The 72,089-nt window shown below is 37.9% G+C and overlaps 3 protein-coding genes across 4 annotated transcripts; all 3 read right to left on the bottom strand.

Annotated features, from left to right (window-relative positions):
- Nucleotides 1–16,405: 16,405 nt before the first annotated feature.
- Nucleotides 16,406–18,328, bottom strand: LOC110790983 (uncharacterized). The gene is made up of 2 exons (XM_021995741.1): nucleotides 17,720–18,328; nucleotides 16,406–17,677 (listed from the first exon to the last, which is right to left on the bottom strand). The coding sequence occupies exons 1-2, from the start codon at nucleotides 18,326–18,328 to the stop codon at nucleotides 16,406–16,408; spliced, it is 1,881 nt and encodes a 626-aa protein (XP_021851433.1).
- Nucleotides 18,329–34,870: 16,542 nt separating this feature from the next.
- Nucleotides 34,871–43,068, bottom strand: LOC110790992 (condensin complex subunit 2). The gene is made up of 14 exons (XM_021995750.2): nucleotides 42,645–43,068; nucleotides 41,823–41,924; nucleotides 41,225–41,342; nucleotides 40,745–40,818; nucleotides 40,582–40,642; nucleotides 40,280–40,480; nucleotides 39,890–40,206; nucleotides 39,595–39,739; nucleotides 39,248–39,510; nucleotides 37,814–37,850; nucleotides 37,232–37,377; nucleotides 36,635–36,745; nucleotides 35,922–36,126; nucleotides 34,871–35,241 (listed from the first exon to the last, which is right to left on the bottom strand). Exons 1-14 carry the CDS (start codon nucleotides 42,915–42,917, stop codon nucleotides 35,234–35,236), a joined length of 2,061 nt encoding a protein of 686 aa, XP_021851442.1. The 5' UTR covers nucleotides 42,918–43,068; the 3' UTR covers nucleotides 34,871–35,233.
- A 2,149-nt stretch (nucleotides 43,069–45,217) lies between these two features.
- LOC110790993 (uncharacterized) lies at nucleotides 45,218–54,384 on the bottom strand. Of its 2 annotated transcripts, none has more exons than XM_021995752.2 (5): nucleotides 54,096–54,384; nucleotides 53,192–53,369; nucleotides 49,482–49,532; nucleotides 49,184–49,276; nucleotides 45,218–45,701 (listed from the first exon to the last, which is right to left on the bottom strand). In XM_021995752.2, exons 1-5 carry the CDS (start codon nucleotides 54,242–54,244, stop codon nucleotides 45,642–45,644), a joined length of 531 nt encoding a protein of 176 aa, XP_021851444.1. In that variant the 5' UTR covers nucleotides 54,245–54,384; the 3' UTR covers nucleotides 45,218–45,641. The 2 variants fall into 2 exon arrangements, with proteins under 2 accessions (XP_021851444.1, XP_021851445.1); XM_021995753.2 differs by having other exon boundaries at nucleotides 53,213–53,369; nucleotides 54,096–54,380.
- Nucleotides 54,385–72,089: the final 17,705 nt, after the last annotated feature.

Raw genomic sequence — 72,089 nt, 5'->3', positions numbered from 1 at the left:
AGAAAATGGTTTCAGATGCAGTTATGTCCTAAGCAGCAATAATCGACTTAATCACTGATACATGAGTTCAAACGTCACTGTACTATGCACATTGAACTTCCAATACTGATTATTTAAACTTACTTAATGACATTTGGTGAGTACTTGATCTTTCTTTGATATAGTTATTGGGGGAAGTTCGAGCTGGACATGTCGGATTTTTGCAGTCATTGGAGATTCGGAGGATATAGTGATTGAAGGATGGCTGAAATTATGTCAGCTTTCAGTAAAGTATTTGATTTTTTTAGTTTGAGAAGGTAGTCTGGTGTTCTAATATATAAGTAAGAAGTACATAACTTCTGGTTTTTCAACTAAGTGAAAGGGATTCATATGGTTTTTGAAGATCGAGAAGGTATTATGTGTTTTGGAAGTACAAGAAAATGGTTTCAGGTGCAGTTATGTTCCCAAATTTTCTGGTATATCATAGGTAGCCTAAGTAAGGAGAGGATGTGCTCCCATATATGCATGCATACTTGGTAAACAAAACCGTAATCATATATGTTCAGCAATATGGGAGCATAGTCGAAAGTCCTGTTTTCCTAAGGCAACGGGTTTTAAAAAAGAAATTAGTAGGCGAGAACGGTCACTGGATTTTATCTATTGATACAGTGGGTTTATCTATTCATACAGTGCAGAGCTTAATCTTTTCTAAATGGCAGCTATGCATTGGGAATGAGGCAGCAGAAGGAAGACTAACATTTATAGGGGGAACACTGATGTCCACCACTCACACATAAAACATGCTTTGGGAACAACTTAGCCCGGTCAACATTTCATTTAAATCACTAATCTGGGTGGCCTCAAACTGCTGACTTTACTGTGTAAATCAGATTGATACACATGGCATCCAAGCCTATTCATGGTTGGGCCTCCCTGCTCTCCACTGTGTGAACAGATAAAACCCACCAAAGACTTTGCATCATAATATAATATAAACTAACAACTGTATGGCCATACTCCCCTATAAAAAGCAACACCTATCCTCTATTCAGCCTCAAACTAAACCCACCCCTTAAACAAAGGCTCTTCAGGCATATCATTTTCTGAAGGGAAATAAGCTCCCGTTCACCTAAAAGTCTCAAAATTAAACGTTCCTCAAATGGCAAGTGATGTCAAGATCGGGTCTTCTGTTGTACCCTTTGGTACACAACAGATCGTATTCATCATGCTTAGATGGTGTATGAATACCTGGATACTTACAGAAATATCACAATTAATATGAATGTTCTGATGTACTGTCGATACTAAGTACCATGGTCTGATGTATTGTCGATACTAACACGACATACATTTAAATTACCAGGCCATGTGTAGGTTTGATGAGATGAAGGTTTATGAAACTAAGGGTTGACACCACTAATTCCCACTTCGATTGGCTGTCCCCTCAGGCTATGCGCCTTCAGAATCACAAATCACCTAAGGACCAGCACTATATGAGCAGCAAGCGGTAACCGTTGGACAGCTCTATTATAAGCTTGTCCTGGTTGCATTGGTTGCTCTGTGGCTGGCCCTCCCCAGGTACAGGCTTGATCAGACTGTCAGCCATGTCTTGCCCCCGTAATGTATAGAGAGCTGCCTTCAATCCAATGTATCCTAATTTTCGGACTATTTATGAAGCAGTGGTATGCATGTTTCCTAAATTTGCAAGTGTTGTATGTATTTGTCTATTAATGCTTTTACATTATCGTGTTATTTCTTATGAAGATGCTACTACGTTAACTTATTTAACGGAATAGCATCTTGAATAGGAAGCCATATGCATAAACCACAAACAGGCTAAGGAAATGAGACTCTACGAGGAAAAAATTGTAAACACAGCAGTTGCATGCATACAATTCAACATAAAACATGTATGATTAAAGAGTAATATGGAATCCCATAAAGCTAATTGCAGTGGTGAACACGTGCGACTAAACATGCAGTCATATTCGGAAAATCTAATAACTTGATAGATGGCGTACGGAACGAAATTATAACTACACATGCAGTCATATTCGGGAAATCATCATTGATTACGGGAAAAAAAAAACAATTAATCGCTGGACGATATTCATAATGTGAACTCTTTTTCAGATCTGAAGTGTTTGTGATACTCACATTTTTTATACTCTTATGTGTTCCACATTTTCAGGTTGACAGATTATCAGGGATTCCCTTTTTCCAAAAATAGCATGTGTTGACAGATTATTAGCATTTTAGTACTGAGTGTGTAAAGGAGATATTAGGGATTCCCTTTTTCCAAAATTATTATGTGTTGACAGATTCAGGGAAAAAATCAACACCAACTGCTGATTGAGAAATAAGCAGAATCTTAGAACTAACCCTAAAAGATAGAACACTCAGTAGGCAACTAAAATTCAGCAGCTTAGTAAAGGCATGGGGAAAAAACAGATGGAAATAAATTTGGCAAAGAACATGTAAGCAAGCATGGGAAAATGGGAAACGAAATGAAACAATTATACCTTGTCATCCTCCATCACAAGTCCTTGGAACAAGATTCCCTTTGTAGGAGAGTTCCTTTCCGGTCCTTTCTCTACGACCTTGACCTTAACCTTGTAGTTCTTGCTTTTTTCAGTTAGCTGGTCGAGATACACGCGTTCAGGCTTCATTTCTTAGAGTTTGTACACATGGTAAGAAAAAGGAACATGATTAATCATACAGAAACATCAATGATTTCTGTTTGAGCTAACATAACAACATCATCTTATTAGCATTTTGTAACTTTTTAATTTTGAATTATCAGTTATGTAACGAATTAAAACGTAGGAAAAGACCTAGCATTGAATTGGTAGGCATTTGAAAAACAACAAGGCAAATATTTATAATCTTATACATCAAAGCAATAATTTTTTTTTTTTGATTTTTCATACCTGACAAACTGCAGATTCTGGGTATGGAGAAGTGTAGAGGAAGCTGCACATTGCTGCTTAGGTTGTAAATGCTTGGGACTTAGAAGAGTGTTGCTATATTTTCATATATAGTGGCAACAAAAATCTGTGGTCCAAAAGAATGCCCCAGCAGCAAGCAAATAGGCATGGACTAAACAACAGATTAACTATTCACAATAGTATTTCAGTGTCCTTGTAGTAGGTGAAGTCTTGTATTGCCATTTCCTGGCACTATTAAAGCCATACTCTGCTATTTAAAGATCTGAATTCTTATCCTTGTATAGGGAAATCTGTATAAACTACATCTGATATTTAAGCAGTACAATATAAAATGATGCATACCTTTTTTATGGGTATGGCCATTCACTGTGGTCCTTTTCTTCTGATTTCCTGGAAAACAGTATGTGAACAAAAAGCAGGACAAACTATTTTGTTAAGTATTCATACCATCATATAAGTTTAGTGCTTTGTAGACTTTTACGGGACTTGCCATTTAAGAGTTTACGGAACAAAATATGTTGGAGCGAGCAACCTCTGTAACGCCATGATGTTTACTTTCGTATATCCAGTGTCCGAATGTATACTCAAAGAAGTTAGTAATAGCTAAGTGTGAATGATCTAAAGTTTTGTATTATTATCACATATGGTTTTCCGAACCAAGACAACGTAAACCCGAAAAAGGTGACAGGAAACAAAACCAGCTTGATCAGAAAAGTTGCTTAGGGAATTGGCTAAAATTGGTGGCATAAAACTGTCTTGATTAGGAATCCTGCTAAAATTGGTGGTTCACCTTTCAGAAATTGACTAAGAAGACGCTGAAATTCAACAGTATGGCCAATATCCAGAAGCAAATTCCATTCACGACATTAGTACAGTGTAGAACACAAATGGCAAAACAAAACTAAGCAGGCTACTTTTACAAACTGAGCGCGGGAGGAAGATGGGCTACTAAATTATGCATAAACCATTGCACAGTTGAGAAAAATGAGGGGATACTCCACGAGCTTCCCTCGCACCTGCAAGCAACAACAATTTAACTTTTTAATCAATAGAGTGTTTTTTTGCTGTTAACTGTGGTGATTAGCCTACAATCTAAGCGCAGCGCATAATTCCGCCATGATTAGGAAACTTGGAAACACTGATGGTTCTGAAGCTGAACTACAACAAGCCAGTGGGGAAATAATCCTTTTAAAAACTACTTTAGGGTGAACATACATGCATTAATCTATTTACTGAACCAAATCGAAGCAATCTCAATCCTTAGTGTACACATACTGATATTCACTCCTTTTGCATCAGGTGCAAAAAAAACTATTGCTATGACCTAAAACACTGGCTATGAAATATAACAGGTTACCTATCACACAAAAAAATGCAGCTAAGGTTTTTTCGAAATTCGTCCGCGCTCAAGGAATAAGAGTGCAATATACTTGATCATTGAGGTAGTACATAGAATTCATGAATGAGACTATGAGATAGAACATCCTAGTATAAAGCGCATAATCAAATGTTTCACTTCATAAAATCAAAAGAGTTTCCTAGCTTCCTGTTTCGTCGTAGGTTTCTGTGGGTTCATGGGTTTCTATAACAGAAAGCGCAATAGAGTTCACAGTTCACACATAAATCTGAAACTAATGGACTTAAAACTAAGGGAAATAACTAAACAGCTAATTACAAAACCAACAGGCAAAAACAGCAGCTAAGAAGGTCCAAACGCAATTAAAGGAGCTGAACAGTTGTGCATGGGAATTCAGGCCATTGCAGCAGAGCTTTTTTTCCCTTCCTTTCTTTAATTCATGGAAATGTTATTTTGTAATGGTGGAGAAGAGGTGACAATGGCAAACAGAGAAACGGCATACACATGTACATATTTTATAGCTGATTTCGAATGCTTGTTTGATGCATTGGTGTTTTCGTACTTTATGGTTCAATTTTAGTTAGGGTTTTTAATTTATGTTCTCTCTAGTAACAAAGGCAGGAAAAAGGTAAGTGCTTCATATTTGGGGGAAATGATTAGCGTCAAGGAAGCAACACAAAAGAACATTGAATCTCCTTCAAACATTGAACCCGAAAACAAAAGTTCAATATTTTGCAGTTAAAAGCCCTAATAAAACTGGTTTCAGTGCCACCCAGTCAATTGATCTGAAGCGCTAAAATAATGAGATCAGAACACTAAGGCTAGACCTCTTAATAAATAATGTTAAAATAACATATATGCAAACCTGGTGATTGGTTCTTTTCTTATTAAGCAAAGATAAACAAACATCTTGGATTTAGTTTTTCAAAGTAGCATAACTATGATCCATTCCCTGAACACCGGTTCAGTTCTTGGAGGGACTGCATTATCTTCTTTAACACATCCATATTTACAATCATATTTCAAGCAAACCCAAACATGCGCTTACCAACCTAGCATTTAGTCTTAGAAAGGACAGAACAATTGTTCTTCAATAAACAACCATAAACGCTAGTTTACAGACAACAACAACCAACTTTCTAACAACAAAGGCACAAAGCTCTACCCCCTATGAAGGCATATGCACCTGATAATCATAAGCATAAGAATACGAAACTGGTAAGCATAAGTCTACGAACTGAAGATGGTATTTACCTTGTTGACTATTTCCTCGGCATCATGACTATGCATGTGACACTGGATTGCCTGTGCTTGCATGATCTCCTACACAAGTGGACTGCCTTCCACGGGCGTATTTGTAGCACACACCAAAAGACAAAAAAATGTGCAGCGGCTGCATGGCGTGAACATATTTGGTTACAGTCTGCTATACAAGAATAACACAGAAACAAGCTGTAAATGCAAAGTAAGGTACCAGATAAAAAGGCTTGTGATAGCTTACTTGGAAAATCATATGATACCAGCTAATCTGAGCACATCATTGAAGGAAATAATGCCCTTGGTCCAAGTATGCATTCTATGTTAAGTCTAATAAATGCGGTTCAGTATTAATTAACAAGTTAATAATTCAGTGAGATCAAGTGAGCTGAATGCCTAGCTAGAGGCCGCTTCAGTTCAAGTGGAATTAATGATATTAATCCACAGCTTACTCTTGACTGAACCCGTAGGGTCACACAAATAGTACGTAAACGGATCAAGTATTTAATGGCATTAAATACTCCATCTATGAATATTCGGAACCGACGGATCTTGGTTTCAGTGGGAGCTAAGATCGTCACAGGCAAGAAATGAATACTCCGGAAACGATGATATTGCCGGAAACGGAAATATGGATCGTATCGGAAATATGAATATTATCCAAGTCGTAGATGTTGCCGGAAACGGAAACATGGTACGTATCGGAAAATATTATTGGAAATGGAAATATTACCAGAATCGGAAATATTACCGGAAACGGAAATATTGTCAGAATCGGAAATATTGCCGGAATCGGAAAATAATTCCGGAAACGGAAATATTAAATATTTGTTCGAAACGGAAATTAATTCCGGAATCGGAAATGTTAAATATTGTTCGTATCGGAAATAGATTCCGGAAATGGAAATTTAATCGGAAGCGTATCGTACGAATTAGCATCGGACGAGGCTTGCCGGACGAAGGCCCAGCACGAAGCCGGGGCCATCGCCCAGCAAGCATGCGCGCCACAAAGCCCAGCCAAGGCAGCGGCCAGGCCTACCGCAAGGCAGGCCCAGCGCGCGCCAAGAGGCCACGGCTGCGTGGGCCGTGCTACGCGGGCTGCTGCTCGCACGCGCATGGGCAGCCCTTGTGGCTGCCGTGTGTGTGTGAGTTTGTGCTCATGCGTGATTCCTGAATCTGCAAGAGTCAGTGTATGATTAAATGTCTATTCCTAATTGGATAAATTAATTAAATAGAATTCATGTAGGATTCTAATTCCAATTAATTCGCATCCTACTAGGATTACGATTCCTTTTCCATAACTCTATAAATAAAGGCCTAGGGGTCATAATTTATACACAAGTTTCAAAGTATTCAAAAGTGAGTTTTTGAGAGAAAATTAAAACACATCTTGCTCATAAAAGTGCCGAATTTTCTAGTACCTTAAGGGCGGTTCTAGTTGGTCAATCTTAAGGCGGATCCGGACGTGCTGTGGACTATCTACGGAGGGACGACACTTGGAGTCCTAAAAGACTTGTTCTTGTTCGGTTCGGGCGCAGCTAGGGAGGGCACGCAACAAAGAGTATGCATCTAATTATGCTATATGATTATGTGTAAATAATATGTTTCCTGGGTTAATGGTTGTTTCCGCATGATCTATGTAAATGTCATATGTATCATAACCTAACAGTGGTATCACGAGCCCCTTATTATTTTCATAATCTAAATTGCATGAACATGGTTAAATATTACAAATTTGCAAGAATTAAAAGGGGTGATTAATTTTCGTAATTGTTAATTAATTGCAAATTGCGTTTATTTAATTATATGTACGCAGTTTTTTCGGCAGTTTCTTCATTAATCATCCGAATTGAGTGATTTTTGTGTCAATTCCGCATGTAAAAGGCATTCTAAAATTTTGACAAAAATAGTATTTTTCTGCCGAACCCAGAATTCTCAAATTCGAAGCCTAACTATGACTTTTCGAAGGTTTTAGTTTTTCGAATGCAAAATTTCGTAAATTTAAGATGTTAAATTAAATATTTGCGATTCCTGTTGATAAATCTTGAATTTTTGATTGACCTACTGCATATGTTTAACAAGTTTGAATGCCTAGTCTTGTTAATTATGCAATCTAATTTGTAATTATGATTAATTTGTTGAAAATTAGAATAATTTAGAATTAATTTGATTTTCATAATTAATTGTAATTTAATTAGAAACCTATGATTAAAAACCACCATAAAAATTGTAAATTTACGATAAATTTTAAATTTTTATGACCTAGACTTGAATCCATATCAATCGGAAATCAATTGGATAATAAATTTTCGATTTTTTCGCCCTAAAATTATGAAATTAATAATATTTATTAATTTGTCATTAATTTTAAATATAAATTTTAAATTTTTATGCGATTCGTTCAAATAACTTGCACGCACGAAGCAATGGACGCTTCGTGTTACCCTTAAGGGGTGTTGTATAATGCGGGCATGCGACGACGAGCGAGGGAGCTCGTCGCCCGTGCGGCACGAATGCAATGAGCAAGGGCGTAGTGCACGAGCACAAGGCAGCAGCCCTGCCTTATGTCGTGTGCCACGAGCAATGAACGAATGGGCATGGGCGAAGGGCGAGCCAAGGCAGTCGCGTGTGGGCAGCAAGCGAGCTGCGCCACAACGCGCGCTGCCTCGCACAGGTGCGCGCAGCCTCGCGCGCAGCGAGCGCAAGCTCGCGTGCCACGAGCGCTGCGCCCAGCACTGCTCGCGCGCGCAGCGCGCGATGTCGCTCGCCCAGCGAGCGATGTCGCGCCCCAGCGAGCGATGGCTCGCGCGCACAGCGAGCGAGCCAGCGCGCCCAGCGAGCGATCTCGCGCGCGCACTGCGAGCGATAGCTCGCGTGCGATGGGGCGCTGTGCGGAGGCTTGCGATGAGACAGCAACAGCTATGCGACGAGCGCATGGGCTGCGCGCACATGGCCAGCAATGGCTGTGTGCGTACGGCCCATGGGCGTGCAACGCGTAGGGTGTTTGCGTTACGATTAGATCGTTTTGAATGTTTAATTTGAAAATTTCAGTTCACGTAATTTTAATTAATTTTAAAATTAATAATTTGAATTAATTTCTTGGATTTTAATTTTGAATATTATAATTATAATAAATGGAATTTATTCTAATTATTTTACTAAAATTAAAATCATGAATTAATTTAAATGCGACTGAAATTAAATTAAATTTTTGGATTCAATTATAAATTTATATGAGCTTTAAATTTTAATTAAATTTGTATGTTTCCGGTTAGACTAGAAATACAATTTTATGTTTAAAATTAGTAAAGCATATGAATTTATTGGTTTGAGTGGGAGCGCTTTTTAGTCATAAACTCTTGATTAGGTCTACAAATCCTTAAGGTTAAAACAACTCGATTAGAATTAATAAGGACTGAATAATTGGTAGATTATTGGTGCCCTTGATTAATTGCTGCAAATGTTTACGTGATGCATAATGTGTTTTACTAACCAGCTATGTGGGCCATTCATGATAATGAATGGGTGAATGGTATATATTGTATATGTACTGTTTTGCAGGTTATGAAGTGACTAGTATGGCCCAAATAGGATAGAAAATATGGTCTGCGTACCATTAATTTGAATGTAATTGGTCTAAAGTACCAAAGTTATTTTTCAATTCAAATATGGTCTGCGAACCATCAAATAGTTGTAATTAGTTATAACTTATCCTATTTGAAGAAAATGGTGCCTCCCACGGAGATTTTCAAGACGGACTTTGAAGTCAAAGCTTCAAGATGAAGTCGGGCCATACTAGATCACAAATATCTTATGCATGTTTTAAGTTATTTATTGCTTTAAATATGTCTTAAAATGCATGAGATCAAAAGCTTGATTATGTTGCATGATTAAGGATTTTAGTTCACTTAAAATCTAACCAACATAGTAAGAGCCTTAAGTTCCAAACTTAAAAATTGAGTTAAAAGGTGCCATGCCAAAATATACACTTGCTTGGATATCCTTTACATCAATCTAGTAATAGTTTTCGCTCAGCGAGGTGTTACTTATTGGTCCTAAAGGGGCAAGGTACACAAATAATTGTGAGTACATGTTAGTTTTGGTGAAACTCAACGATATAAGTAAGGAGTCCTTTTATGTCGTGGCAAAATCGATAGGTTTACCTAATAAGTTCTTAGACGTACCTATCAACCAAGAGTAGTTTCTAGACTATTAGCAAAAGGCTTTTGCTTACCTAAAATGTTTTAGAATTGAGTCGACAAACTGTGCTTAATTCTTCAATGGTTTTAGGGTCTTGGAATCATTTTATTCACACCTGCCGGAACAATAAATTCGAATAAAATGCTAATAACTTGTTTGAATTGCATGGTTGCTTTAATTTCAAGTTATTATTCATGATAAATGTTTAGACTTTGCATGCTTCAATGTATGTTTTAATTATTGTTTATAATTAAATATCTTGCACTGCAATAAATCCTTTTAGAAAGGTAACAGTAAATTTCCTCGATTGGTAGTGAATCCAAGAACGATTCACGGAAATGAGAGAAAGTGAGCAATTTAAAATGTACGTTTCTTATAGCGACTTTTATGGTTGTTTTCGAATATCAAAATCGAATGGCAAACCAATTGGTGCTTGTGAATTCAAAATACAATGTAGTTTTGAGATCATAAAGCATTGAGTTTAAACGCTCAGCTTTACCAATGGTTAACAACCTAAAATCCTTTTTCCATTTAATTCTCGAATGAGTCTAGTTCCTAGACATTCGAATAGATCGATGCTTAGAGAACTTTAGAAGCTTCTGGTAAGATCATCTAGTTGAAACAGAATATTCAACATAAATTAAAATGGTAAAGAACCTTGTTGGTGACATTGGACATGTCTAACAAAGTATAAAAGTCAACACTAAAGAATTCAATTCTTAAGACTATAAAAAAGGGTACAAGAAATAGGAAAACGAGGAACAAATGAAAGGAATTTACGATTCCGTTTCTACCTATAAATTTATGTTTAAAGAGAAGTGACCTAGCAATCAAACTTCCTTGGTATCATATACCGCTTGAGGTTCTTACTTCGGTAATAACTCAAATAATGGAAGCTAGGATACACTAATGACCTACAAGTGGGAAATGAAGCATGGCAATGCTACATTAGTTGTAGGGTCATCTAGTTTGTTTTAAGTCCTTTCAAAGGCTGGAACTCAATGGCTATTTTGTTCCATAATCAGCATACCTAAATTTCTGCTTCAAACACAGAAAGACTCATATTCAGAAGAACAAAAACAATGCTTGTTTGTTTGTTTATTTGAATGAAATGGTCAATTACTGGTTGAGTCAATATGCTTGATTAAAACAAACAACTCTTTAAAGAACTTTACTAGGTTCAAATCAAACCCTTGATTTGAGTTCCATTAAATCTTTGGCATTGTTGCTTAGACCATATCAACAAGTTAACATTCATAAGCTCTATTTTGATGGACTTTTGAAAGTTGGTTGATTTCTAGATCAACTTAAGACAAGCTAGTCTTACTTGTTGAAAGTAACAAAGAATATGAACTATTGTTAGAACGCCTAGACGATAGAGTTCAAAGCTAAAGAAAGGTTTTATGACTTTATTATTTCACATGGATTTGAGTGAATATAGGTTTATTTACTCAAATGTGATATAAGTTGAATCTGTTTGGCTAGTTCAAAGATTCAGAAGTATAAAATCCACTCGGCAAGAAATCATAAAGATCTAGGTTAGATCATGTTGATGATTACTTGAGACCAAATATGATCATCAATGATTGTGTGTTGTAATTTCACAATCTAACTCCATAAGATATGGCATATCTACGTTGGAATGATCGAAGTCAATTAGTACTTGATTCGATCAATGATGAATCATAAAGACTTTTCCTATAATTTCTAAAACAAATGCTCAACTACCACCAAACTAAACCAAATTCGTCAAAGCTATTGAAAAGTAATTTCAGGATATCTTTTCAATTATATATATCTAAAGAGTTGCTAAACTCAGTGGGAGCTTAGTGTTTGTTATTCAACAAACTAAGGCCCAAGTCTAGATATATGTTTCATTGTGATTTATTCAAATGAGACACAAGGGTATTGTTTCTACCACGAATTTTTGAGAACATAATGTTTGTTTGCTCGAAATAATGTCCTTTTGGAGATTCGTTTCCAAAATGACAAGTGGGAGAAAATAGACCTCGAAAGTTTTCGAGGCGAACAACAAACATAAACGGACATTCCGGAGGCTTTTCGAAGTGCTTCAGAAAATCCGAACTTATTCTTTAAGGACTTTAGAAGTGGCTTTAAAGAATAGACATCTCTTAGAAGACTTTACAAGTGCTTCAAGGAGAACAGAATATTCAAAGGACTTTCAAGTGGCTATTGATATTCTATTGTTTGATGTTCTATACCCAAGTAGGCATAGAGTTCAAGCCACTGGAACTATGAGATTCTTCTATTAGATAGTAAGGAAACATAGAGTTCTGGTCAATGAAACTATGAGATTCTTCTATAGTGAAGAAACCTACAACTTGCAGTCAAACTATTATCATGTAGATTAATGAGTTTATGACTTGTAAGAAAGCTATGACGAAACCTAGATTCCCTAAAATGGTTAGAGGCCATATATAGACTCAAATGTTTTAAATGGTTAGAGGCCATAAAACATACTCAATGTTTTGATGACAAAATTGAAATTTTGTTGATTTGCAAGAATAGTTTCACACCTATTGGTTGCAAGTTTGTTTTAAGGATAAAAACCATCAAACATGGAATTGTGTTCACACACAAAGCTAGATTAGTTGCTAAAAGTTACAAGCAAATTCATGGCATGGATTGTGTTGAAACCTCATGCAAAATCGTAATGCTTAAGTCTATAATTCAAGCAATGATTGCATATTGGTACATATGGCAATTGGATGACAAAACGTATTCCTCAATCAAATATTGGAATAAACTATGTACATGGTATGTCATAGGATTTGTGGATCCAAATAAATGCTTAAAAAGGAAAGCTAGCTTATGAAATCTAAGTCCAGATTTAAGCAAGCAATTGGGAATTAGAACTGTATTTTAGTGAAGCTAATAAGTATTTTAGTTTCATAAAATATACATGATTCTTATAGATATATAAGAAGTTTAGTGGGAGTACTTAAAACTTAATTGGTCCTATGTGTATTACACACATATCTCTCTATTGTGAAATAACATTCAAATGCTAATGACTTAGATTTTGAAATTATTCATCAATGATGGACCATGGCGAAACTTAGTACATACTGGGTATTAAGATCTATTTACAAAAATCTTATGATATTGTTTTGGATTAAGTAATGGCATTTACTAAATCAAACACGAAAGTCTCCATTGGAGATATTCGACCCATGTGAATAAATCTAAGTAAAGAATGTTTGAACTATGTATAAGCATTTACTAAGTTAAACATCAAAGAGTCTAAATGAGATTCTTAACCTATATTATATGTCGAAGAATTTAGCTGGATTCAGTATCTGCTGAAATTGAATAAGCTAAAGTTACATGAATAGAATTCAATTGGGAATTATTCTGCAAAAGAATTTATCATGTATGATATAATATGAGGATCGCCAAAAACGTATCGTATGACTTTAGCCATGACGAACATATACCAATCTCTATTGATCTAAGTGAAGATCAACTAGATCGAGATCAAGAATACTTATGGTACTTGAAAAGGTACATAGGAATAGTTCTTGATTCAAGGAAATAAAGATATGCTAAATATTGATGCTACACGCATAAACACTGGCAAAGGATCAAGCAAGACCCTTTGGAGTTAACCATTGATAAGGACGAGCTATAGAGCATCGTGTTTTGAAATGGCAACATGGGTTGGAGACCATGAGTTGTTGCGTGGGAAATTAAAATAATAATTTCTATGTTCCAAGATATAGTTGGAGAATCTTCCACATATCTTTGAACTGCCTGGATAGGTAAATCCAAACAAAGCATCACTAGCAACCTATACAGTTGAAGTAAAAGTAATTATTGCCTAAAGAGCAATAAAACAGGGTTGTTTAAAGTTCTTCACTGAACTTGGGTAGATCACCTATCTGCTGGCTTGATGGTTCTTCATTGAAAAATGCGTAGAACCACTCTTGAAGCAAGAAAAACGTCTGCTATCTTGATGGTTCTTCATTGCAAAATGAGTAAAACCACCATCGAAGTAAGAAAGACTAGATCACATAATAAACAAACTCGAAAAGATCTTATCATCATATCTCAAAGAACATTCGATGAAAAGGATGTTAAGATTGGCAAAGCATGATAACTAAACCTATGCAACAAGTGAGAAGCAACACTCACATTGTAGCACTGGAAATCAAGCATAGCTTTGAATTCCATGAATTGTTTTAGAAGATGGGTTTGAGGCCCATGGTTATAAAACATTGGGGTTGAACATTTATCATATATGAAATGTATTTTCATATTCCATTTAATCTTGGTTTAGTATTAAATGATGAGTCCCTTCAAATTTGACGATATATTCAAGATAGACTATCAGGACCAGTCCTGTGACTAAGAAATGTCTATCAAGTGAACTTGAATGTCAAAGGTTGAAAATGGTCCCTAGTCGGAGTTTTCTATAAAATTGGACGCATAGAAAACGTTAGACGACTAGAATGCAAGATGACTAGTAGTTCTGTTTCTTGAACTATGTGGACATGGCAATGTCATAATCATTTGCATAGATACTTACTTTGGGAAGACTAGTATCGGACGAGACCTATGAAACTTTACTATAAGAGATGAAAGTCTGTCATAAGTAAATTTCATTAAATTATTAGACACTAAATCCTCAATACCTGAGTGATTTGAGATTACTTGTTTGAGAACTGGTTGCTTTGACGTTGACCAACCGTCGCACCGTAAAAGGAGGCTATAAAGGCAACGCTCAGGTAATCACCTATCAAACGAAGTCTAATCTCAAGATCGCAAGATTGGGATTGTCCTCCCATAAATCGGGATGAGATGCTTAAAAGTTGTACAAGGCCACTCGGAGAGCTAGAAACTGTGAAATGCATGGCCGTGCTCGGATGAATCATAGGCTATGATTATCTGTTTATTTGATCAGTTGAACTCTGAAACCGAGGAACACCTCTGGACATAATAAGGATGACAACTCTTACCTTATGTTCAAGAGCAAGCATCGAGCGACAAAGGAATTAGGAAATGCACACTTGTCCCTAAGGACAAGTGGGAGACTGAAGGAAATAATGCCCTTGGTCCAAGTATGCATTCTATGTTAAGTCTAATAAATGCGGTTCAGTATTAATTAACAAGTTAATAATTCAGTGAGATCAAGTGAGCTGAATGCCTAGCTAGAGGCCGCTTCAGTTCAAGTGGAATTAATGATATTAATCCACAGCTTACTCTTGACTGAACCCGTAGGGTCACACAAATAGTACGTAAACGGATCAAGTATTTAATGGCATTAAATACTCCATCTATGAATATTCGGAACCGACGGATCTTGGTTTCAGTGGGAGCTAAGATCGTCACAGGCAAGAAATGAATACTCCGGAAACGATGATATTGCCGGAAACGGAAATATGGATCGTATCGGAAATATGAATATTATCCAAGTCGTAGATGTTGCCGGAAACGGAAACATGGTACGTATCGGAAAATATTATTGGAAATGGAAATATTACCAGAATCGGAAATATTACCGGAAACGGAAATATTGTCAGAATCGGAAATATTGCCGGAATCGGAAAATAATTCCGGAAACGGAAATATTAAATATTTGTTCGAAACGGAAATTAATTCCGGAATCGGAAATGTTAAATATTGTTCGTATCGGAAATAGATTCCGGAAATGGAAATTTAATCGGAAGCGTATCGTACGAATTAGCATCGGACGAGGCTTGCCGGACGAAGGCCCAGCACGAAGCCGGGGCCATCGCCCAGCAAGCATGCGCGCCACAAAGCCCAGCCAAGGCAGCGGCCAGGCCTACCGCAAGGCAGGCCCAGCGCGCGCCAAGAGGCCACGGCTGCGTGGGCCGTGCTACGCGGGCTGCTGCTCGCACGCGCATGGGCAGCCCTTGTGGCTGCCGTGTGTGTGTGAGTTTGTGCTCATGCGTGATTCCTGAATCTGCAAGAGTCAGTGTATGATTAAATGTCTATTCCTAATTGGATAAATTAATTAAATAGAATTCATGTAGGATTCTAATTCCAATTAATTCGCATCCTACTAGGATTACGATTCCTTTTCCATAACTCTATAAATAAAGGCCTAGGGGTCATAATTTATACACAAGTTTCAAAGTATTCAAAAGTGAGTTTTTGAGAGAAAATTAAAACACATCTTGCTCATAAAAGTGCCGAATTTTCTAGTACCTTAAGGGCGGTTCTAGTTGGTCAATCTTAAGGCGGATCCGGACGTGCTGTGGACTATCTACGGAGGGACGACACTTGGAGTCCTAAAAGACTTGTTCTTGTTCGGTTCGGGCGCAGCTAGGGAGGGCACGCAACAAAGAGTATGCATCTAATTATGCTATATGATTATGTGTAAATAATATGTTTCCTGGGTTAATGGTTGTTTCCGCATGATCTATGTAAATGTCATATGTATCATAACCTAACAATCATAGGAGATAACATTTCTGACCCGGTGCCCAGGTTGGTGTTCTGGTGATTGTTTTGAAATAACTTTGACTTTACATGCTTTTCTAGCACGAGACAACGCCACATAAAGTTGACCATGGGAGAAACATGGCTGGGGAAGATAGATGGAGACTTGGCTTAGTGTCTGCCCTTGTGACTTGTTAATTATCATTGCAAAGCTTAGTTTCATAGGAAATTGTTTCCTCTAAAACTGGAAAGGATAATTGGAAGATGTAGAAGGGCGCAGTCTGATTCGGGGTATAAGAACATGGTTTCCGCTGTGCTGCCCCGTCGTGATGATACATTCAATCAGATTTGGGTAGAAGTTCTTGCATATCATCCGTGTCCCATTGCACAGGCCAGATGAGGGTAGGATATTGCGTAGCAGAAGAACAGGGTTGTTTTTCTTCAAGACGAGCTTGTGTGGGCTCATCCCACCTGGGCAGAGGGTGTGTATAAACTCAGGAGGATAAATCGCGTTATTATCATCAAGGACTGTATCGAAACTCCTGTACATTACAGATTCTCCAGGGAATTTGTCTATCAAGGTAGCATTGATATCGTCAACATCTTCATTCAGGGGGGTCAGTATAGCCGTTGTTGTGAAATTGGCAGGGGCGGATCTGCGAACATCTACCTCGGGAAATGCTATAGTTGTAAGTTCGGCAATAGGGTCAGCAGTGCCCTCAGATGGGTGTACTATCTGCATTGGCAATTGCACAAGGTCATTCTCGCCGGTTTGCAGCTCACCATTTCCGAGAGAAAGCAAAAATGCAGAAAAGTAGGGATCTTCTCTTGCCCGTACATTTTCAGTGAGGTTGAACCTTATGAATTGAGGCCAAAGAACAGAACTGACCAAGCTAGCGGCAACAGCTTCTCGCTGTGTTTTGCGTGGTAGGACGGGTAGGACCTGACGGAAGTCGCCACCAAAAACCACAAGCTTGCCACCAAAAAGGACATTCTCATCACACAAGTCTCGAAGAAGCATGTCTAGGGACTCCACATTTTCTTTCCTTGCCATTGAAGCTTCGTCCCAAATAATTAACGATGTTTCTTTTATTAAACATGCAAGGCTGCCCTGTTTAGGAACATCACAAGCAAGGGATGCATCAGAATCTATTGGTATTTTAAACCGAGAGTGAGCAGTCCTCCCAGAAGGTATATTTGATGCTGCAATTCCAGATGTGGCAGTTGGAAGGACAATCTTGTTCATCAAACAAACTTCTGCATAGAGAGCATTGTATAGGAACGTTTTTCCTGTTCCTCCGGGCCCGTCTATGAAGAATGCACCAGGTTTCCCCTTGAGAACGTGGTCAATAATGCTGTCAAATGCCTCATGATGTGCTTGGTTTAATGTGTTGCGGGCATCAATGCAGTCGTGAGGTATGGGTGCATCAAGTGCATCGATAATGTCTTTTGTTCGCCTGAATTCATCATCTTGAAAGGCATTCAAATGCTGTAGGCCAAAGTCCCTAAACTATTTCCCCATTGCTTCGAGAGATTGCTCAACAGATCTAACAGTGAGTTCCCTTGACTTGCTGTCAGAACCCGGGAACTGGTGCCTAAAATCTTCAGAGAGAGCGTCATAGTACTTCAACCAGAGGGAATTGGGGTCACTTGGCTGGCAGAAGATCAGAATTGTTGAAAAAAGTTGCCGGAAAGCAGTGGGCATTTGCACTTCACACGCTTCAGCTAAGCATAAGTCGGCAGCATTGTCTTCCTCTAGTAATTTCAGCCGCAAAGCTGCCTCCTGAAAAGTGGCACACTTATATCCATCAACATTACGAAGATGATCAAAGGAGCGCGGGCTATGCACATGCATCAGTAATAATCTGAGGAAGTAACGCTCTCCTTCAGCAGGTGTTACAAAATCGAGCCTTCCAACAACAACGGTCTTGTTGCTTCTTTTTTTCCATTCTTTACCCTCCCACTTATAATGCTCGGGGAATTCTGCATATGTATAGCCCGTCCCATCAGGCGTGGCAGAGTTTGCCCTAAAGAATTCTGTCAGTTGAGTTCGAGATCTTCTGTCATTTGAAATGACTTCGTCTAAATTTTCATGAGGCATGACCTGGATTGTCTGCAAGTTAGGTAAATGTATTTGCAGAGGCAACACTGATGGAGACATCTTAAACAAATCGAACCCGAAAATTCTCTATGCTGCCTCACACGGGGAAACCCACCTCCCAGCTTGATATTGTTGGATCTCATCAACAATAGCAGTGCTACCATCCTGTACGACATTGAATGAGATCCTGTCATGGCCCTTGTACACATATTTGTACAAGTATTTAACTTCCATTATGGTGGAACAAACCTCAACATTTAAGTGGCAATCAAAGAGTGATGATAGGTACGGGTTATACGGAATAACCGACCTATTATCCATATTAACCCGGCGAATACAAACACTTTCTCCAGTATTTATCCTTTTATAAAGTGGGTACCCATCGCTGCTGTTAGTTGTCTCCTCAGAGAAGTTCTTCGGATATCCATACTTGCAGTGCCCCTCATTACCTCTCCGTTTCATGCATGCACAATCAGGGTTCAGCTGTCCACAGGGGCCATGCATCATGTGTTGCAGGATAATCTTCCTCAAGTGAGGGTTGGTAACAGGAGGAATCTCAGCAGAAACGAACTTATCAAAGTCAGCAGGGCATCGAATCTTGGAATTGGGGTTTAAGGATAACAAGGAAATGAGCATGCGGCAAGCCCCGTTTCTGGAACTCAACAACATATATCATAGCAGCAACTTCATCAAATACTTTTTTTTTCATGATCTGATGCTTCAGCGCTATCAGTTTGGCACGGAAAATTCTGGAAACTAAATCTGGCCGGTTTTGTGCCTCCTCTCCGGCAGCCAATTCTTGTTTAATCTCTGGCCAATTAGGATTGCATGTCATTGTAAGGAAAAGATCAGGCTTCCCATACTTCTTAACTAAGGACATCGCATTCAAATACCGATTTTTCATATCCCGAGGCCCTCCCAGAAAACTTGGTGGTAACACAACTCGATGGCCCACATTAGCTGCATTGTTTTCCCCGTTCTCGACGGTGTCGAGTATACCTTGGTACAGATCTGTCCTGATAATTTGTTGGTTCCTTCGGAAAAAATCTAAGCGAGTGTTTTCAATCTTCACGTACATGTCAACAATGTACTGTTGGAAGCACCTCCCTGCCCTTAGCAGCATGTTATAAGGGCGTATCTGGAGCTTATAAGCATAGTACTCTCTGCAAGAGATGTTCTTAGCTGATCCTTCCCGACCTTGATGCGCAACTGGCGAGTCAAACAATAGGGCAGATATCAGTATAGATGCAGAAGGGATATGCTATAAATAAAATGTAGTCATGCCTCGCATGGAGTAAATGGAGCTAGTGAGACATACGATCATCTTCTTGAGCTAAGAAATCTTCAACAGTGTGGACAGCACAAGACAAGATAGGATCCTGATGAGCGGCAAGTTGTTGCTGCCCACCAGTCGACATTTTTTTAAGGCCTTGATGCCATCCACAATCTCCATACGGGAATAAGAGTGGATATTGGAGTGCATCATAGCAACCATAATAATGCATTATTCTATGGGAATCGTTCGATTTTCCGGAAACCAATATATGTGGACTTCTACTTGTACTGGAAGATGTACTCTCAGACCAGATGACTGCTACTTCATCGGACGTAGGAGCGTTATAGACATTCTGATTTAATAATGTGTTCTTGTTTAGCAAAATTTGGGTATCTTCATGGACTTCCAGTTCTTGTAAGGATCTAAAAAATCTAGCATATGGATTTCTTTGCATGACATTCATTAGGATAGCGATAATTTCTGGCTTTAATTCTGGGAAACAGCCAACTCGGTTTTCAGCCTCGTGTTGGCCATCATAGAAATATAGCTGCAAATATTTAGGGTTATCATTATCAGGAAGCAAATTAGGGAGATAGTGATAGATTTGCCCATGTAGCTTAAAGACATATATGCCCTTTTCAGTTGTTGAACTTAAGTCCCCCCCGAGGGAGCTAAAAGCAAATAGATTATTGTAAAGCCGAGCATATGTTCTGAAATGCATGGCATCACTGTCTCGGGAATCAAACAGCTTTACAAGCTCATCTGGGTATGCATTGGAAGCTAGCTTAATTTCTCCATTGCCGCAACAAAAGTGCAGCGACTCAAACTGGAACTTCTTTGCAGTACAATGTGGGCAATATTCAGGTGGAGATAGTGCAAGAGGTGCAGCTGGTAATGGCTGTCCAATAAATGCAGCAGGCACCTCTGGCTCACATGGTATATATATATTAGTGGTGGAATACTTAACCAGGCATTAATAATCAAGATTATTTAAGGGCATGTGTATGATTACTTGGTGCTTTTGTCTTAGTACCCTTTGGCCTCGGTTTCTTGGGTGGTTGTGTTCTAACCTCAGCCGACTCACTGTTTAACAATGAAGAAGCTTATTTATAAGCATGTAGAGTAATGATGGGACAAAGGTTTGTTTTATAACAGTACCTGCATGAACTGGCCTCAGCCATGGCCTGGACACTCCTCATGCGCTTGCTGCATCTTGGACGGCTCACATACGAACTACTCAAGAATTGATCTATGTGTAACGGAATTCATAAACGACTGTGTGTAAGACACTTGATCAAAAAAGCAAAAACAGGGTATGGCAAAGGCGGAATAACTTACTCATTACATACGCTTACACGCTAACTATTTCCAAATGTTCAGTCCCCTGCAGCAACCATTAACTGCTTAATCCGCAAACACAAAAGACGCTAAGTCAAAACACAGACCCACAAAGAACACGATGTGATAACAGATGGACATGTCAGTTTGGTTCATAGACCAACTTACATTTGAATATCAAACAACCCAAGTAAAAACTGGAATGCAATTTAAAAATAAGAAACAAGAGCAGGAGGATACACAGAAGCGCGATTTAAAAAAAACTGCATTTCATTTAAATATAAGGATTCATTACAAAGGTGACTGCTACTGAAGGCACACCTAAGATCGCCATACATAACGAACCTCAAATACTAAATAGAGTGGCCATTACAACTTGGAATAACTAACAGGCTTGGCAATTAACAAAAGAGAAGTTGTATGGCGATATAGCAAGAGGGGACCAAAAGAGAACTATCACCCCTAACATTATACACCCAAGCCACCTAAATTCTAGGAATACATCTAGGCTTGTCCAAACAAAAGAGGAGTTAGCTTCACAAAACGGAGCACAGTGTGCTCACACCACAAAGGCAGAACTGATTATGTAAGCTAAACAGTCTTCCGGCGCTTAAACACGGTGTCGAGCTCAGATGGAACAGAGAAGAACGGGACTGCAGAAGTTGAACCAGAAACAGACGACCTGACAAAAGAGGGCCTAGACATGCAGAAATCATAGAGGGTATCTGAAACGGACTACCACGGGGTGTCAAGCAGTCTTGCTCAATCACAAGGGCGCTAGGCTGAATAGTTTCTTTAAAACCCGGACATACGCTCCCTCACAGTCGAACAACTTTCTTGTTCAAGAGAATAAACAACAGCAGCGTATCCCAGACCCATAGTTTGCGTCTACAAGTTCAAAATCATAGAGACGCATCAAGCAATAGATGGCCTTCTTTGCAACACTTTACTTAGCATCCTCAAGAGTGTCTGTATAGTCTCCAACAACAGACTCCATAGCATTACTCTTGTGCGGACTTGTAAATATCAACCAACAAACCCAAGTGTGAGGGCCAAACTGGAGGTGCTCAATAGGAGCAAGCAAGACTTGAGTCTAGGCAACCACTACGCGCAAGACTCCCATGTAATCGAGACACACGTGTTTCACAGAAACTCGAATGTCCATACAATGATGTTCTGGAGGCAGGACTTGTGGATGCCCGCTTTCAATACCCTCTAACTCAACTCTCTTGAGATGATACAACCGCGCACATCTTTCAAGGCCCCTATTCCTAGCAGAAGTAAAATCCTCAACAACAACATCATATTTTTTAATCAAGCTACGGACAACCTTCTCAGCAGCTCTCTCACAAGACTCCTCAAGTGTAGGAGCTTCTCCACCAATGTACACATAAGCAAGTGGACCCATTCCCGTCCTCACCGCTACACAAACATTATTCTTATCTATATCTAACATATCATACATTGGCTTCGGAAAGTGCAAGCACTCAACAACTTGCCTCAGGAGAGGCTGGAAAGGAATACGGATTTGTGCGGGTGGCACAGCCATAACCTGTGATGGAAAAGAGTTAATTTCAGGGGATCTTAGGCACATAAGCAGGGCAAATAGTCTGATATTGGCCACATAGATGGTTAGGCAGACCGAGCAAAGCAAGAAGCACAAGAACTTGCTATCAGAATCAAAATTAGGATTGTAAATGACCATGCAAAATGAGTAAGGAAATTAACTTGGTAGCCCCCTCTACAACTACATCACAGGCAGCAAAAAAAACTAAAACACCAAAACATTGCCTATCCACCCCAACGAAGACCAAGAGAAATCTGATCAAGCCTTCGAAGATGCTCAGAAATCAGTAATTAGCTCAGAGATGCCTCTTCTCGAGTCTGAGCCTGGTTCTCTGGAAAACTTATTGATAACACTTATTGGATCAGTGGTCACACTGCCATCAAACACCTAATAAACGAAGTTGTGTATCTAGCAGTTCATCTATACTACAATCACACACCAAAAGATTGATAACAGATCTAGAATCCCACCAATAATAACATATTTAAATCCCGAAACACTACATAACTATGAGCAGCGTACCAATATAAATTGCTAATGATATGCTAACTGCAACCCAATTATCCCACTATAAGCATAAAAGGGTAAGGATAGAGTGTGGTTGAAAGGTGGAACACCTCTACTACTGCGACCCAAACAATACAGGGAAAAAGAGAAAGTTGCTACAAAAATGAGTGCGTAGGCTACCCGCAGGAGGATAAACAGACCAGCAGGCAATGCCATGGTGCGGTGCTAAACCTAAACATGTGTATGCATACAACTAAGCCACAAATACCCACGGTCTATCCAAATCAGTGTTGCCTTTACTGCATACCAGCATCAAAACGTTATAATTACCAAAACAAGCCTGATCTCAAATCGCTATAATTACCAGAACAAACCCGATATAAACAAGCGCTATAATTACCAATGAGCACACCCAGTCTAAACAAAACCTAGAATCAACAGATGCAAACAAAACACACCCAATTTAATGCAAACAAACAAATGGGGCCAAGCTCTCATTCAAAAATAAACATTCATACACTATAATCAAGAAACACGAACAATTCATCGCATATGGGACAAAGGAATGCGTCCTGTACAATGTAAACACATCCGAAGAATATGAAATCAAGGACAAAGATACTAACTCTGAAAACATGTAAAAACTAACCTATTTTGATAGGAATACAAAAAATATTAGGCAGAATAGTCAGGGTACTAACCTAGCGTACCCAAGAGGCAAACCAAGGCTAGCCGAAAAACTGAGAACCAAACCTAGCTATGATACTTGCAACACCTGTCCTGCCTATGCAACCACAGAAAACAGCAAATCACCAAGTTAGTTATTCGCAAATAAAAACACGCCCCAAAAACGCAAAACTTAGACAGTAACAAACGACAGTTACACATCAATTTACGTAAAATAGGCATCTAACTACTCTAGCAGGTATATACCGAACAACAATTGGATAAAACATGCCTAATTCAAAAAACTGGAAACAGAGGCACGTGTTTGCTCCAAACTACACGGATAGAAATTAGCATTAGAGGGCAGTTATGCATAAACAAAATTAGTCTATACTGTGTATGTGCGCACACACACACACAAGTGACAGGCCAGCAGTGCAGTAATAGGCAACACGACGACCTAGCCAACACAAAGACCAAGCAACAAGGCAACTTGTTACAGCATTGGCAAACTGAATCAGGGATCTCAATGCATAAATATCTCAATATCTAATTACAGCTTAGGGATATGACTACATAACTACCTTAGTGCATAATGATCCTCATCTTGTATTATATAGAAACGTGTGTTAACTCAAACAATGACACCCTAGAAGAACGGACAATAAATCTACAAGTATGTGTACAGATTATACAAAAACACTAAACAAATGGGAAAAAAATGGATGTTATTTTAAAAGAACACCAGCAAAGGACCAAGAAGTGCACATTCAGTATTCACCATTACATGTCCATAGATCGTAGGAGGATTTTCGTTAAGAGTAAACAAAACTTCTGGCAGATCATATGTCCTGGGATACGAAATAGGGAGATTACATTAGATTAGACAACAAACGGGCATTGAGAAGCAACATTACAACTAATCTAACTATGTGAGTTAACATGAACACATATCTAATCTTAACCTTGTTATTATTAGTAGTAAAAGGGAGCAAAGCTGACTGCACTACCTTTCCAAACAAAGAAAAAGAAATGGTGAAGAAAAACCCTAAAAAGGAAAGATAACCCCCCTCCCTTTATATATAGCTGTCTAGTTTTGGAAACCAGCAGCTCTAGAAATGCATTTTTTTAAATAAAAAGGTTAAATTGGAAAAAGGACAACTCATAAAGCCACAGCCACAAAAACAAAGCCACAAAAAAAGGGATGATAAAAAAAGGCAGCATGGTGTGATTTTGAGTAAGGGGAAGGTTGTACTATCCCAGGAAAATAGGGATGTGCACAAGCTGAACCCAAGAAACAGGGTTGTCTTAGAAATCTAATTATGCAGATAAAACACCACAGGTAACATTCTAGACTATGAATTAACATGTAATTAAGAGGATTAATTCCAGAACCCAAAATTAAGAGAAAGAGGATTAATGCACCACAATTAAGGGGATAAAACACCACAGTTAACACTCCAACCTATGAATGAACATGTAATCAAGAGAATTAATGGAAGTAACAAAAATTCACAGAAAGAGGATTAATGCACCAGAATCAACAATTTACAGATGCAATCGAAAAAGAGGTAAATGGCAAAAGAAAACCCCAAAAATTACTGCAACACAATCAACAATTTCCAGATTTAATCGAAAAAACCCTAAATCCCAAAAAAGCTTAAAAATTAATGGATGATAAATATAAAAAATACCTGTTAACAACCTATCAAGTTGTTAATCAAGCCACCATCCTAACCAGTAACCAAAGGCGGAAAGCTTTCAAGCATGTGGGAAGGAATGAACTATTTACCAATCGAATGATCATTTAGGAATTAGGGTTTGCCTAACTAACCAATTGAATTCGTCAGGTAATCAATTCATGGCTTCCCACAGGCCGGAAGAGTTCCGATCGTCGTAGAAGAACAGCGTCGCCGCACAAGAGAAGACGAACTGGGAAGAAGCTGATAGCTGGATCAAAGGGAGGAAGGCGAAGAAGGAGAAACAGGCGGAGAAGGTGAGGAAAAAGGGAAAACAGAGGAGAGAGGAATGGAAGGAAGAAAAAGAAAGAAAAGAGAACCGCCAGAAACAAAAGGAATCAGGAAATAAAGAAGGAAACATAAAGAAGGGAAAGGGAATTTGGAAAAATGCTAGAATCAAGGTTTGAACCTTGGTTGATTGAGCAAATAGGATAGAGCCAACAAAGGAAAGCAATTTAGGAATTTTACCTTATGAATAGGGAAAATCATGGATATGTGACTTAAAACACTATGCTTAAGCATAGTGTTTCAAATTCATACATTTAAAAGGTTTAGGATTTGGACTTATGCACATTTATGAACGTATAATAATTTTTTTTTCTTTTTTATTAAAAAAATAAGCCCAAGTAAAACTCAATTCACTAATCATTACAACAACCAATAAGATTTTTTTTTTATTTATCAAAATGAACCAATAATGGAAAAGCACAAACATTGCTAACTTAACATACTTGGAAAATTGTAAAGAAATTTAATGATTTGAAAAAATTGGACTAATTAAAATTAAAAGTTGGCACAAAAAATAATAGTATAATAAATTATAAAAGAAAAGATTCTATACCAATTGAGGTTGGCATGAGTGGTTAAGGGCCTCTTGCTCCTTAACTAAGGTCTCGGGTTCGAGCCTTGGGAATGGAAAAAATCTCAACTGGGAGGGATGCTACCCATCGAGGTAGTCATGCAAACTCTCTCGGGAGATTAGTCCACTCGCCGAAGGCGGTGGGAACTCCTCGTAGTAGAACCAAATAAAAGAAAAGATTCTCCCACGTAACAAACATTATGAAACACCCTAAATAGAATATGTAACAAACAAAAAGAAACGGATGGACTATTAGATCATGTATATCTTTGACCTTTGGTCAAGTGAAAAGTATTTTACTCCGTACCTCTTATCTTTTCCCCTTTTCCACCTCAATTTCCATTAATTTGACAATATTTTACTTTAATTCCTTCTTTTTCTTCCACAATCTTGACTTAAAGTGAATAATTTTTCTCACCTACTTTTACCTATATCCTAGGTTGTACCAAAACGGATACGGAGATGGACATGGACACGATATGGGTACGAGGATAAGCCACCTTAATAATGACGGACACGAAAAATAATAATACAATATAATATATTAAAAAAGATAAAATTCCAATCATTAATAAAATAATATGTAAAAATTAATTAAATATGTTAATGATATTCAAATAAGAAAATAAAAATATTCTACACTGACACGATAATTAATATATTCAAACTATGTAAAAGAAGTACGGAGTAATGAACTTTTTTCATACGATTACTAACTAGTTATTAAAACATACTCAAATGTCTTACAAGTTCAAGTCCGGAACTCTAAATACCAAATAATAATCTTAGAAATTAAACGTCTAAATACCAAGTCAAATGTCTCGGACTCTCGGGCCATATTATCTTCATCAACACCTTCCAAAAAATTTGATTTTTTTTTTCCAAATCAGGCTCATCAAGTGAGAGGTCTGAAGATGACTTTTTTTTCCAAATCATGCTCATCAAGTGAGAGGTCTACCATTCAAGACAAATAAAATCTTCTAAATTTCCACAATCATCTCCTCCTACATCCCACGTTTATTCTTCCCTTGTAATAACTTTCACTCCTAGAAAGTAGACGAAGATTGTTGTGAATGATCACTAATCATTCAAAAACATAAGATCAGATTCACGTGATGGATGGAGTAACCTACAAAGGAGACCTTAATTAATGTCATGGTGGCCTATGAATCTGATCCTATGTTTATGAAGGTTGTTGATTGCTCAAGAGACATTCAAAGGAATTGTGAAAAAGAAGTAAAAATCTGATTATTAACTAATATTGAAATATGTGTCCTAAACGTGTCCAAGAAGTGGCCATCGTGTATCCGACCCGTGTACCCTTGTCCTAATATTTCAAAAAAAAACCGAACACGTGATTTCGCGTTCGGACACATATTTTCGCGTGTCAAAGGCGTTTTCATGTCCAATACGTGTCGGACACGGGATATGGCAGCCCAATAGTGTGTCCGTGCTTCCCATCATATACCCCACCTCAAAATTTATTTCCAACCTAACTCTTAATCTAAAACAAGTGAAATTGTTGCCTTATTATTACTTTTGCCTATAAAAATTTAAAACAAAGCCTTGAAATTCTTTTTTGTAAGAATCAAAGATCAAAAGAATAAGAAATAACTCTTCTTATTAATCTCAAGAGGAAATCAATCAAACCTCAAGTTCTCACAAAACTCATAAGTGATGCTACAAACTAGCATCTCCTTATATAGATGAAGAAAGAAAACAATCCTAACAACTTTAGGAAGTAATACATAATTAGAGGACTCCTAATTATATAAATGTATATTTAGCTTTTCTCCTAAACATACTTTCCTTTTTTATCTAATGTTGATTTCAAGCTTAAGCCAACAGAAATTGTGTTGCCGAGCCAGTCACATCTTGACCTCTGTCAATGAATTTATCCATTTGACATTCATGGTGATTCATGATTAAACCAAAATGCAACTGTCAACATTGCTCTTGCCCTAAGGGGTGAGCGCCTGACCAACATCGGATACCCGGCCATAAGCAATAGGTACCGAAATCGGTCAGAACTTGGTCTTGAATATTTGGTACCGGTCCTGATACTGGACAAGATCGATTCCCAAATTTTTGAACCGGTCTCCAACCCGGTGGAAACCATATACCCAGTTCTCTATTTACCTTTATTTCCATGCTTGTTTTAGTTCAGTACTCCATATATGTTACAGGATACTACTATCCTGTAATGATCAATGCATAATCAACTGGTCGTTAAGAAAAGAATGAAGATAGAAAACTGATTTGAGGAAAGAAAACAGAATAAGAGATAAGAAAGAAATAGAGAGTTTGAGAGAAGATGATGAGAAGTTGTTGTGTATTCATTGATAAGATGATCCAAGAGATCATTGAGTACATTTATACAACTTTTTAGCTTGATCAATAAGCTAGAATACAACTGAATTCTATAACAGAATTCTGTTTAACAAACTAATGCCACATCATCAACTAACTAACTAACTAACTGAAAGTCAATGAGTTGACTTCTTGAATTAGTTGATAGGTAAGTTGCCCCTAACAATCCTCCCTCCTTAAAAACCTTGTCCACAAGGTTTAAGAGACAAAAAAATGAGGGTACTGAGCTTGAAAAACAGTAGCTGATTCCCAAGTAGCATCATGTACTTCAGAACCTTCCCACTGAACCAAAAACTGTACTTGATCTTTATTCTGAAACTTCACTACTCTGGAATTCAAGATAGCAATAGGAACCAAGTCAGTAGCAGAATGTTGGCCATGTAACCATTGAGGAATATGGGTTGCAACAAGCAGTGTTCCACCAAAAAGTTTCAACTGAGACACATGGAATACATCATGAATCTTGGCTGACTCTGGTAATTTGAGCTTGTATGCTACTTGACCAATCACAGCAGACACCTGGAAGGGACCATAGTACTTAGGAGCTAGCTTTTGATTGTGCCTATGATGAACTGTGTTTTGCCTGTAGGGTTGTAACTTTAACCAAACCCAAGCTCCCACCACAAAAGATCTCTTAGACCTGTTCTTATCAGCCTGTTGTTTCATTCTAGTCTGTGACCTGAGTAGATGAAATTTGACTAAGTTAATCATGTCTTCTCTCCTTTGTAGACTCCTGTCTACCTCATCCACAGAAGATTCACCAGGTAGGTATGGTAAATGCACGGGTGGTGGTTGACCATACACAATTTCATAGGGAGTCCGCTGAGTAGCAGAATGAAAGTGGGTATTGTACCACCATTCATCCACTGGCAACCAAGCATTCCAGTCTTTAGGTGTATCACTACACATACACCTCAAATATGTCTCAATACATCTGTTCACTACCTCAGTTTGAACATCTGTTTGAGGGTGATAAGCAGAGGACAGCATAAACTCAGTTCCATGTAAACTAAACAAACCTTTCCAGAATTGGCTTAGAAATACTGAATCTCTGTCACTAACAATGCTTCTAGGCCATCCATGGAGTTTGAACACATGGTCAAGGTATGCTTGTGCCACCTGAATTGCAGAATATGGATGAGACAAAGCCATGAAGTGACCATACTTACTAAACCTGTCCACCACTACAAAAATCACATCCTTTCCCCCAGATTTTGGTAATCCAGTAATAAAATCCATTGAGATATCAAACCAAACTGCTTCAGGTATGGGTAAAGGTTGTAGTAAACCAGGGCTAGCTGCAGTATCATATTTATAAGCTTGACACACATGGCACTGTCTAACAAATAACCTCACATCAGCAGTCAAACCTCTCCAGTAAAACAAATTCTGAATTCTCTTTGTTGTTAATTCTCTACCAGAATGACCACTCTCTGGAGAAGAATGCAACCAAGTAATCACTTTGGTTTTAAGAACATGATCAGATCCCAAAACCAACTTACCCTTCCTTCTAAGCAACCCATCTTGCCAAGTATAACCATCTACAGATTCAGCATTTTGTAACTAAGTAATAATGTCTTGTAAATGATCATCCAACACATAACTAGCTTGAATGAGTGCAGTGAGATCAGATTGAACTACTGAAATTGCTAGACATAGAATAGAAGATCCTTGTACCCTAGATAAAGCATCAGCAACCAAATTTTCTTTTCCAGCTTTGTATTGTATGTCATAATCAAACCCCATAAGTTTGGACAACCAAAACTGCTGAAAGGGAGTGGATACCTTCTGTTGTAAGAGCCACTTTAAACTCTTTTGATCTGTCCTAATGGTAAAATGAGAGCTCATCAGGTACTGCTCCCACTTCTGCACAGCAAACACTATGGCCAAAAGTTCTTTTTCATACACAGATAATCTTTGCCATTTAGGACCCAAAGTTCTACTGATGTAAGCCAAGGGATGGTTTTCTTGCATTAATACAGCCCCAATACCAGTTTTAGAAGCATCTGTTTCAACAATAAAGCCCTTAGAAAAATCTGGCACAGGCAATACAGGTGCAGAAACAAGTGCTTGTTTCAGTTTGACAAATGAAGAGTTGGCTTCATCTGTCCATTCAAAAGCTCCCTTTTTCAACAATTCAGTCAGAGGTTTACTAATCAAGGAATAATGTCTGACAAACTTCCTATAGTAACCAGCCAACCCCAGGAAACTTCTTAATTCTTTGACTGATTTAGGCACAGGCCAACTTTCTACAGCAGTAATTTTGTTTGGATCTGTTTCAACTCCATTGGCAGAAATGAAGTGTCCCAAATATTCCACCTTATCCATGGCAAAACTACACTTACTAGCTTTTGCAAACATTTTATTCTCCCTCATCAACTCAAATACTTGTTTCAAATGTATCCAATGTTCTTCCTTGCTTCTAATGTAAACTAAAATATCATCAAAAAACACCAAAACACACCTCCTTAGAAGAGGTTTAAACACATTGTACATCCAACTCTGGAAAGATGTTGGAGCATTTGTCAAACCAAATGGCATTACTAAGAACTCAAAGTGTCCTGAGTGTGTTTTGAAAGCAGTTTTATATACATCTTGTTCTTGTACCCTCAACTGATGATATCCTGCTCTCAGATCAAGCTTACTGAAAACCACAGCACCTGCCAATTCATCAATGAGCTCATCTATAACTGGTATAGGAAATTTATTCTTAATTGTCCTATTATTCAATTCCCTATAATCCACACATAACCTCCAAGTTCCATCCTTCTTTCCTACCAGAACCACAGGGGAAGCAAAAGGACTTGAACTATTTTGGATTACACCCCTTTCAAGCATGTCTTGTACCAATTATTCTATCACATCTCTTTGTTTTAGTGGATATCTGTAAGGCCTAATATTGACTGGCCTAGCATTTGGTTCTAAAGGAATAGTGTGATCAAACACACCTCTATGTGAAGGTAACTCTTCTAGATCAGCAAAGATATAATGGTACTGATCTTTCAATTCTTCTAAAGCATTAAAAGTTTGTGATTGATTTACTTCAGCTGAAACAGACATGAAGGTAATATCCCTAACTTGCAAAAGACATAGCTGCACTGCATTACTTATCAGTTTTGCAGATGGTGCTCCTTCCACTAGTTTTACTTTCTGTGGATGAATACCCTTTAACACAAACTGACAATCTCCTAGGCTGAACTCCATCAAAAGAGCTTTGAAATCCCAACAAATTGGCCCCAAAGTAGCCAACCATTGAACTCCCAACACCATGTCACAACCTCCTAATGTGATCGACATCATATCTACTGTAAATGTCTTACCCTGCATATCCCAAGTAAAACTCTTGCACACATGTTGACAGGCTAAGTGATTCCCATCAGCTACAGTCACTGCTTGAGAAGGGATTGATTCTATCTTACAACCCATCTTCTTAGCTAATTCCAAGTCCAGAAAGTTATGAGTACTTCCAGAATCAATCAGCACATGAAACATCTTACTATGCCTGTTACCTTTCACCCTCATAGTTTGGAAATTTTGATTACCAGATAATGCATTCAAGGATAGAATTGGATCTGTCAGACTAACATTTTCCAACTCATCTTTCTCTTTCTCACTGGAATCAGAACTTTTGTCTTCATTACTGCTAGAAATTTCTACAGTGAAGAGTTGAGGTTCTTTGAATTGACATTTATGAGTTCTATCATAAGGTGCATCACAATAATAACACAACCCTTTTGCTATCTTATCAGCTCTCACATCTGCTGGGATATGCCTAAAATTCTTGGCATATCTTGGGTTATACTTAACTATTTGAGTAGGTTTAGTGTTTGGGGGTGGGTAGCAAAGCAGGTAGGCTAGAATTTGTTGGTTTGTTTGTACTAACTGGTATAGCTTGTATTGCCTTTTGAGAAACAGGATAGGATTTTGGTGTGTACAATTTTTGTGTAAAGGCTGCAGTCTGCTCCTCCTGTAATCTAGCAAACTCTACTGCTTCAGCAATAGTAGATGGTCTAAATGCTTTGACAAAAGGCTTGACTGTAGGATTTAACCCCCCAATGAAGCTTTCCAGCACATAATCTTCAGGTAAGTCATGATGAGTATTCATAACATCAGATTTCAAATCTTCAAAATTGTCTAAGTAAGCTTCTATTGTATCAGTCTGTTGTAATTTGTTAAATTGCTCAACAGTATTGGATCCCCTAACATCTTTAAACCTTGAAGAGAGATCAAGACAGAACTCCCCCCAATCCACATTTCTTTTCACAGATAGGTAACTTGTGACCCATTTTTCAGCCTTATCCACCATATTCAAGGAAGCTAAATCCACCTTATGTTCATCACTAACATTACACAAACTGAAGTATCTACTGCACTTTTTAATCCATGTTCTACTGTTGGTACCATCAAATTTGGGAAAAGAAAGTTTAGGATTATAGCTAAAAGCTTTGTGAGAATTACCCTCTCTTGGAGTATGATGTCTGCTACTATCCTGTAATGATCAATGCATGATCAACTGATCGTTAAGAAAAGAATGAAGATAGAAAACGGATTTGAGGAAAGAAAACATAATAAGAGATAAGAAAGAAATAGAGAGTTTGAGAGAAGATGATGAGAAGTTGTTGTGTATTCATTGATAAAATGATCCAAGAGATCATTGAGTACATTTATACAACTTCTTAGCTTGATCAATAAGCTAGAATACAACTGAATTCTATAACAGAATTATGTTTAACAAACTAATGCCACGTCATCAACTAACTAACTAACTAACTGAAAGTCAATGAGTTGACTTCTTGAATTAGTTGATAGGTAAGTTGCCCCTAACAGTATATAAGTAAATTAATTCTGTTTCTTCTAATACAACAATCAATATGGCAGTTTGCCAGTTTTGTTTATCATGCCTAATTTTAAAATACGACTCACGCACAAATGTGATCCAATACGAATGATATAGTCTTTTTCGGAATCGGACCAAACTCCAAGTGCAATCATATACTCCAGAAGAATAATTGAATGAAATAAAATAATAAAGTAAGTGGAGTTGGGTAGATATTTTAATAAGTAAACAAGTGGGAACCATGTCATTTTGGGGGTGAGAGGTGGGGTGGGTTTCTGATATTATCTGTTTAATAGGATGGTGGGTCATATGGTAAATTAGATGTATTATTTAATTAGATGGTGGAGTTGATAAGTTACTAAAAATGACAAGTGTATCTCTTAAATAAATACGGCCGGAAAAAAGCAAGTGTATTCCTTAAATAAATACAGAGGGAGTAAGAGAGTGCAGTAAGAGTCAATGTGCATGTGTTTGTCTGTTTGATATGATTTCATACAGCTGACTTAACTCCCCCTAGGTTATAAAGCATCATCAAAACACTCAAGGCTTTTAAAATAAGTCAACTCATTTAGCCCCAAGTGGACTAAAAACATAACTCACTATTTTGGGCTCACAAAAGCAAGATAAAGAACTTACTTGTGCAACAAGTGGGCTGCGTTCTATTCACCTGATTTCCACTTATTTTTTCTGAATTTATCTTATCTGAACTTATTTTTCCTGAAATAAGTGGAAAGGTGAATAGAACAGGACCTAAGTGAGCGTATCAAGATTGAATTAGTAACCATGGGCTTCAATATTTCATCATCGATCACATTTCCGTATTAACATTAGGAATCACATTGGGAATCGCAGAGTTAGGCACAAACTGATCAATGATCAAGTCTTCAAAAGTGTCCTTTAAGAGATGAAATGTTGTTCGAAAGTACTGAGGCATAATTGGAAGATGAGGGAATATAAGACATTAATAAAGCTAGAGAATTTAAGGACAAGTAGACTTTAGTTCAAGAAACACGTCAGAGATGGGATAAAAGAAGTGGTTATGATAAATGAGCATACAATAGTCATATTTATAATATATACTCCCTCCATCCCGGAATACTCGACCCGGTTTGACCGGCACAGAGTTTAAGGAACTTGAATTGACTTATTTAATTTAATAGGTAGTAGTTGATAGTGGGATATTATTTTAATGTAGTTAGTGGGAGGTGGGTTAAGAGGTGGGGTTGGGGGAGAGTAGGGGTTGAATTTTTAATTATTTTTTGTATGGAGTAGGGGGTAGGTGGGTTAATAGAAGTGGAGTGAGAAATAATATAATATTGTTAGAATATTTCCATTTTTAGAAACATGTCAAGTATTAAGGGACGGCCCGATAAGAAAAACAGGTTAAGTATTCCGGGACGGAGGGAGTAGTGAGAATTTGTCAAAGCGCGGGCAAGCTAATCATACATACTCCGTATCATATTATTTTGATCAACACACAGCCAAAAGAATTACAATATCATATTACTATTTTGAGACTCGCACATCATGTAGGTCTACATTACAAATTCTTTGGCTTACATTGCAGATGCCAAATGTGGAAGATACATCGAACAGAAAACGACTAACCAAAAACACCACAACCGGAATATATCTGCTGCTGATGTAATTTCAATTACTTCCTGTGATTATTGTGATGCCACTTCGATGAAGGGGAGGTGGTGTAGCTATACACAACACAATTAAAACTTGTCACACTGGTTAATGATTACAAGGTCTGTTGTTGAGCGTCGAACACAAAAGTATGCATTGAACTCAGGCACTCAGCTATAAATCTGCATTACATACAAGTAAAACATATAAACCATCAGATGCTTTAAACTTCATATAGATAGTTTTCGTAATATCAAAGGAACCAATCAAGTTTAAAAACCCAATTACTAATTCATAAAGGGGAAAGAGGTTTATGTTTCAGGAACAAGAACGGAAAAAAAAAAGAGGAACTTGTTAGGAGAAGTAAGCAACAGTTAATAGTGGGCTTAACATCTTGTGATACGGATTCACCATACTCGTGATTCATAAAAGAGAGGCTACCAACCCTCAAAAGGAGATCCTCTGATTTTGGCACACCCATTGGGACTCTTACTCACAAGAAGGTTTGCAACAATCAGTTTTCATTATCACAATCTCATCTGGATTCCTTCCCTTCACTCTTGAATTTTACAAGAATGCATAACATATCCCGGACAGTGAATAACACAATGAAAGCCCTAGGTTACAAACAAGCTTTGATGTTGTGCTTGCCAAATTGATGAGATGGGTCCAGGATAGTTGGAAAACAGCAAATATAAATAACACTAGTCACAAACTCCAACTCCACCATTGTCAATTCGCAATGACCGACATTTCAACTTCATAATCAACATTAGGCAAAACATGAAAAGACTACATAACCTAGGCAACAAGAAATAAAAATTAAAAAATAAAAACTTTGAGGCCTAACACTACTAATCACCTGTGTTCTGGGAAGAGACAGGAAGATGTATACTGAGGTCATCCATGTTAGTGCAGCCTTGGATCCTCAAGCCGTGTTCATTGGCCAGATGCAAAAGGCAAATAAAACATAGATGAGGTGATATATCACGGGCTGCTGCTGCACCACAATCATCAGGGAAGGTAGCTAACACTTGGTTGAAAGATATGGCATCTTCAGGATCATTCTGACAATGTAGAACAGGGCATAGATCAAAATTTTATTTTCTTAAAAAAAAATCACCTAAAGAAAAAGCATGAAGAAATTAAATCAGACTTAAGGATCTAAACATCTATGACACCAACCAAAGTAAGGGCTGCACAGCAGAACTTGTATGAATATTTCCCCCCTATCCCCAGCTGGAACCTACCAACTAACAAGAACATCTAAGAAAATTGACAAATGTTTTAATACATTTTGTATATAAAAGAAAACAAACTTATTTATCAACAACTTCCAGCCGGTAAACAAGAGCCCAGACACCCCTTTGTCAACTAATCAACACCTTCAAACATCACTCGGTACTAATCACGTTTTTGTTTTTCCTTCTTCTCTTTTGGGTGTTGAGGGGGAGGGAGTCGGTAATTTTTATCGTGTTACGTCAATATGTGATTAGTAGAAATCTGGACGACAGTCAAAGCAACCGGTAATGAAGGCCGAAAGCACATAGAATGGAGTTGATTAAGTGTACTCACCATTTCAGGTGCTTGAACGAACTCATGTATGTGACCCCAAAGTGTCTCCTTCAGCAAATGTACATCAACTTGCTTTGCAGTTTTGTCATAATGAACTTCAATTTTGTTGACCTAAATTTGGATACGATTGATTAGAATATGCTTGTGAAATCAAACTTGTAGGAAATTACTAGGTTTATGCCCACGAACATTAAACATAAGAGGTGCCTACCCAAAGGAATGATTATGAAATAGATGCCAAAATAAGACAAACGGTTTCATACCTAACTTTTGCAAAAACATACGACAAAAACAAAGTTCCACTCAACACCAGTAAAACACCAAGAAAACATGAACACTAATCATAAGAGGTGCCAACCCAAACGGCTGAGTGTAAAATAGATGACATAATTAGAAATTTGTATAATAAATACTACTAAGTGGGAAAATAATCAGACAAAAATATAACACCAACTTAAGACCAGTTATATACCAAGAAAACATGAAAAACTGTGTCTCCAGTTAAGACCAGTCAGATCTTTGTCTCCAAAGATACACCCTAAAAGTAATAAGCCAGAAACAATGGCAAAGACAGCAAAATGATGAGATTAGACAGACCTGACGAGGCTGAGAGACCAGTACATCCTGCTCCTCTATGTCACTGTGAGCATAACCATCGTTATCAGGGCCACTGCAAGAACTGTCATTATCCCACGCAGGAAGTGCTCCACTAAAATCACTCCCTTCTTGCCAAGAGCCATTATCTTGAAGAACAAAGAAAAAGAAAAAAACTTCTTCAACAACATTATTACAGAGTATATATCATCACCTATGATCTATATGGTTAAAACATTGCCGACATCAAACTGCTCATGGACTTTACAAAATGCCATAAATTATGAGTAACATAGGATGAGAAATCAAGTTATCTGGACCAGCATATAAATATGTAAGCGTCACTAAGATAACAGGACAACCAATGATATCTTGCACTAGTGGTTAAGATTAGGGGCCTGTGTACAATAGATCTCAGGTTCGAATCCCCCGCCCCCTTTTGTAATTTATATTGCCCTTGTGGCTCATTCACACAAAAAAAAGAAGAAAAATAAAATAACAGAAGGGCATTATACACTAAAGTGACAAAGGAGGGGAAGGAAATAGATGAGAAAGGATAAGCTGAATATATTATATAGGTTATACCTGCCACTCTTCTTCGTCTTCTTCTCTTCCCAAGGCACTGTGATACAATAACAATAAAAAGAGAAGAATTAAACGAGATACCACACAGCAGCAATTGGTTTAAGAAATATATCAAAACCCAGCAACATTTTCCAGAAATCTAATACGAAGATATTAGACCCACTACCTAGTTACAACATCAAGCCATCACAACAGTGCTCCTACACTTCAATGCTTCAATTAGATTACAATACAACCCTTGCATTCATAGAAGAGAAAGAACACAAGGTTTTCTCAAGGGAAATGCTTTTATTTGCTGGAATATATTTAAGTGCAGATTTGTGTCCCATTCTCCCATTAAACAACAACAAAGCAAAAGATTAGCTGATTTGCTCCTCTTCACAACAGGAAATTTTTTGGAAGAAAGAAAATATTTTCTCTGAATAGTATCACCAGGAATATTTTATAGTTATTTAAGCTCAAATGTACGCAGATTCAACACAGCACTGCAACAATATAGTGCAACAGAAAACATCATACAGATGCAAGACAGACAAAGCAATCAGTCCAACTACTTGAGGCCAGGTCTTTTTTTTTTGGCAATTTGATTACCACAAACAAAGAGATCGACAAAGATCAGCATAACAGAAAAACTAAAACTCAAAAACACAACCCCCTCCTAGCTGAGTGACTGAGATCCCAAAATTGCCTTCCTTGGAAGTGTATCTTTGCTCACTTTTGTCAGGTTTTATTCGTTACTCCCTCTGTCCCTTAATGTTAGCCCCATTGTATTTTTTTGGTCAAACTTTTTAAATTCTCATTAATCTATTAAAAAAAATATAGTCATGTGAGGTCTTGTTAGATTCAGTTCAATTTATATTTTTAGAATATCAACTTTTTAGAACTTCACGCGTGTACAATTGGAGATATTTACGTTTTAAGTCGCGTCTTGGAGACCGTGAAAATTCAAATGGAGCAAACAAAAAGGGCCGAAGGGAGTACATAAAAAGGAACAAATCAATGAAATCAGTAGGCCAACTTGACTGCGATGGCAAAATGTTTCACCTAGTACAGCAGGCATAAGAGGTCTACATTTGGCCCAACAATCCATATGTTTTCATCATTCATTGATCGCTTCGTGTTTTTCTTTATTTCCAATACCAGGAAAGAGATGCATTAGAAAAAAGAGGAAGGTATATCTTTCCATGGCATTTTTCAAGTTTATGTCAGGTATTAGTAGCGCTGCTGCATAATTTCAATTAGTGACTTTACTTTATTATGTTTTGGTTCGTTTGTTATATTTCTGTAACTCAGTGAGGTCTTCAAGGGCGGTTGAGTTAGGTTATCCTCAGTGTTGTATACCTCTGATCCCCTTTATTCTTTCCCCCGGGCAAAAGGATTAAATGGACCTTCCCCCACCCCCCAAATAAAAAGGAAAAAGAACAAATAGCTTACCATAACATTTGGAAGGAGAAACAACTTCACAAGATCCTCAGGATGGTAATGGCAATCCTCTGGAAGTTTGTTGGAGCAAGGCACTTTTTTAGCAGGAAGCAATAATGACTTTAGATTTTTAGGAGGAGCGAAAATATCTGGCATGCCTTCATCCAAAGCTTTCGTAAAATCAATATCTGCTTCAGAAGCTTTTTTTGTTTTCTGTCTTTTGGCTGCAGAAACCAACTCAGTGTCTTGAGCAGTAACACTCTCAGTACCTACAGCTAAAATCAGTACTAAGTCAACATCTACAAAGAGTACAGACCAACTGGGAATAATTAAAGTAAGGAAGAAGTTTGCCGACTAACTCTTAGACTTTCGATACTTCCAATGTTCAGGTCCAGCCCATGCATTATGAGTTGATATCACTCCAGAAGCTCCCAAAAGAAGGGAAGCAACATTGTCCAATCTGTCATATTCATCAAATTCGCTGGACATAGATGTTTCTTGTTCCTAAAATTTCGGTGATTACAATTTACTTCATTAGTTTAACCTTTGCAAATAAATGAATTTTTGGTAAACCAGAGATGATCATCCATTCTTTGTAAAATAAAAGTAAACATGTCCAAATCTGATATACATAAATGAGCTTGACAAAAATACCTCATACTGATCAGCCAAATTTTGATCACCGGGGTCAAAACCGTCATCAGCATGATATGCATCATCGTTGTGATCAAATGAACAAGCCTCGCCATTATCATATGAACCGTCATCCAACTCACAACCTCTGTCACCATTTATATCATTCACTCCATTCAACTCAACCGTGATATCATCAACTTCGCACACAGAGTCCTGACTACTCTGATGTTGCCTTTGTTGCAAACTATATTCATCAAGCTGTTGTACTATAGCACTGAAAGTAGGACATATATCTTTCTTTGTGTTCACATTGGCTACCATTTGGTCAATGCATTCTGTAGTAGAACAAAAGTAAGATAATTTGCCAAATAGATGTAATGAGGAACTCCATAATGTTTTCCTACTTACCTCCAGCAAAAGAGATATCGATTCGATTGGAAGAATTAGTATCATTAGTTGAAGAAATGCACTTTGCTGGAATCTCTTGTGAATCAAAAAGTACTCGACACCCTCCATAAATTCCAAGGTTATTTAGGAGAAGACCCTTTGCCCCACCCTCATCAAATTGTGCAGTTGTCTGATGATACAGAGGATCCACTGCAAAAGCAACTGAAAAACAATGGAAATGGAAATGTTATATAGCAAAGTTAGAGAAACACGAACTTGAATAGATTCATAGTCATCTATGTCCGATACAATAGGACCAATACCATCAAGCTTCTTGACATTCAAAGCCTCGAAAGATGATTCCAGCGTTGACAGAGGTGATAGCTGCAAGTGCATCCAACAGCAATTAGCAGGTGGTTGAGAATGAACATATTACAATATTTTTATATTTACAAATAAAAGGATTGAAAAATACAAGAATGCAACCTTCCTCTCTGAATCCTTTTTGGGCTGATTGACATCCTGCTCATTGTTGTCATTGTCTCCTTCCGCTGAAGTTTCTGTCAGCCACCACAAAATCAAAGATAAACAGATTGAACAGCAAGAGAAAAAACATATGTTCCATAACTGGTAAAGATGCTTCCTTACAAATGCAAACCGAAATACCTAACAAAACCAGCAATTAGGTGCAAGACTAGCAAACAAGGGACTAGAAATAAGGTGCCAGCAATTGCCTCTTTTAGGATAAAAGCACGGTCAACCTCATATTCTTGCAAGGAAACAGAAATGAGAAACCAGTTCTACAATGATTACAGGCCTATATGGAAAAAGCTTACACAAGGACAATAAATTAATACTCAATGCTACTGTGACAGCAAAAAAAACAGAATGTATTATTTGCTTGCTTCTCTAGCATAAATACTATCCAGTTCACCAAGATATTAGGTATTCACATATATGACAAACCTTGTTGATCATTAAGTCCAGCTCTACTGATTCCACCAAGGACTTTATAAGCTTCAGAATGTACCGAATCTACCCTCAATGCATAAATTTTCACCCCAGCTTCCAGTGTACAACTTGCCTGCCCGACAATGGTAGAGAATTAGAGACATGCTTAACGCTTGTTGAGTGAAAGACACTCAAAGGCATATAACAAAGTAAGAATGTAAGATAATACAATGATTGTTTAACTCAAATGTTATCCCAAAAACCAGCAGAATTAAGGAAAACTGGCTTGTAATTGAAGACAAAGCTGCCTCTAATGAGTCTAATAAACAATGATATTCTTTTTTCTTATTGCCAATAAACAGAATGACAAGAGGAACCCATGTAGATATAACGCCAGTAGAACAAGCACAAGTACATCTACAAGACTACAACCATCGACGAACACACGATCAAGAATTCATCGTCGACAACAGAATCACATTTCTGCAAGGCTTAAAGAGAGAAGCATCGGATGCTTGGCATAGAGATCAACGTCCAACTCACATGTCACTCAGTTGATTTCAAACAACAATGTAAATGAATTCACATATTGCTTTGAAAAGAATTATCTAACCTTCTGAAAGTTGGTCTCAGTATCTTTTTCATCTTCAACTTTGATAATCTCACTGAGATGATCTATAAGCTTAAGCTCCCAGGTATTCTTCTGATTGATTTTCTGCATTCCCAAAATACAAGTAACAATTCGTTAATTATGCTAAACTACTAAGTTTGGCCCACTTCTTGTACAATGGAACAAAATGAGCCACCGATTTATCTTTCCATAGAATCAATATACAACCTTACACAAACCATCCACACAACACCAACAAACAAAATAACCAATAAATGGATATTGAGCACAAATACCGCGATTTTTTCCCTAGCTATCACCTTGCTCAATCAAAATAGAAATTTTTCTATGCTTATTCAATATCTTCTTTGTCCCCCCAAAATCAGATATTCAGTTTAAAAACAAACAAAAAAAATTGATCTTTCTTTCTGCTATCACCTTGAAAGTAATTTACATGAATTTGAATCCTTAATTCAAGTATCTAATAAGAATACTAAAATTAAGAAATTGGAAGGACGAAATTGAAGAGAAAAAATCCGGGGAAGTAATTTTCCATAACTACTGGCTACCTCCAACGTCAATGACATGTGACTAACATGAGTGATTTCACAAAATTCAACAAATTTCACTACACCAGTTCAAGTAACAACCCAGAAATTCAAAAAAAAATCGCAAATTGCAATTCAATAGAATTCAAGTAATTAAATTACAAAATCAATAAAAGAAGAGTAATTTTAGAACTAAAGATTATTAGAATTTCTAAGTAAAGCAAAAAAAAACTTAGAAAATGGCGGAATGATGAAAAGAAAGAGAGAGAAAGTGAACATTTTCACTGGCGAGCTTGATGCAATTGCGGAACAACTCCATGATTTGGGCACCATCAAGGCAAGAATTTGATGGAGAAGAAGGAGGCGGAGGAAGAAAAGCATCTTCAGCAAGTTTACGGCGGACGGCGGCGGCGCGTGCGGCGCGAGCTTGAGCGCGTTCAAGTTTGTCGTCGTTGGAGCCTAAGAAGAAGGGGCTTGTCGGAGATTGAAGGCGGGTAGAAATTGTTGCACGTTGTTTTTGTACAGGATTTGGGCTTAGGGTTTCCGCCATATTTGTACCTTTGCTTTCGGTTTTTGGGAGAGAAAGAGGGGGGAAGATCGATTTTTGAATTCTGGGGAAATTGAATACTCGTACGGAGTAGCTTTTTTCAGTGTTGTTTGAAAATATGTGAAATCCAGTGGAATAATGTTGATGTTAGATCGGATAGATTATATGACGTCATTTAACGATTCTAATATTTTTAAACTGAAAAAAGTTTATATTAGAGGTTTGGTTACGAATTTTATGGGTAAAAGAGGGGTTTTTTTTTTGGTGAATTAGAGGTTTGATTTCTTGAAAAAATTAATTGAAAGTTTTGGTTATAAGAGGTTTGGAAGATAGTTTTGGGTGAAAAAGGTTAATTTTGAAAAACCTCAACCTAGGAGCTTCTTGCAATTAGCGGGTTGAGAAAGTGAATGTAAAATGACTATTTTGTCCTATATTTTTTACAATTACAACACTTACCAATCTAAAAACGTTGCTCACGCCTCCTTCATTTCACCTTTTTTGCTACGCGTTTTTTTGCTACGCGAAACATGGCCTGAATGATGCACATTACACTTATCAACGCTTCAATTTTTATTTTTTATTTTGTTAAAAATAATCATGTTGTCTCCTCTTTATTCCTCTTTAGCTATCCTTTCCTTTTCTCTGATCCTCCTTTAGATGTTAGTACTACGTATAATTCTATGTCTTTTCTCATACAAACAATTTTATTTGTTTTATATTTCAATTTTAATTTTATCACCAGTACTCCAAATTCATCATTTTTTTAAAATAAATTATTATTTTAAAATTCGTGTATTTTCTTTTACACTACCTAATTAACATAATCAAAATTTAAACTAAGATACTTGTTCAATGATAAAAGCTAATTTACTAAATTTAAATAAAGTAGAGTTTAATTTTTACTTTACATATATGCGCTATTTTTCGTCCGTATTTATTTAAACTTGCTTATCTTATCGTGCATTCATACTGACACATTTGATAGATTTAGCATCCCTTCACCAAGTCAACTGCCACCACCGTCAAGTCCTGCCTTCAATTTCCTTGCTAAAGGCCTCCATCGAGGGATTAACAAAAAAACCTTTCGAAACTCCGATTCTGCCGCTGTAAAACCCTTGAAACTTTCTTTCCACCAAGATGATGATGATGATGTAGATTCTGTTTTGATAATTAGTTGCTAGTTGATTTGACTACATGTTAGTTATTGGTAAAACCTTCTGAAATTTCGATTCTACCACAGTGGAACCCTTGAAACTTTATTTCCACCATCATGATGATGTAGGCCCTATTTGGCAATTAATTAGCGTTTAGTTATTAGCCAGTTTGACCAAATATCAGTTGTTTATATTAGTTTGACTAACTGGTTGAATTAGTTGTTTGTGTAAAGCATTTGGTAAAGTAGTTATTAGTTGTTTAATTATAAAATGATCATTAAGGACATTGACGATGTAAGTTAATAAATGTTGAAATTTTACACAATATTATGACAAAGTTGTTATGCTACACGCACTTCTCCAAAGTCCAAAACATCTGATACAAAAAGCTCCCATATTAAGATTTTTAAACTCTCCAAACTGGACACCCACATAAGTATTGTCGCCCCTCTTACCCTTTGCCACCTAACGACCTAACCATGGATGTGCACGCCATTAAATATATTCAAACTCTACGTATGTCCTTAAAATAGTTTACTTCAACTAAAGTTGCATGAAGTCATTTTGTAAAACTTAAACGAAATATTAAGATAAGGAGGAAAAGGGCATTTAGCTTTTGGGATTATCACGAGTTATGAAGTATTTTGAGCATTTAGGAATTAGGAGTACATTGTTTCACTGTTGTGGACGACAATTTCACTTGTCTATTTTAACCATATCGTGTTTGTTTGTTTATTTAATTTTTTTTTTTTTTTTTTTTTTTTTTTTGAAAACCCAGGCGGACTACCTGACGCCATCCTTTCGAATGGGTGAATTACAATGACTCCGAGCTAATAAAATACTTCTTGTAGAACAGATTGTACAATGAAACTACGTTCTAACCTCATACTACCCCAACCCCAGTTCCAAGTAAACTTGGTGAATAGACTTCTAAGATAGACGATTAGGCGAACGGTATATGATGACGCTCCATCATCCGGAAGAATACAAACCCGAAGCCCGACCACACTACACTACAGTACGACTACACTATGCTATAGAAGAAACATTAAGCTAAAACAAAACTCTACAAAGAGATAAACAATGAAACTATATTATGTTTGTTTATTTAATGAATGAACATAAATCGAATATAAGGAAAATGCCCCATCCACAAAAACTTCTACTTCATATGACATTCAAAATTCAAGAATGATACTTCGGATGGAAGTCATAGAACACAACAATATTTGTTCTTCTATCTACAACTTTTTCCTAGTTTCCAAATAGACACAATAGATACAAATGGTTAACTTTGGGATAAAACTTGGCTGCCCCTAGAAAAAATTGGTGAAACTAGAAATTTTCAACAAGACAATGCTACTACTACTATATATATATATATATAGGACAAATCTTGAAGGGTGATTGTTTTATAATTCAGTTGTGTTCGAACAACATGAGGCTGACGAAACTGATGAAAGTCTTGCTACTTGAGCTTGACAGGCCTTCATCAGACCAGAAAAACTGCTCATGTTACTCAGGGACGCTTTCGGTTGCTACAAGATCAGTAGTTGCTCAGTTTTAGGGCCGCCTATCGGTAAAACTGCATAAGGTAAGCAACAATACAACCCAAAATAGCACCTGCTGCAACCTGCATTGGCATTGATCAAATCAAGTTTATTCTGAATGAATTGAGAAGGCACCAAATGACAAATACAAGACAATGTTCAAAAACATCGGGAATGTCAAAATTTAAAAATCCACAACGATGACTACCAACTGGATACATGGCTAAAGTAACACAGTTGCAATTTAATAAACCATAAAAAATAAAAGAAAAAACGGTTTTTTCATGAAATGCCCTTGAGGTTTCACGAAATGCACCAAATACACCTGCGCGTTTCAAAATACATAATATACCCCTATTTCTTAAAAAAATGCACCAAATGCCCTTGAATATCTTTAATGGCTAACGGCCGTTAACTCCGTTAGTATTAACCTCTAATTGCCTCTAATTAACTCTAGCTAACAAATACAATTGAATTTGAAGCCCAAAATTGAAGAACAATAAATCTGAAAATTCAAGAACAAAACCCAAAAAGTTGAAGAAGAGAATATGAAAATTTGAGAGTTTAATACCTAAAATCGAAAATCTAATTTACAAATTGGAATTCTAGTGGCTCTAATCTCTCTCTAATTTACCCAAATTCTGCTGTTTTTCGCCCTTTGTTGTTGTTGTTGCTGCTATTATATACTCACGAAGAACCCAGCTGCAAAATCTAAAATAGGAAAACCAACAAAAATCAAAATCTGAAAAACATAAAACAATTCCTGCTGCGCTATTCTCTATCTCCTCTAATCGCAGCTACTCCCTCGAACCAAAAAGAAGAACATAAATGCTGAAGAACAAATTCTAGAACGAAGTTCTAATTTGTATTGGGCGAGGTAGAATAACAGCTGGGAAAGAAAATAGCGCAGGGTAGTTAGAATTAGATTAGAGAATCAGAAACACTTCGTAGATTAGAATGAATTTCGTCTTCAAATTTTAATTTCTTTTTCGATTTTGTTTTCTTATTTTCGTTCTTGGGGTTGAGTTCTTCTGCAGGAAGAGATATATAGCAGCAGTAGCAGCAAATAGGAGAGTAGAATAGCAGCGATTGGAATCGAGGGCAGCCAAATCAATGTCTGTGAACTTGACTTTCCATTCACGAGAGCAGCAAGCACAAATACAACCACCACCAGCAATGGAGGTCCAATCACCCATCAACACCACCTCCGCTTTCAACACTGTCTCTCCTCTTCCGCCGCCCTCAAAGCCTGAAACCACCCCTCCGCCCTTAAATCCTGAAACCACCCCTCAGCCGCCACATCCTAAAAAATTCGCTCCTGAACCTCCCGATTTTGTCACCGTCCCAAGCTACTCAAGTAACCAACATATATCATGAAGTACATATCTATATGAGTTAGCAATTGATGTTTGATGAAGATGGTTTGAAGAAGGAAATATTGTGGTTGGGTTCACCATTTTAATACCCAGAAAAAGGCGTGAGATTGAGAGGATAGAGGAGAGTGAGAGGAGAGAGGGGAGTTAGAGTTGATTAAGGTTCATTAGGTGTTAATTAGGATTAATTAGACTAATCGGTATTTAATTATGGTTTAATTAGGATTAGTTAGATTAATTAAGAGTTAATGTTAACGGAGTTAGACTTCCGTTAATTCTAGGGGCATTTGGTGCAAATAAGTTTAAATAGGGGTATATTATGTATTTTGAAACGCGCGGGTGTATTTGATGCATTTCGTGAAACCTCAGGGGCATTTCATGAAAAAACCGAAGAAAAAAAGATTGTCAGGGGAAGCTGCTTGACTGATTGTTTACAGAAAAATATCCACAAATACAAAGTGGTAAAAGTTATTCCCTCCGGTCCTAAATAAGTGTCTTGTATTCTAAATCGGACGTTCCCCTTTAAGTGTCATGCTTCTATTTGGACATACACTTTTCCCACTTTTCCATAAATCAAGTTGGTTTTTTCTTACTCATTCTACACTTTTCCATACCCACATCCACCTTTATTTGTACTTTATTAATAAACAAATATCTACTTTATCCCATTCCCCATAAAAACACTCACAATCTTTGTTTTTCTTATACACTTTTCAGTTTTCTTAATAACTGTGTTTTTCTCCAAACAAAACACTTGTTTAGGAACGGAGGGAGTAATACGAGACTACTGGTATTAGAAAAGTTCTAGAGATGACCAAATGAGACATTAAACAATCTCTGAGATAGGCTGAAATAAAACCTGAAACCTAGCGAACAATAAATTCTACAAAAAGGTCAGTTTGAGACCTCAGAGCAATCACTGTACCAAAAGTCTCACCCCGTAAAGCATTTCAGCGAAAATGACAGTTTTCAATTGTTTCCTCTATACCAAATTGATGCCTCAAAGTGCTTGAACAAACACTCTAGGGGAATTCAATACTACCATGTATCTTCTAGCAAAGGAAAACCTTTTCCCTAATTGTTCCCCATCACGGGAAAAACGTCCTACGGCTATCCCTTTCCCCTTTCTATTGCAAGAGAACAGTCAAACACACCCACTAGCTGCATGATCTCCCTCTATCAGCTGACACTGCTAGCATTTCCTCACTCTTTACATGATGAATATGATGATTAAAATGTAAAATCCAGGACTCTGTGAATCCATGACTCCTGGTGTCCGACCCTTACTTCAGGTTCTAGGCCATGTTCTGTCTAGAATGACATGCCTACAGATACGTAGTGCTGACTGCTGAGTTGAGGGAAGGGGAGGGGGGTAGGCTGTTCTTTAATTAACTACATAAATGTTTGGCAATTTCGAATAATATGACTGGAGTTATTCTTGAATAGGGGTGTAAATGAGCCGAAACATTCATGAACTACTCGCGAATAAGCTCGGTCAAAACTCATTTGATAAGTTAATAAACAAGGCTGAACAAAAAATTTAAGCCCGGTAAGTAAACGAGTCAAGCTCGAACAACCTCATGTTCGGCTCGTTAATGTTCGTGAACAACTCGTTTAAGTTATTTTGTAACCGTAATTATATATGTTCAAAAACTCGTTCAAGCTCTAAAAAAATATATGACATCATAAAGCTATTTTAGTATTCTTTTAAATGGAATCTTCGTGAACAAAGCTCTAACAAAACCAAATTCTTAACGAGCCAAGCTCGAACAACAATTTTTCAAATCTCGTTCAAGCTCGAGTGAGCTCGAACACTAACAACCCTTATCAAGCTCAGTTCGAACAGACTAAAACTCGGCTTGGCTCGACTCGACTCGTTTGCAACCCTATTCTTGAAGTTCCAGCTCATGAATTATCTTCAGTTTGAATTAAGGCAAATTCTTATAAAAGACAGATTCTTACAGTATTAGTTGGACAAAAGATATAGTTGATGGAAGTAAAAGCTAACCTTAGAAAGTCGGAAATTGGATCCTCTTTGCACTAATTTACATTTAGCAAAGTAAACTAAGTTCAAACATCAAATCACATATATCCATCATAACAAAGAATATCCCACATATTTTTTGATACTCAAAAAGGAAACATGCCAAATACAATAAATTATAAAAGAAGCCATTTAAAGTACAACAAACCTGCAGAGGAGTATGACCCAATGAGTCTCGTAGAGGTTTACAATTAGAAAGAGGATGTTCAGGAGGCAGCTCACAAACAATTTGATTCAATAACTGCAGTAAGGAAACCAACATCACCATATTTTAGAAAGAACACCAAAAAATTTAAATTTTACTGAACTTACAACGAGAAACAACATTTAGATGTTTCCTAGATTTTTTCTCAATCTCCGTGAACTTAAAAGCATAAAATTTACCCCTGAAGGAATTAATGGATACAAACATACAATCAAAATAAGCCAGATCCAAGCCAACTTACTTGAGCTTGATGCCCAGCATGAAGTCTCACACCAGAGGCATCATACATCACCTGTCAAACAGAAAACAAAAAAAATTGTTCTTGAACACGTGCATATGAACATTTTTGAAAGTAATTAAGTGATTCAAAACAATGAGACATGTTCCTTCCTTTATGCAACAATGCATCCAATCAGATAAGAATTTTTTGGTGCCGGCAACCCAAATCCCAACCTAAGTCCTTGTCCATGTCTTTGTTTGGCATATAAGTACATAACAAAAACAGCAAATAGTTTGTCTCGGAAAGGGAGTATTTATATACACTTGCCTTAAGTTCATAGTAACAACGCCCAATTGTGGCCAAAAAAGGACAATGTTTAGCATGAAATTAACAGTGCCAGGACTCCTGTTCGGGATCTAAGACAGATACTTAGAATCCAGAGATGTTATCATCCGTACTTCATGCCTTAAACCACATTCCCGACCTAAGAGCAAAGATAAGTGCTCGTTGGAAAAACCAACGCAAATACAAATATCAAATTGACTAAAACCTTGCGGAATAATCCAGACATGTGAGAACAAAGATAGTAGTATTGTACGAAGTATATGTTTTGACAGTATAGTAAGACCTTTAGATAGTTGGCTCTAAACAAGATATGTTGCTATTATTGGACTCCAAATTCCAAAAGTAATTATAACCAAACACACCTCTATGTGGAAATGTGGATGTGACTATATTCGACTTATAAAAATGAAATAAAACTACCATACCCAATAGTATAGTAAAACTTCTCTTAATGTATACATCTATCTGACTGGGATTCTCAGACACATGTAACACTGTTATAGAGTACATTTCTAGATGAATATCCATTTGACTTGGCTTCATACTTTCACATATTTCAGAAATTATAATGTTTTTACAGAGACGTATGCTAGGAATCTGTTCTTGGTCCCTATCACCAATCGAATAATCCCTGCTCCCCACCCCAGTTGTCTTCCTCATCTTGTCATAATCAAGAAATTTGATTTATAAATCAAAACATTCGAAGTAAGTTTAGTTTTATGGTTCCCAAGGGAAGGGAAGGGGAGGGAAGATTTTGAGATCGTTCAAGACCTAGCATTATTCTTCTAAAATCACGAAGCAAACAGAATAGAAACTACCTCAAAGCTGTTCCTTTCAAAATGCCAATCTACCACCACGTCCACAGCAAGCAACTTTTACTTACTACTTTACTAGTGTTGTACCTTGTGCAGTTGTGCTCAAGGTACAAGAGCAGCAAGCTAATTCTGATAGAGAGCTTCAGTAAAATCATACATGTCATTTCTTAAGAGCAGAGCCTCTAAACAAAACTTGATTTATTAAAATCCATGTTTTATCATCACCGATACTAAGGCCAACTGGTTAATTCGTTAGACAATGAAATGTTTCAATCTGCTCACTAAAGTCGAGCCACTAGATATCTACTATACTTATATTGGCTCGCACTCACCCAAAAGAACCAAATTGTCACACCATAAAGCTGCAGATACAGCATCCTATATTCCTACATGTATGATCAACTGTACTGACTAATGAGCCAAACCTAAAAGTTCTACTTCAAGACAAAGACGCTTAAGATTCAAACTTTAATTACAGTTCTCTGATCAATCAGTACCTTGTTAATTTTAAGATCAGAAATTAAGAACAGTCCAGATATCCAATCAGTTGCCATAATAAATATATAAATAAATAAATAAACAAATGAAAATATTCTCATTCACATCTGAGGTTCAATGGATGATCTTTAGAGCCTGGAAGGGTAGAATCACCAAATGAACGATCATTTTGCCTAATGACTTCCAGGTCCTTCACTCCTTCCATAGAGGCAAACCCAAGGTCTAATGGACCATATGGCTTACTACAATGAATTGGTGAAGGGGCAGGGGCGCTTTAGACAATATCTTTATAAGTTATGGATAGCTTTGGGAAGAAGTTAGGGAGTTTGTTAGAAGAAGAGCACTATAGTCTATATACAGAGCACCTAAGAGATAGATAATCAGGTTGAGTATCGTGGAGTGTTTTAGTTGCCTTCTAGAGAGTCAATTAGGAATTTGGGAGAGAAAAGCCTTTCAAAAGCTTGAATATCATCTACATTTGCTGTTTTTAAGCTTATTAATCAATCAAACTTCATCTTCTTTCCTTAATCTTCTCATTCTTTCTCTTAAAATCTGTCCAAGCTATGTCAGTTCATACCATTTACATAAGGACTGTCTCTAAAGAACTCGAGAGCTGATTGGTTTGAGGGTCTTAGGAAAGGGAGAGGGAATCATTACTCCCCTTTCCCTTTGTGAATGTTTGTTTCCATTTTATCCAAATCCTTTCCCACTTTCCCTAATAACATACCCTAAGCATTCTTGATTCTTGAGAGTTAAGCTTCCTGTTATTTCTAAATTCACCAATCACAAACCCACCCCTGCCTCTACCTCCTCCAATAACTGCCATCACACCCCTTCTTCCAAGTCACCGGAACACAAGCTGCTAGTTTATCCCGTACTAACTTACAATGTCCATTTCTTTCTCCTCCATAAGCACAACTGCACCACCTTATCAACCCCCCCCCCCCCCCCCCCCCCCTCTAACTCAAATCCTCTATTCTATTTCCTCAAGCTTTAACCCTATCCTTCCACCTTAACACCACCCAATTTACTCCCTCGGACGGTACCCACCAGGCCACCACCACAAGTCCACAATCACCAGTTGTTGCCCGTAACCACCACACACTTCCCAGCGCATAAGCCCCTACCAATCAACAATTGTTTCTCCTCAAACCACCCAAAAAGTGCTTCTTTCTCCCCCATCATCCTTCACCTTTGAGAAGACCATCACAACACCCCCCCCCCCATTGTAATCAGATAGGTCTACAAAGATGACCTCAACAACTATATATTACTCTCTAGTCAACACACTATTTTGTGCTAGAGATTAGGCTAGATCTATGCTTTTGGTGATCGCATTACGCCTTGGATGCACATCCCCAAAACCGAAGGGCATATTCAAGGACTATGCACAGAAAACACTGTTGAATGGGCAGATCAATGATGGACAAGGGGCAGTGGTGGCTGCGAATGAGACTGGTGGTGGAGGTAATTGAGGTATTACATATAGGAGCGTATATGTGAGTTGTTGAGGAAAGAAGAAAGGGGTCCATGAGGTTTACTCAACCAAACATTTAACAAATAACAAAAGAGTTTCCTGACTTCCTCCTTTCCCTTCCTCTCCTCTTTTCCATTCATTTCCTTCTCTTTTCCCATTCTCAATTCCTTTTTTTTTCCTTCAACTTGAACCAAATAATCCTCAGTTGAATACCATAGCCAAAAGGGTCAACCCCAAGCAAATATAAAAGACTCTTCCAAACTAGGGGCAGTTGAAAGAATATCGTTTAAGAAGGGAAAGCACGACAAGCTATTCAGAAAAAGACGTCTATTCCTACTATTTAAGACATTCCAAAATAAGTGAGACAATTGAGTCAAGATGGTGAAAGTTTAAACTTGAAGGATGAATCAGCATGCATCCAACATCCAAGTCTGAGTCTTCCCATGGAAAATCATCATGGATTAAATATTATTATTGACTTATTTTAGCAGTTTCAAGTAAAAAACAACACTCTTGCAGCAGCAACAATCATTGCATTCACGAGACAATTCAAACATAACAGGCAACGACCCATAGAAAAAAAAATTGAGAAGTACATCTGGTGAAGAAGTACATACAACGCATGCCAAAACCACAGCTAGAGCAAATGCTGATCCACTTGTTCCTTCTTGCACACCAATTGCCACAGCAAGAGCTGACACACCTGCTGAATGTGATGATGGCATGCCACCGGAACTGAGCATCCTTTTAGAGTCCCATTTCTTTTCTTTGAACCTGCCATTAAAAATAGAAAACACTGTGAAAGGAACAAACTTAAGGAGAGAACTCAAAGAAGAATTTCTCAAAAACATAACTTTTAAGGACTTGTCAAGCAGTAGAATCAGATGAATATTACTAACAAACTTTCTCAAATCCTTGAACTCTAACAATATCGAAACTGCTTCTACTCATATTACACATTACTCCATACATATCAACCCACCAAATCAAACAAACATACTACCCCTAAATCCCTAAACCCGAAAAAACGCACTGACACATCACACGAGCAATTTTCCAAGTAGATTACAACTAGAAAAAACTCAAGATACATGCATAACATAACAATATAACATACATAACCCAGAAAATTTTCAAAATAAAAGATCGCAACTTTCACAAAAAGCTAACACTAACAACATCTAAATAAGTAATAACAATCAAATCCAATAGAACTACACACTACATTCAACACAGCCTAAAAATAATTAAAATAAAAAACCTAATCACAACCCATTTCACACGAAAATATGATAATCATGATACACACATTCAAGCAGTTACATATATAATAAAATTAACAAAACCCCACATCAAAAGTTTTGAAAATTCATAAACCCAATTCACAAACATCACGAAATCAAACCCAATTGAAGCAGAATGCATCAATCAACCCCGAGATGATCCGAACCTTTCAAACAGTAAAAAGAATGCAATGAAATAAAATAAATTGAATAATACCAAGAGGTGAAGATCTTGAGGAATTGAGCAAGAGAGATAGCAAGGAGGGAAGAAACAAGTGGGAAATTAGGAGGGAACATTAACAATTGATCTGAATAAGTTGATGAATTTGAGCTTGCTAGTAATACATCTATGTTTCTCCCCGTCATGGTTGATAATCTTCCTTCCTTGCTTTCTTCTTCTTCTTCGGTTCTTCCACCAACAGCAACTCTCAAGAGAGAGAAGATTGTGTGCTTGAGTTTGATTTGATGGGAACAGAATGGCTAATGGGGGAGTTTCAACTTCCAATTGGCAATTGGATGGCACAAATTCTTATTTACAATGGGTGTACAATAAATATTGTACACCGAAGTAAAAGTTAACTCAAAATGCTTAAAAGTTAAGCTTATATATGTAAAAGTTGTCTATTTTTAAGTGATTAATTTTTTCATTTTAGTAAAACTTATTTCTTCAAAATCACTTATAATGTATAAAATTAATCATTTAATTATTTCTATCAACTTTTTTTTACTAATATAAAAGTTAATCAAAACTAGGTTAAAGTTACGAGAAAAGGGGTAAAAGTTATCTTGGTGTACAATAAATTTATTGTGCACCTTGTGCGCGCAAGACCTTTTGATTGGATGGATTCGGATTTCGGAAGTTGTCCTTTGGTGATTTGTTTTTTTTTTTTTGGTAATTGAATATGGAGCCTGGTATAATCGTCTCATTTATGGAGCGATTTCCGTCAATATTGCACAAAGATACATTAATTCCCAAAATACGTTACTTTTCTTGTTAATTCCCACCATACCGTCCACATCAGCAAGGGAGAGAGAAAATTAATTATTTTTTTCCGGTTCAACACTTAACCGCTATCTGAGATAGCGGTTTGGTTTAGAACTAAATCGCTATCTCAGAATGCGGTTTATGATACTTAACCGCATTTTGAGATAGCGGTTTAGTTCTAAACCAAACCGCTATCTGAGATAGCGGTTCATAATGCACCCTGCATCCAAGCTTGCAGTTTCCACTGTTCAGCCAGAAAATGGGCTGAGATCTTCCTGCCAAATAGTCCAACTCCAACAACCTGTAAACAACTCCAAGATCTCCAACAACGTCTATAATCCAACTCCAACGTCTATAATCCAACTCCAACAACCTTCACAAATCATCCAACTCCAACAACCTCCACAAATCATACCAACCAACCAAACCATAACACTTATGCAACAAAATAGAAGAGTGCAAACAAAAAAATTTCAAAAGTTCAATCGTACCAAAAATAGTTCCAATAATGACACATGAGTTTCTAAAAGTTCCAAAAGTTCCAAAAGTTCCAATACTAGCAAAAAGAACAAAAGATTACACAAAGTTTCTAATGTAGCTCAAATCTAAGTTCTACGTTGTTTCTTTGCATGCTCGGACGATGAAAATGAGGACTCATCCTCCTCGGCAATTGGCTCGGGACGTTGACTAGGAGAGCAATCCTTTTGTCGCCGGTAAGTGAGAAGCTGCAAAGGAGGAGATGGAATAACTTGTGATGCTGGCGGAGATGCAGGAGGAGTAAGAGGTGGGGGGCGTGGAGAAGGTGGTGGTGGAGGGCGTGGAGAAGGTGGTGGTGGAGGGCGTGGAGAAGTAAGTGCTGGAGGGCGTAGAGGAGGAGTAAGTGGTGGAGGGCGTGCACGTGGTGGTCGAAAACCACGCCCTCGAGAAACATGTGAGGTGGAGGTGTCGGGTGTACACTGAGACGAGGCTAAATCATATTGTTGGAGGATATGGTCTTGCCCCACTCTTGATAAGGTCTCAATGCAAGAGGAACTCAAATTGCGTAACGTATCAAGAGTGAGAGGAAGGGCCAAACTGGGAGGTAACTCTAACGCAGAATCCACAGCTCGAGTGCATCTTGAGGAAAGATCAGCCAATGCATGTGACTACAAAAAAGAATGTGAAACAATAATTAGAATTCAACATTAGTTATGAATATAAACATTATACATGAAAATGGAACAAGGATTAATTTACCAAAATAATATCAGAGGAAGACGGCTGATAATGAGTGGTGGGGGGGGGTGATCGTGTAACAGGAGTAATGAGGAGTCTCGTGATGCTACAATACCAATCCATATACTCCTTCATCCTCTCACGATGACCGACAAAAGGAGTGCCTTGAACAATCCGACTCTCACGATCACGCCACTCCTCCACATATTTGCGATGCATCTCTTCAAACTTCTTGTTTTTATGCCGTCGATCCACATTATGAAGATCAACACTCGTGTCACACGCAACGGGAACTGACTGTTCCAATCCAAACTGACGCATCACTCGATTTGGGTAGTGGTACTCAACAATGTCAAAGCAAATCAACGGTACAACTGAGCGCCATATATCTCTATCACATCTACAAATCTCGGGTAGTAAACCAAGTACCGTCTCTGAATATGGCTGCCAAGTCATCTACAATAAGTAAAAAGTGAGTATTTAGGCAATTTTAGGTGAAACTAAGCAATTTTAGGCAATTTTAGGCTATTTTGGACAATTCTAGGTGAATTTAAGTCTTTTTAAGCTATATTATGTGATTTTAAGCTATTTTAGGTGAACTTAAGCGTTTTTAGGCTATATTAGGTGAATTGAAACTATTTAAGGCTAATTTAAGTGAACTTAGGCCATTTTAGGATATTTTAGGTGAATTCAACCTATTGTAGACTATGTTAGGTGAATTTAAGCTAGTTTAGGTGTGTTTAGGCTATATTTGGTGGATTTAATCTAATTAAGGTGAATTGAAGCTATTTTATGCGATTTTAGGTGAATTTAGGCCATTATTTGCCATTTAAGGTGAATTTAAGCTATTTTAGGTGAACTTAAGCGTTTTTAGGTTACATTAGGTGAATTAACTATTTAAGGCTATTTTAAGTGAATTTAGGCCATTTTAGGATATTTTAGGTGAAATTAGGCAATTTTAGGATATTTTAGGTGAATTCAAGCTATTGTAGACTATTTTAGGTGAATTTAAGCTAGTTTAGGTGTATTTAGGCTATATTTGGTGGATTTAGGCTAATTAAGGTGAATTGAAGCTATTTAAGGCGATTTTAGGTGAATTTAGACCATTATTTGCCATTTAAGGTGAATTTAAGCTATTTAAGGCTAATTAAGGTGAATTGAAGCTATTTAAGGCGATTTTAGGCCTTAGGTGAACTTAAGCCTTTTTAGGCAATCTTTGGTGAATTTAAGCTATTATATGCCATTTTAGGTGAATTTAAGCTAAAATAGCCTATTTTAGGTGAATTCAAGCTATTCTAGACTATGTTAGGTGAATTTAAGCTAGTTTAGGCTATGTTTGGTGGATTTAGGCTAATTAAGGTGAATTGAAGCTATTTAAGGCGATTTTAGGTGAATTTAGGCAATTTTTGGTGAATTAAGGGAATTTTTAGACAATTTTTGGTGAATGTAGGCTATTTTAGACAATTTAAGGTGAATTGACCTAAATTAAACTAAATTAACATAACTTCATCTAAATAGAATCGAGGGAGCTCAAATTGACGTTAGTTGACTTAATTGACCTAAGTTGACCTAACTAGTTGAATTAATCACCATTTAGACCAAAGTTGAGCAATATTGACTTAAATTGACCGAAGTTGACCTAACTAGTTGAATTTAGGTCATTTTAGTTGAATTTAGGTCAATTTGTGCTATTTTAGTTGAATTTTGGTCATTTTATGTTTTTTTAGTTGAATTAATCACAATTTAGACCAAAGTTGACCAAAGTTGACTTAAATTGACCAAAGTTGACTTAAATTGACCAAAGTTGACCTAACTAATTGAATTTAGGCAATTTTAGTTGAATTTAGGTCAATTTATGCTATTTTAGTTGAATTTAGGTCATTTTATGCTTTTTTAGTTGAATTAATCACAATTTAGACCAAAGTTGACTTAAATTGACCAAAGTTGACCAAAGTTGACTTAAATTGACCAAAGTTGACCTTACTAATTGAATTTAGGCAATTTATGCTATTTTAGTTGAATTTAGGTCATTTTATGCTTTTAACTTGAATTAATCAAAATTTAGACCAAAGTTGACTTAAAATGACCAAAGTTGACCTTACTAATTGAATTTAGGCAATTTTCGTTGAATGTAGGTCAATTTATGCTATTTTAGTTGAATTTAGGTCATTTTATGCTTTTAACTTGAATTAATTACAATTTAGAGCAAAGTTGACTTAAATTGACAATTTAGACCAAAGTTGACCTAGTTGACTTTAATGCACCTACATTGACAAAAATTGACCAAAGTTGACCTAACTTGAAACAAAAGAAGCATTTGAGTAATTAGTAAGGTGAGATATTAAATACCTGTGTCTCCTTTTGATGGTCAAGTGCATCCCTAAAGAAAGAGAGTCCACTAGCTGTATGGCCACATGAAAAGTGAACCCTAAGCCAACTAACAAAACAAGTAAAGTAAAGTGTTAGTAAAGTAAGTGTTAACAAATTACTTGATTTATCGAAGTAGTAATGAATAGTTAAACAAATTAGTTACCTGCATGCTAAGGGGCCCACTCCACACTGATGCTGAGTACCAAGAATAGATGGATCGTCGTCGACCTCAATAGGATGATCTGGGTCAGGAGGTGGAGCATCGCGAACTCTCGAAATCCTCGGACGACCAATGTGAATATGCTCCCATGACCATAACTGCAGAAGTATAAGTGGACCACCAATGTCACGGGATCGTCTACGAGCGGCTCGACACATCTGTCGATACAAATAAGCAAGGGTCGCACTCCCCCAACTGTATGTCCCAGCTCTACGCAAGTCGCGAATCAATGACAAGTAGACGGGCTGCACGGCATCACCGCTCTTATCAGCAAACAAAATGGACCCCATAAGTGCAAGAATATTTGCTCGGCTAAACCTCTCATAAACAATATCAGGAGCGTCATTAGGGGGGCCCTGACTGAAGTGTCGCCTCAACCAAGTCATCCTCAATGATGAACCCTGGGGAACAGGTTTTCCATCATCACCAGGCTCTGGTCGTATCCCTAACAACTCCTCGACTAAAGCTGACCACACCCCAGTACCATCCCCTGTGACAGGAGCCCCATGAACTCTGAGCCCCAACAAAACAGCGACATCCTGTAGAGTAATAGTAGCCTCACCAACAGCCAAATGAAAAGTGTGCGTCTCCTGTCTCCATCTCTCAATCCTGTAGAGTAATAGTAGTCCCACACCACGCCGTTTACTAGCATCAGCAACTATTCTCACCCCAGTATAAGGAGGCCAATAGGGAACATCAGGAAGTGGATGAAATCTCTTCAAGTATGTTTGCCTATACTCGACAGTGGTAAAGAAAGGATCAACGAAAGCGGCATAAGATAAGCTGCGAGAACGACAAACCGCAAGCACATGGGAGTATGGCAACTTGTAGATTTTTAATTTCTCACAAGTGCAAGTTTTGGCTACAAGGTTAACAGTGTGTACGTTACCACCTTTACCCGAAGCCCTGCCTCCTCGTCCAGTTGTAACCTCAAATAGCCCCATCTCATGATCAAAGGCTTGGACCTCGTGAGCACCAGATTTTGCCATGTTCATTTCAATTGTTGTTGTGGCCTTCTCAACGAAATCGTGGCCTTCTCAATTCTCCTTTTACCCCAACCTCGTCTTGTAACAAAGTAGGAGTTCACTCGGTAAAACGTCATCCGAACAAGGGCGGTTAACGGAAAACAACGAGCACCTTTCATCACCCCATTAAAAGCTTCAGACATGTTTGTGGTTTTCACGCCATATCTAAAACCACCATCATGGTGGATCGACCACCGATGAGAAGAAATATCCATCAAGTACTTATGAGCTTCAACATTCAATTCACCAATTCTTCCCAAGTAGTTATATCAACTTCTTTCTTTGACGAGCATCTGTGGCTTTTCCGAAAAGGTTCTTCACATAAGCATTCTTGAACTGAGTGTTGACATTAGAGGAAAGGTGACGAGTACAAAAATGATGGTGGGCACGCGGCTCCTCCCACCCACTATTGACCTCATTCATTGTTTGCAAAATCCCTGCATGTCTATCAGATATGACACACAAACCTTCCCTCTGAGTAACTAAATGCCGAATGCATTTCATGAACCATTTCCAACTTTCACCATTTTCACTTTCAACAATAGCAAAAGCAAGAGGGAACAATTGAGAATTCGCAACTGTACCCATGGCTATGAGTAACGTGCCCTTGTACTTACCATACAAATGCGTTCCATCTATGGTGATTAGGGGTCGACAGTGCTTAAAACCATCGATGGAAGGCTTGAATGCCCAAAACACTCTCAAAAAAAATGTGAACAGAAGGATCTTCATTAGAAGCCAAGGTACACCATTCCACTACGGTTCCCGGATTAGACTCCTTCAATGCTTGCATGTACCTAGGCAAATCTTCGTAAGATTTCTCCCAATCACCAAAAATGCTTGCAATAGCCTTCTGTTTCGCTGACCAAGCTCTCTTGTAAGTGATGGTATACTTAAACTTGGCTTTCACCGCTTGCACAATAACACGAATTTTCAAAGAAGGATCGACACGAATAAGATCTTTTATCTCATTGCATACAAAATTAGAGGAGAGAAGAGGATGATCGATTACTTGCATGGGGGCCATTATACCTCACAATTCTGAATGAAGCAAGACAAGGATCCTTGATTGCACGTAACCTCCATGAGCATTTGCATGAACTCTTTCTTTTACACTCAACTACGTATTTTGTGGGCTCACTCTCCAACACCTTAAATGAATGATTTTTAGCTATGGAATAACCTTTGACTATGTCTTTCAATTGCGCCAAAGAATCAAACTCTCGCCCAATAGCAAATTCACCATCAAAAGAGTGGTTGTTGGACCAAGTCCTCCAAGAATCAAGCAAAATCGGATCCAACTCTGCAACATTGTTGAAAATTTGAGATGGAGCGCTTTCTCTTATAGATTTGTCATTGGCATCTTGTGTATCTTCATCTTCATCAACATCACTATCCACCCCAACCGCTTCATCTCCAAAAAAATCAACACATATTTGATCTAGAGAATCGAAAAGTATCATAGATGGATCACCATTTGTAGCTTCTACATGTGGTGTTTGAGTTGGAGAAGTGAGCTCTGAAATGTGTTCACTAGCATATTGTTCATCCGTAAGCATTCTTGTGAATGAACCCGTTAACCCACTTTGATTTGTCAAGGGCAAGTAGGGAAACGGACTCGCCCATGAATCCATTTCATGAAAGGATTCCAAGTGAGATTGAGTTTCGGGTTGCTTTGGAAGTTGCTCGATGAACAATTGCATTGTGGTTGATTGTGTTTGAGACATAGCAATCAACATTGCTTTTAAAGAATTGTCATCATCCAACGGAATGGCTTCATATGAACCGGACATCATTGGATACCTCATTAGTAGCTTCAACTCCACATATCTCGAGTCACATCTCATAAGATCATAAACCTTACTCAAAACCTCATCATAACTCATTTGACAATTGATAAACCCAAATTTTCGCTCTCCTCCTTTATATGTAACATCTGAAGGAAATAATGCCCTTGGTCCAAGTATGCATTCTATGTTAAGTCTAATAAATGCGGTTCAGTATTAATTGACAAGTTAATAATTCAGTGAGATCAAGTGAGCTGAATGCCTAGCTAGAGGCCGCTTCAGTTCAAGTGGAATTAATGATATTAATCCACAGCTTACTCTTGACTGAACCCGTAGGGTCACACAAATAGTACGTAAACGGATCAAGTATCTAATGGCATTAGATACTCTATCTATGAATATTCGGAACCGACGGATCTTGGTTTCAGTGGGAGCTAAGATCGTCACAGGCAAGAAATGAATACTCCGGAAACGATGATATTGCCGGAAACGGAAATATGGATCGTATCGGAAATATAAATATTATCCAAGTCGTAGATGTTGCCGGAAACGGAAACATGGTACGTATCGGAAAATATTATCGGAAATGGAAATATTGCCAGAATCGGAAATATTGCCGGAAACGGAAATATTGTCAGAATCGGAAATATTACCGGAATCGGAAAATAATTCCGGAAACGGAAATATTAAATATTTGTTCGAAACGGAAATTAATCCCGGAATCGGAAATATTAAATATTGTTCGTATCGGAAATGAATTCCGGAATCGGAAAATTTAATCGGAAGCGCATCGTACGAATAAGCATCGGACGAGGCCTGCCGGACGAGGCCCAGCACGAAGCCAGGCCATCGCCCAGCAAGCCAAGCGCGCCGCACAAACAGCAAGGCCAGGCCCAGCAGGCTGCGCGCAGCGCGCAGCGCGCACAGCGCGCACAGCACGCGCAGCGCACAGCGCGCACAGCGCGCGCAGCGCGCGCGGGCGCTGAGTGGGCTGCTGCTCGCGCGCACGCATGAGGCCCATCGTGGCTGTCGTGCGTGTGTGTGCAAGTGTTTGTGTTCGTGCACGTTTCCTAAAACATGCAGAGTTCGGTTAATGATTAAATTCCTAATTCTATTTGATAAATTAATTAAATTAGAGTTCTTGTAGGATTCTAGGTTTGATTAATTTGTATCTGAATAGGATTTCGATTCCCTTTCCATACCGCTATAAATATGAGGCTAGGGCTCACAATTTATAACACAAGTTTCAAAGTATTCAAAGTGAGTTTTTGAGAGAAAAATTCAGTCACACATTTGCCTATAAAGTGCCGAAAATAATAGTACCTTAAGGGCGATTCTAGTTGGTCAATCTTAAGGCGGATCCGGACGTGCTGTGGACTATCTACGGAGGGACGACACTTGGAGTCCTAAAGACTTGTTCTTGTTCGGTTCGGGCGCAGCTAGGGAAGGCACGCAACAAAGAGTATGCATCTATTCTATGCTAAATGATTATGTGTAAATAATATGTTTTCCTGGGTTTATGGTTTTTCCGCATGATTTATGAATTGTCATATGTATCATAACCTAACAGTGGTATCACGAGCCCCTTATTATTTTCATAATCTAAATTGCATGAACATGGTTAAATATTACAAATTTGCAAGAATTAAAAGGGGTGATTAATTTTCGTAATTGTTAATTAATTGCAAATTGCGTTTATTTAATTATACGTACGCAGTTTTTCGGCAGTTTCTTCGTTACTCATCCGAATTGAGTGATTTTTGTGTCAATTCCGCATGTAAAAGGCATTCTAAAAATTTTGACAAAAATAGTATTTTTCTGCCGAACCCAGAATTCTCAAATTCGAAGCCTAACTATGACTTTTCGAAGGTTTTAGTTTTTCGAATGCAAAATTTCGTAAATTTAAGATGTTAAATTAAATATTTGCGATTCTTGTTGATAAATCTTGAATTTTTGATTGACCTACTGCATATGTTTAACAAGTTTGAATGCCTAGTCTTGTTAATTATGCAATCTAATTATTAATTATGATTAATTTGTTGAAAATTAGAATAATTTAGAATTAATTTGATTTTCATAATTAATTGTAATTTAATTAGAAACCTATGATTAAAAACCACCATAAAAATTGTAAATTTACGATAAATTTTAAATTTTTATGACCTAGACTTGAATCCATATCAATCGGAAATCAATTGGATAATAAATTTTCGATTTTTCGCCCTAAAATTATGAAATTAATATTATTTATTAATTTGTCATTAATTTTAAATATAAATTTTAAATTTTATGCGATTCGTTCATAAAACTTGCACGCACGAAGCAATGGACGCTTCGTGTTACCCTTAAGGGGTGTTGTATAATGCGGGCATGCGACGACGAGCAAGGGAGCTCGTCGCCCGTGCGGCACGAATGCAATGAGCAAGGGCGTAGTGCACGAGCACAAGGCAGCAGCCCTGCCTTGTGTCGTGTGCCACGAGCAATGGACGAATGGGCATGGGCGAAGGGCGAGCCAAGGCAGTCGCGTGTGGGCAGCAAGCAAGCTGCGCCACAACGCGCGCTGCCTCGCACAAGAGCGCGCAGCCTCGCGCGCAGCGAGCGCAAGCTCGCGTGCCACGAGCGCTGCGCCCAGCATTACTCGCGCGCACAGCGAGCGATGTCGCCCGCCCAGCGAGCGATGTCGCGCCCCAGCGAGCGATGGCTCGCGCGCACAGCGAGCGATGTCGCGCGCCCAGCGAGCGATGTCGCGCGTCCAGCGAGCGATGTCGTGCGCCCAGCGAGCGATGTCGCGCGCGCGCACTGCGAGCGATAGCTCGCGTGCGATGAGCGCTGGCGCGCGCAGCGAGCACCAATGCGTGCGGAGGCTTGCGATAGGGAAGCAGCAGCTATGCGACGAGCGCATGGGCTGCGCGCACATGGCCAGCAATGGCTGTGTGCGTACGGCCCATGGGCGTGCAACGCGTAGGGTGTTTGCGTTACGATTAGATCGTTTTGAATGTTTAATTTGAAAATTTCAGTTCACGTAATTTTAATTAATTTTAAAATTAATAATTTGAATTATTTTCTTGGATTTTAATTTTGAATATTATAATTATAATAAATGTTATTTATTCTAATTATTTTACTAAAATTAAAATCATGAATTAATTTAAATACGACTGAAATTAAATTAAATTTTTGGATTCAATTATAAATTGATATGAGCTTTAAATTTTAATTAAATTTGTATGTTTCCGGTTGGACTAGAAATACATTTTTGTGTTTAAAATTGGTAAAGCATATGAATTTATTGGTTTAAGTGGGAGCGCTTTTTAGTCATAAACTCTTGATTAGGTCTACAAATCCTTAAGGTTAAAACAACTTGATTAGAATTAATAAGGACTGAATAATTGGTAGATTATTGGTGCCCTTGATTAATTGCTGCAAATGTTTACGTGATGCATAATGTGTTTTACTAACCAGCTATGTGGGCCATTCATGATAATGAATGGGTGAATGGTATATATTGTATATGTACTGTTTTGCAGGTTATGAAGTGACTAGTATGGCCCAAATAGGATAGAAAATATGGTCTGCGTACCATTAATTTGAATGTAATTGGTCTAAAGTACCAAAGTTATTTTTCAATTCAAATATGGTCTGCGAACCATCAAATAGTTGTAATTAGTTATAGCTTATCCTATTTGAAGAAAATGGTGCCTCCCACGGAGATTTTCAAGACGGACTTTGAAGTCAAAGCTTCAAGATGAAGTCGGGCCATACTAGATCACAAATATCTTATGCATGTTTTAAGTTATTTATTGTTTTAAATATGTCTTAAAATGCATGAGATCAAAAGCTTGATTATGTTGCATGATTAAGGATTTTAGTTCACTTAAAATCTAACCAACATAGTAAGAGCCTTAAGTTCCAAACTTAAAAATTGAGTTAAAAGGTGTCATGCCAAAATATACACTTGCTTGGATATCCTTTACATCAATCTAGTAATAGTTTTCGCTCAGCGAGGTGTTACTTATTGGTCCTAAAGGGGCAAGGTACACAAATAATTGTGAGTACATGTTAGTTTTGGTGAAACTCAACGATATAAGTAAGGAGTCCTTTTATGTCGTGGCAAATTCGATAGGTTTACCTAATAAGTTCTTAGACGTACCTATCAACCAAGAATAGTTTCTAGACTATTAGCAAAAGGCTTTTGCTTACCTAAGATGTTCTAGGATTAAGTCGACAAACTGTGCTTAGTTCTTCAATGATTTTAGGATCTTGGAATCATTTTATTCACACCTGCCGGAACACATAACTTGAATAAAATGCTTAATAAACATTGAATTATGCATGTATGCTAGAATTTAAGTTTATTAAGAGAAACTGTGAATGGTTATTTATTTGTTTATTCTTTTCAATTGTAGTTTTTAATATGGCAAACAACAATTCATTCAACATTCGATCAATTCTCGAAAAGGAGAAGTTGAACGGGAAAAACTTCCTTGACTGGCAAAGGAACTTGCAAATAGTTCTTATGCAGGAAGAAAAGGAGTATGTCCTAGATGAGGCGATGCCCGAAGCTGCAGGCGACGGGGTCACTCAGGCAGCCCTCAATCGTTGGATTGATGCCAACAAGGATGTGAAATGTCTAATGCTCGCCACCATGAGTGCGGATCTGCAGAAAACGTTCATCAACTCAGATGCTTTCACAATCATCAGTGAGTTGAAGAACATGTTCCAAGATCTGGCTCGAGTCGAAAGATTCGAGACTCATAGGCAAATTCTTGAGAACAAGCTTAAGATAGGCGAGCCCGTAAGTCCACATGTTCTCAAAATGATTGGACTCATTGAGAATATGAGTCGGCTGGATCAGCAATTTTCTCAGGAAATGGCTATAGACACCATCCTCCATTCTCTTCATAGCGGGTATGATCAGTTCAAACTGAACTACAGTATGAATAGTCTGGACAAAACGCTCACTGAGCTTCACGGTATGCTGAAGACCGCTGAAAAGACGCTCAAAAGTGATAAGCAGGATGTGCTTATGGTGCGTGGGGGCAAGTTCAAGAAATCTGGAAAGAAGAGGAATGCTAAGAAAGGTGGCAACAAGGCCAGCCCAACTAAGCAAACTGGCGCCAAATCTGCAAAGAGGAAGGTCAGTCAACCCACTTCTGAATCCGAATGCTTCTACTGCAAGAAGAAGGGGCATTGGAAGAGAGATTGCTTGAAGCTAAAGGAAGATCAGAAGAACGGAACAGTCGTTCCATCTTCAGGTATTTTCGTTATAGACTGTATACTTGCTAATTCAACTTCTTGGGTATTAGATACAGGTTGTGGCTCACACTTATGTTCCAATCCACAGGGACTAAGAAGAAGTAGAAAGTTAAGCAAGGGTGAAGTCGACCTACGAGTGGGAAATGGAGCACGGATTGCTGCATTAGCTGTAGGAACTTACTATTTGTCGTTGCCCTCCGGGCTAGTTTTGGAACTGGAAGAATGTTTCCATGTTCCAAGTCTTACTAAAAACATCATTTCAGTTTCTTGCTTAGATGCTAAGGGATTTTCCTTTATAATAAAAGACAATAGTTGTTCGTTTTATTTTAAAGAGATGTTTTATGGATCTGCTAGATTAGTCAATGGACTTTATTTATTAGATCACGACAAACAAGTATATAACATAAATACCAAAAAGGCCAAAAAGGATGATTCAGATCTCACCTATCTGTGGCATTGTCGATTAGGCCATATAAACTTGAAACGCTTAGAAAGACTTCAAAGGGAAGGAATTCTAGAACCATTTGACTTAGAGGATTATGGTAAATGCGAATCATGTTTACTTGGCAAAATGACAAAGCAACCTTTCTCTAAAGTTGGAGAAAGAGCAAATGAACTATTGGGTTTAATCCATACAGATGTATGTGGACCAATGAGTACAAATGCTAGAGGTGGTTTCAGCTACTTTATCACTTTCACTGATGACTTCAGTAGGTATGGTTATGTCTACCTAATGAAGCATAAGTCTGAATCCTTTGACAAATTCAAGGAATTTCAGAGTGAAGTAGAGAATCAATTAGGCAAGAAGATCAAGGCACTGCGGTCTGATAGAGGCGGTGAATATCTGAGCTATGAATTTGATGACCATCTGAAAGAATGTGGAATTCTATCAGAATTGACTCCTCCTGGAACACCACAATGGAACGGTGTGTCAGAACGGAGGAACAGAACCTTGCTAGACATGGTCAGGTCAATGATGGGTCAGGCCGAACTTCCATTAGAATTTTGGGGACATGCACTAAATACAGCTGCACTCACTATAAATAGAGCTCCGTCTAAAGCTGTCGAAAAGACTCCATACGAATTATGGTTTGGAAAGCCTCCAAATGTGTCTTTTCTTAAGATTTGGGGATGTGAAGTATACGTCAAACGATTAATTTCAGACAAACTTCATCCAAAATCTGACAAATGTATCCTTGTGGGCTATCCAAAGGAAACAAAGGGGTATTACTTCTACAATACATCTGAGAACAAAGTGTTTGTTGCTCGAGATGGTGTCTTTTTGGAGAAGGATCACATTTCCAAAATGACAAGTGGGAGAAAAGTAGACCTCGAAGAAATTCGAGTCGAACAACAAACTCTAGAGAATGCTCAAGATGACATTCAAGATGAAACTCAGAGATCTTTAGAAGAATCTGGTGAGAATCATGGTCAATCTAGAAATGTTACCCCGCGTAGATCGCAAAGATATAGATCTCAACCGGAAAGGTACTTGGGTATTTTGACGAACGAGAGCTATGACGTTCTATTACTTGAAAGTGATGAACCTGCGACTTACAAGCAAGCTATGACGAGCCCTAGCTCCAAGCAATGGCAAGAAGCCATGCAATCTGAATTAGACTCCATGTCTGAAAACCAAGTATGGGATTTGGTCGATTTGCCAGATGGCTACCAAGCCATTGGAAGCAAATGGGTTTTCAAACTGAAAAAGGACAAGGATGGGAAACTTGAAGTTTTCAAAGCTAGATTGGTTGCAAAAGGTTACAGGCAAGTCCACGGTGTGGATTACGATGAAACCTTTTCACCAGTTGCAATGCTAAAGTCTATTCGAATAATGTTAGCAATCGCTGCATATTACGATTACGAAATATGGCAGATGGATGTCAAAACTGCTTTCTTAAACGGCGTTTTAACAGAAACTGTGTTTATGACACAACCTGAAGGTTTTGAGGATCCAAAGAATGCTAAAAAGGTATGCAAGCTAAAGAAATCAATCTACGGATTGAAGCAGGCATCCAGGAGCTGGAATATACGTTTTGATGAAGCAGTCAGTGACTTTGGTTTCATCAAGAACGCGGACGAATCTTGTGTATACAAGAAGGTCAGTGGGAGCAAAATTGCTTTCCTAGTATTATATGTCGACGACATATTGCTTATCGGAAATGACATTCCTATGTTGAACTCTGTCAAGATTTGGCTTGGGAAATGTTTTTCGATGAAGGATCTAGGAGAAGCACAGTACATATTGGGCATCAAGATTTACAGAGATAGATCTAAAAAGATGATTGGACTTAGTCAAAGCACTTATATCAATAAGGTGCTTGATAGGTTCAAGATGGCGGACTCCAAGCGAGGCTACCTACCCATGTCTCATGGAATGACTCTAAGCAAGACTCAGTGCCCAAAAACACTTGATGAGCGTAGACGAATGAATGGGATTCCATATGCATCATTGATTGGTTCAATAATGTATGCTATGATATGTACACGCCCGGATGTTGCGTACGCACTCAGTGCTACGAGCAGATACCAGTCAGACCCAGGAGAGGCGCATTGGACTGCTGCCAAGAATATTCTGAAGTACCTGAAAAGGCACAAAGATGACTTCCTGGTCCATGGTGGAGATGATGAATTAATTGTTAAAGGCTATACGGACGCAAGTTTCCAAACCGACAAAGATGATTTCAGATCACAGTCTGGGTTTGTCTTCTGCCTCAACGGAGGAGCAGTAAGCTGGAAAAGTGCTAAGCAAAGCACCATTGCGGATTCTACAACTGAAGCGGAGTACATTGCTGCACATGAAGCAGCAAAGGAAGCTATATGGCTAAGGAAGTTCATAGGAGAACTTGGTGTAGTCCCCTCCATTAAAGGACCAATAGCCCTGTATTGTGATAATAACGGAGCTATTGCACAGGCAAAAGAGCCTAGACACCACCAGAGAGTCAAGCATGTACTTCGTAGATTTCACCTTCTACGAGAATTCGTTGAAAGAAAAGAAGTCGAGATAAGCAAAATTGGAACTGATGACAACATATCAGATCCATTAACTAAACCTCTGCCGCAAGCGAAGCACAACTCGCACACTGCAGCTATGGGAATCAAGCATATTGGAGAATGGCTTTGATGTCTCTGTTTAATGTTTTAAAGTTTTAGAGTTTAAATCTTTGTAAAACATTATTGGTTAATCATTCACAATAAATGAAAGGAATTCATTTTTCCATTTAATTTGTGGTTTATTAAATGATGAGTCCCTTCAATTTGACGATATATTCAAGATAGACTGTCAGGACCAGTCCTGTGACTAAGAAATGTCTATCAAGTGAACTTGAATGTCAAAGGTTGAAAATGGTCCCTAATCGGAGTTTTCTATAAAATTGGACGCATAGAAAACGTTAGACGATTAGAATGCAAGATGACTAGTAGTTCTGTTTCTTGAACTATGTGGACATGGCAATGTCATAATCATTTGCATAGATACTTACTTTGGGAAGACTAGTATCGGACAAGACCTATGAAACTTTACTGTAAGAGATGAAAGTCTGTCATAAGTAAATTTCATTAAATTATTAGACACTAAATCCTCAATACCTGAGTGATTTGAGATTACTTGTTTGAAAACTGGTTGCTTTGACGTTGACCAACCGTCGCACCGTAAAAGGAGGCTATAAAGGCAACGCTCAGGTAATCACCTATCAAACGAAGTCTAATCTCAAGATCGCAAGATTGGGATTGTCCTCCCATAAATCGGGATGAGATGCTTAAAAGTTGTACAAGGCCACTCGGAGAGCTAGAAACTGTGAAATGCATGGCCGTGCTCGGATGAATCATAGGCTATGATTATCTGTTTATTTGATCAGTTGAACTCTGAAACCGAGGAACACCTCTGGACATAATAAGGATGACAACTCTTACCTTATGTTCAAGAGCAAGCATCGAGTGACAAAGGAATTAGGAAATGCACACTTGTCCCTAAGGACAAGTGGGAGACTGAAGGAAATAATGCCCTTGGTCCAAGTATGCATTCTATGTTAAGTCTAATAAATGCGGTTCAGTATTAATTGACAAGTTAATAATTCAGTGAGATCAAGTGAGCTGAATGCCTAGCTAGAGGCCGCTTCAGTTCAAGTGGAATTAATGATATTAATCCACAGCTTACTCTTGACTGAACCCGTAGGGTCACACAAATAGTACGTAAACGGATCAAGTATCTAATGGCATTAGATACTCTATCTATGAATATTCGGAACCGACGGATCTTGGTTTCAGTGGGAGCTAAGATCGTCACAGGCAAGAAATGAATACTCCGGAAACGATGATATTGCCGGAAACGGAAATATGGATCGTATCGGAAATATAAATATTATCCAAGTCGTAGATGTTGCCGGAAACGGAAACATGGTACGTATCGGAAAATATTATCGGAAATGGAAATATTGCCAGAATCGGAAATATTGCCGGAAACGGAAATATTGTCAGAATCGGAAATATTACCGGAATCGGAAAATAATTCCGGAAACGGAAATATTAAATATTTGTTCGAAACGGAAATTAATTCCGGAATCGGAAATATTAAATATTGTTCGTATCGGAAATGAATTCCGGAATCGGAAAATTTAATCGGAAGCGCATCGTACGAATAAGCATCGGACGAGGCCTGCCGGACGAGGCCCAGCACGAAGCCAGGCCATCGCCCAGCAAGCCAAGCGCGCCGCACAAACAGCAAGGCCAGGCCCAGCAGGCTGCGCGCAGCGCGCGGGCGCTGAGTGGGCTGCTGCTCGCGCGCACGCATGAGGCCCATCGTGGCTGTCGTGCGTGTGTGTGCAAGTGTTTGTGTTCGTGCACGTTTCCTAAAACATGCAGAGTTCGGTTAATGATTAAATTCCTAATTCTATTTGATAAATTAATTAAATTAGAGTTCTTGTAGGATTCTAGGTTTGATTAATTTGTATCTGAATAGGATTTCGATTCCCTTTCCATACCGCTATAAATATGAGGCTAGGGCTCACAATTTATAACACAAGTTTCAAAGTATTCAAAGTGAGTTTTTGAGAGAAAAATTCAGTCACACATTTGCCTATAAAGTGCCGAAAATAATAGTACCTTAAGGGCGATTCTAGTTGGTCAATCTTAAGGCGGATCCGGACGTGCTGTGGACTATCTACGGAGGGACGACACTTGGAGTCCTAAAGACTTGTTCTTGTTCGGTTCGGGCGCAGCTAGGGAAGGCACGCAACAAAGAGTATGCATCTATTCAATGCTAAATGATTATGTGTAAATAATATGTTTTCCTGGGTTTATGGTTTTTCCGCATGATTTATGAATTGTCATATGTATCATAACCTAACAACATCAC

The sequence above is a fragment of the Spinacia oleracea genome, chromosome 4, assembly GCF_020520425.1.
Source record: "Spinacia oleracea cultivar Varoflay chromosome 4, BTI_SOV_V1, whole genome shotgun sequence".
NCBI classification, from domain to species: Eukaryota; Viridiplantae; Streptophyta; class Magnoliopsida; order Caryophyllales; family Amaranthaceae; genus Spinacia; species Spinacia oleracea.
Note: the sequence above shows the minus strand (reverse complement) of the source record. Positions and strands in the feature narration are given on the sequence as shown.

Coding starts and splice junctions, on each gene's coding strand:
- LOC110790983 (XM_021995741.1), bottom strand. CDS start 18,328: ATGTCTCCATCAGTGTTGCCTCTGCAAATACATTTACCTAACTTGCAG. Junction 17,678..17,719: donor GCAAGTCAAGGGAACTCACT/GTTAGATCTGTT, acceptor ATGGGGAAATAG/TTTAGGGACTTTGGCCTACA.
- LOC110790992 (XM_021995750.2), bottom strand. CDS start 42,917: ATGGCGGAAACCCTAAGCCCAAATCCTGTACAAAAACAACGTGCAACA. Junction 40,643..40,744: donor AAAAGGATTCAGAGAGGAAG/GTTGCATTCTTG, acceptor ATGCACTTGCAG/CTATCACCTCTGTCAACGCT. Junction 37,851..39,247: donor TTCTCCTTCCAAATGTTATG/GTAAGCTATTTG, acceptor ATTGTATCACAG/TGCCTTGGGAAGAGAAGAAG.
- LOC110790993 (XM_021995752.2), bottom strand. CDS start 54,244: ATGACGGGGAGAAACATAGATGTATTACTAGCAAGCTCAAATTCATCA. Junction 53,370..54,095: donor CTCAAGATCTTCACCTCTTG/GTATTATTCAAT, acceptor TTTTAATGGCAG/GTTCAAAGAAAAGAAATGGG. Junction 45,702..49,183: donor TGGGTCATACTCCTCTGCAG/GTTTGTTGTACT, acceptor ATGCCAATGCAG/GTTGCAGCAGGTGCTATTTT.